This window comes from Pseudonaja textilis, chromosome 2 (genome assembly GCF_049901715.1).
Source record: "Pseudonaja textilis isolate UNSWEBS1 chromosome 2, rPseTex1.2, whole genome shotgun sequence".
Taxonomy (NCBI): Eukaryota; Metazoa; Chordata; class Lepidosauria; order Squamata; family Elapidae; genus Pseudonaja; species Pseudonaja textilis.
Window position 1 is genome coordinate 153,981,080 of NC_141991.1, and position 72,089 is coordinate 154,053,168.

At 41.5% G+C, this 72,089-nt stretch overlaps 2 protein-coding genes and 1 pseudogene across 4 annotated transcripts; 1 reads left to right on the forward strand and 2 right to left on the reverse strand.

Annotated features, from left to right (window-relative positions):
* Positions 1 to 1,318: 1,318 nt before the first annotated feature.
* On the reverse strand, positions 1,319 to 59,005 carry QTRT1 (queuine tRNA-ribosyltransferase catalytic subunit 1). Of its 3 annotated transcripts, XM_026716773.2 has the most exons (10): positions 58,751 to 59,005; positions 53,991 to 54,059; positions 32,839 to 32,977; positions 26,563 to 26,641; positions 4,797 to 4,912; positions 4,391 to 4,529; positions 4,206 to 4,281; positions 3,919 to 4,028; positions 3,278 to 3,362; positions 1,319 to 1,762 (listed from the first exon to the last, which is right to left on the reverse strand). In XM_026716773.2, exons 1-10 carry the CDS (start codon positions 58,961 to 58,963, stop codon positions 1,610 to 1,612), a joined length of 1,179 nt encoding a protein of 392 aa, XP_026572558.1. In that variant the 5' UTR covers positions 58,964 to 59,005; the 3' UTR covers positions 1,319 to 1,609. The 3 variants fall into 3 exon arrangements, with proteins under 3 accessions (XP_026572558.1, XP_087782165.1, XP_087782167.1); XM_087926039.1 differs by lacking the exon at positions 53,991 to 54,059; XM_087926041.1 differs by lacking the exons at positions 3,919 to 4,028; positions 4,206 to 4,281.
* LOC148127186 (uncharacterized) lies at positions 42,095 to 43,414 on the reverse strand. Its single transcript, XM_087927688.1, has one exon. It carries the CDS (start codon positions 43,412 to 43,414, stop codon positions 42,095 to 42,097), a length of 1,320 nt encoding a protein of 439 aa, XP_087783814.1.
* LOC148127187 (uncharacterized) lies at positions 44,189 to 52,773 on the forward strand (annotated as a pseudogene).
* Positions 59,006 to 72,089: the final 13,084 nt, after the last annotated feature.

Consider the following 72,089-nt stretch of genomic DNA (forward strand, 5'->3'; position numbering starts at 1 on the left):
TAGGAGCCCTTGGAACAATACCCAAGGTTGCCTAGATACATGGAAATTTTCAACTTAACAAACCTAAATATTCTGACTTTGCAAAAACAACTTTATTTGGAACTGCCTGCATATTCAGATGTTACCTTAACAGCTCTGAGGTACTTTGTTAGGACTTGAACTATTACTAGTCCCAGACCATGAATCGAATTGAAGATTAAATCTATTTCCCACTATTAAAACATTTTCCCACTATTCTTATATTTTTCTTTTTGATAGTTTTTTTACTTTTTAGTTTGTATTAGTTTGTTTTGCTTATTGTAATTAATATACAAAGTATAAAATAAAAAGATTCAAGAATTTTTGATGTTGATTTATTGCAGTAAAGAAGCCATTAGGAAATAATCCTAATTGTAGCAAGATGGTAGGTGGAACATTGTAGTACAAACATTGCTCTTTTGCAATGCTCTACCATTTTGCTGATATTAATTCACATTCTGGATTGCAAATACAAGTCTTTGGTAAAATCAAGAGTCAAATGCTTGTACTTCTTTCTCCTGTCTGCATAATGTCATGGCCCACAAATCAATTCCTTTCGAGCAGCAGAGAGTTGTAGTAATGAGCTGATGTGGTATCAGGTTGTTTGTTTGGGTCCATGTGAGAAATGTATTTCAGTTTCCCTTGAAAACTTATTTTGTATATATGCAGAGCTCTGGCTCCATTTTCTGTAAAGCACCAAATACATTTAGACAAGACACTGGTTTTTATAGGTATAGGGGCCATGTAGCTGCTTGTGTGCGAATATGCTCATGGCCTGATAGCCAGCTTGAAAACAATTTCAGTGAAGGAATATGTATACCATACCCCCAGCATTTCTGAGGAAAAAAAGAAGGAAGCAGGAGGCAATGCTAGCTGAGAATTCTGTGTTTGGTGTCTGATGTCAGCAATAATCCTCTTCAGGCTTCAATTTTTCTATGTAAATTCCTTGCTTGTCAGTAACAATTATACCTATGTGTCAGTGCTGTTCACCAATGCCAGCCCCATATCCCCCCCCGCCCCCAAGAAAACTGGAATGTTGATCAGGGACAAGGCACATAGATGTAACTAGTGATTGTACTGGAAAAACTCTAACAAGAAAAATCAGGGCAGGGCATACTATTACATATGTACTCATCTCTCTTCTTTATTATCTTCCTTCTATTTTTATATTTTCCTTTATCATTAAATAAAGTTTTTACAACAGCCCAAGGTCAATAATGCAAAGTTAAGCTTATAAATTTTAAACAATATGTACTGAGGTTCTTTTACACATTCAAACAAACCATTTAGCCAGGATAAATGAATTTTAGAAAATTTAATGAGAAGTTTAAAATATTAGCTAGAACTACAAAAAAGATACACCAAAGAACTTCTAGACATCTTTAATTTAAACTCTGACCACTGTGACAAGACCATTGTGATAGATTACCAGACAAAGAACTCAACTTTTGTCCACCACTCCTTGGAAAGAAAGAAGTTTTCAAGTTTTATCACTACCCAAGTAATTGTTCTGGAAAGCAAGACTGAGCCAGACAATGAAAGGGGAACCAAACCCAATAAAAGTCTAGGATCCAGAGTGTTTCTTGATGTCTTACTCCAGGTTAATTTCAACTGAGGCCAGGGCCTCCATAGCCCACTGGGGATAGCTGCTGGAGTTCCCATACATCGTCTTCATGAAATTCTGAACAAACTGTGGAAACTTTTGCTCAGTTATACTTTCGCGAATTGAATGCATCAGGTTCATCTGAAGGGAAAAAAAGAATAGGTACTATACAGAAATAAAAATATTGGGAATGGGAAGAATAAACAATGATAAATTAAACTAGCTAACCAATAGGTAAGTTAGAGATTGTAGAGCAGGGGTCCCCAATCTGTGGTCCATGACCTAATGGGACTGGGCCGCATGAATGGCTGGCCAGTATATGCGTGCCCATGCTCACCCCTACTTGTGCTAGCATTGCCATGAGCATCGCACATGCACTTGCATAAAGGCCTTCAAGAATCATTTGCTTTATATGGACAGCTCTTGTTGCCTAATCTGAGGTCTCTATCCTTCAAATCTTCAATAGCTTCTAAAGAAATCTCTTTCTCTATTACTACTGGCTACTCATGCTGGATTATCCAGTGCTATGCTCAAATGGGAGATAGCATGTACTAGGCAATCTCTCTGAAGGAGAAGAATGCAAATAGAAGGCATATTCTATAAACCTTGGCAATTTTAAGATGTGTAAACTTCAGCTCCCAGAATTCCCCAGCCAGTGAGACTGAGAATCACTGATCTAGAAGAAATGCTCAAGAAGCATCCCAACAGCACATTTTCTCTAACAGGAAACATCCTGGCATGTCTACTGCCTACTCGTCTGACTTATATCTATATAGAGCCAGTTTGGTCTAGTGATATATTATCAGACTAGAAACCAGGAGACTGTGAGTTCTAGCTCCTCCTTTGGTATGAAACTCAGCTGGGTGATCTTGGCCCAGTCACTCTCCCTCAGTCCAATCGACCCTTACATGATTGCTGTTGTGGAGAAAATAGGAAGATGGAGTATTAGCTATATTCGCCACCTTGAGTTATTTGTAAAAATAATAATGAGTAAATATAAATAAATAAAGCATATGCCTTAATGGTAAAAGTACATACAGAAGAATTGCTCCACTGTCAAATGAAATACAGAATAATTGCTTCCTGCTTTATCCTACATTATGCATTTGTTGTTATGAAAGGGAATATAGGGAGTAATAGTTTCCATCTCTTCTTACAGAAAAATAAGAATGATAGAACCATTTTTCTTCCCAAAATTAGTTAAGAAAATGTTGATTATGATTGTATAGGCAAACGTCATGGAACTTAAGAGAATAGAGTTTGGAATTTAAAAAGTGAGCAAGAGAAAAAAACTTTCAACCTACCTTGATAAAGTTATGGTAAAAGATAGAAAGGCCAACTTAGCAATTAGACTTACATACTGCTTCATAGTGCTTGACATCCCTAAGTGATTTACAGAGTCAACATATTGCTCCCAACAATCTGGGTCCTCATTTTACTGACCTCAGAAGGATGGAAGGCTGAGTCAACTTTGAGCTGGTCAGGATTGAACTCCTGGCAGTGGGCACAGTCAGCCTGCGATATAGCATTTTAACCACTGCACTTTTTTGCTTATCCCTATTTCACTACCCCTATGTCACAGTCCCTACAATGAACTGCGTTAGCTATACTGTTGCCCATTTAAGCAGACGTTTTATGGCCTATGAACAGACTGACCTGGTACGCAATATTATGGATGGTAATGTGGTGCTTGGCAGCTGAATCAATAGGATAGAGAGCATTCAAGAAAGCTCGACTATATCTGTTAAGACACAAAAGGAGATCCTCTTGTAACCTGAGGTTTATGGAAGCCTTTTGATACATCAAGAGCTAGAGAATAATACGAAAACGTTTTTGTTTCTTTACAATACAAGGTAAAATACAGAAAATAGGCCTAGTATCAGCCGAGTGAAGTTATATCAGACAATTCAGATATCAGTACTTTTATAAGATGGAGAATCCAGATGCACTTCTGTGGCCATTAACTCAATAAAAGAGGAAGAATGCAAAGATTGTTGTGTACCGTAGAGAAGTCAAAGAAAATTTTAGACAAGGTAGCTGGAATTGTCAAACTGAAGGCAATTCTAAATTAAATGTTTTATTGCATTTTTATCCCACTCAGAATGATGTCACCATATTTATCTTCATATCACTGGTTGAGATCAATTGGTTTGAGAAAGCATATGTAGCTGATAAAGATTATGTTTTGAGTTTTGTGACTAAACGAGGATATGAATTTAATTTTTCCCTTAATTTTATTAAGTTCTTTTTGCCATTCCTATTTGTTTAAAAATCCACTCCAACCCAAGCACACAAACCTCTGGCAGGTAGGGCAAGTACAGTTTTCATCAATGGGTCGGAAATCCTTAGCATATTGCTTGTTCTTCAGCTGTAGGGAGCCCCAGGGGACCAAAGCTGAACCAAAGCGCTGGAAATGAAAAGAGGCCCACATATTTCAGAGATATCACTGAAAACAACACTGGTTCCCTAGGGGGTGGGTATTTAAAATCTCTACAAAATCCCCCCTCATTTTACAGTCTTTCAATGCCAATCTGTTTCTTTGCATCAACTGGCCACTCCCTCCCAAGTTGATGCATATACTTACTGCTGTCCTTGTGGGATAGACACAATCAAACATGTCACAGCCCAGGGCTACACACACCACCAGATCAGTAGCATAACTTTGAGCAGAACAGAGATAAGAAACATGCATCAGGTGAGCAACTGCAAAAGGTGGTTATTCTTGTTCCATTCTTGTTCCATTTAATAATATGGTTTGTTTGTTCCTACCCAACTCCCATTAGGTAGCGAGGCTTGTTCTTTGGGAGATGTTTTGTGCTGAGGGCTACCATCCTCCAGAAGTGATCTTTGGCCTCACCACCACTGAGACCTCCAATAGCAAAACCTGGCACATCTCGTTTAGTCATCTCTAGCAGGTGATGGGAAGAAAAAGAGACAGATGAAGGACATTAGTGTATCTAAAGCTTATTATCTATATATTGTTGTAAGTTTTACAAACCATTTTAGCAAACAAATGGCCAGGAGATAATTGAAAAGCCTCAGAGTTTAGCCTGTATCACAGTCAAAATCACAGATGAGGCTTTTAGGTCATTCTAATTCCCTTGTAGTTTGTTCTGAATTAGTGGCTGTTTAAAACAGCTGGAATTGCCCAGTTTCAAAATAAAAGTGACCTTACCTTCTAGACATTTGTTTCGAAGGATAGGATCCAGCCCACCCTGAATAATAGCGAATAAATTCTGCTGGTTAGGTTTGCTGTGTGCTGCAATACATCTGTCCAACCAGCGAACAGACCTGAAAGAAACATTGTATTAATTGCATGTGTTATTTCATTCTAATTAACTTAAATTCAATCAAATATGCAACTGAGTGCTTTATAGCAGTTTATTTAAATAGATTGTATTTAACTCTTTGATTTGAATGCTGTTGCTGTAGCTGAAATTTCATACTCAATAACATTTTGAAAGTATTGGGATTCCTTTTCCTTTATAAATTCCTTTATAAATAAGTTGAAAGGAAATAGATAAAGCTGGCATGGTATATTTACCCAATAACTAGAATACTGTTCTTTAATATTTTTTGTGTGGATTAATGCCAGGTCTTTTTGAAATTAGTGTGTTTTGATCTTACAATCAAAATATAATTTTAATTGTAAATATTTAGCATCTCAGAAAATATTCTGAACAGGTGGTTAAGATTGTTTTGCTATTGTAGATGCAATTCTAAAGATGAAATCCTAACTCATACTGGGCTTATCCTACTGCTGCCACCATTGAAATTCTGAAATTCATAAAGTTATCTGCATGGATTAGAATGATTTTTTCCTTCACAATAAGCAGTATATTCTCTTGATTATATCCCAGCAAGTAAAGTCTTCATAATATCCAGTTTAACTCTTGGTGGATAAGAACATGTTCATAACATATGTTTTGGGCTGTAATGTAGAATTAGTTCCAGGATTTTCAGGACATCTCTTTGCTGTTATAAGAAAGTCAACTAGTTGCTTCCATATTTGGAATTAAAGCGTCACGAATTTTGGACACTTTGCAGATATGCGGTAAATTGGTAAAATCTGTTATTTGTAATGAATTAGTCCTTTTGTAACCATAGCTGGAGGAAGAATGAAGGAAGACTTGAACATTCTGCCCAAATTTCCTCAAATAGTTCTATTTTATTTATTTCCATTTTTTTTCTTTTAACTTTCTCTGAATAAGGTCAAATTCAAGTCTAAGAGCTTCCTGAAACTAAATGCTTCTCTTATATTCTTCAACTTAAAAATTACTTCTATATTCAATCCCACCCCATCTCCAGCCCAGCATAAAATGATAAAATTGCATATGTTAGAGTACCTTGGTATGTACATACAAGTTCTGCTGGATAAATTCCTCTAAGTAATAAACAATTATTTTGCTGAGTTCAGGGACAATTGGAAATTGATATGCACACTCTCTGGGGGGCACCAATATAGATAAAGCAGGTGGATCAATCTTTTTATAGGGATCAGTTATTCACTTTTGGCATATCTGGTACCAGGAATGCAACAATAGTGCAGTACTGGCGTATTTGTCTCCCCTCTTTCTTGTTTTCAACCCTTTATTCAGAGTTCAGAAAGTTCCAAGACAACACTGTATGATAGCCATCCTTTAAAGTTGTTTAAAATTTCATACAAATTGTTAAGTTTTCCAAGATTTTAGCAATCTCAAAAGATTTAATGCCAAGCAAGGTCTTTGGGCAATCTTATACAGAAACATCTAACTTGAAATGGAAATAGATCTCTAGTGTTGATCCAGAAGCCTTTTCCAGTCCTTTTATTTGAGAGGTGCTAAGACTGGAGCTTCTGCATTAAATGCATGTTCTCCATGAATATATACTGGTACAGGTAGTCTTCAAATTATGACCGCTGATTCAGGGATTGTTCCAAGTCACAATGGGGTTGAATGAAGGGGATTTATGACCAATCTTCGAAATTCTGTACACTGCAGCATGCCTGTGGAATGTGATTACGATTCCAGTATTGGCAACAAGCTTGCAGTCACAATGTTTGCACTTTCCCACAGTTGCATGACCACCATCCGTGATCTTCCCACCATCTGGCTTCCCACAAGCAAAGTCAATGAGGAAGAGTGGGGGATGCAGGAGGTTGCAAGTTGATTCTGTTCCCACTGATTTTTCTCCTGAGAATTCCATGGATAGCATGGGGATCTCATATTCCATAGTGCCTGCTTACACTCTGTAGCACCCACTTGCTCATATTCCACAGTGGTGACCCATGGCATATACCCATCACAATGTTATACAAGAATCCCAAAGCTCTGGTAGTATTGGCATCAGGTGGGATTCTTGTATAACATTGTTAGTAATCAGCAGAATAAGTATCCTGATGCTGTGCATTTCATAGCGGGGGAATCTAATCAAGCTGATTTAGAAGCAGTGCTCCCGAAATTCTATCAGCATGTTAAGTGTGCTATTAGAGGAGCAAACTTATTGGACAAAGTATATACCAACATCAAACATGGCTCTAAGGTTATACAATTACCACATTCGGGACAATCAGACCATATGTCACTGCTTTTAGCACCAGCGTACATCCCTCTTAGGAGACGGGCTCTGCCTATAAAAAAGACAGTGAAATCTTGGCCAGAAGATGCTTCCCAACAACTTCAGGATTGTTTTGAAAACACATATTGGGACATCTTTTACCACCCTGACCTAGAGGTGCTCACTGCAACTGTTCTGTGCTATATCAAGCACTGCACAGATACTATCACTGTGGATAAACGTATTAGGATCTATCCCAATCAGAAACCCTGGATGACCAAGGAAGTCCAGTGCCTCTTGTGTGACAGGACCAAGGCTTTTAGGTCCGGTGATGGGGCAAGATACAGTGCTGCCAGAGCTAATCTGAAGAAAGGTATTTGGAAGGCCAAGACTGATTATAAGAGGAAGACTGAGGATAATTTTTATAGCAATAACATGAGGCAGATGTGGCGAGGGATTCAACAAATTACAAACCATCAACTGACCAATGTCATCCCTGCTGAGGGGGATGCTTCATTGGCAGAGGAACTGAATCATTTCTTTGCTCGCTTTGAAGTGGAGATATCAGAGACAGATAAAATACAACCACCAGCCAATTGTAGCCCTCACCTCATTGTGGAGGAACAGGAGGTGAAGAGCATTCTGAGGGCTGTGGACCCTAGAAAGGCTGCCTGTCCTGATGGTATCTCTGGCTGAGTGCTTAAAGACTGTGCTGAACAGTTGGCTGGAGTCTTTACCAGGATCTTCAATCGGTCTTTATCCCAGTCCACTATTCCATCTTGTTTGAAGGCTTCCACCATTGTTCCGTTGCCAAAGAAGTTCCCAATCAATAACCTCAATGATTACAGACCAGTGGCACTCACTCCTATCATCATGAAGTGCTTTGAGGAATTGGTCTGCCGGCACATTATTTCTGGTCTTCCGCATACACTTGATAAACACCAGTTTGCATACAGAAAAAATAGATCTACAGAGGACGCTATAGCCATCACTCTTCACACTGCTCTGACTCATCTAGAACAGTATGGGGGGTATGTGAATATGCTTTTTGTGGATTTTAGTTCTGCGTTTAACACAATTCTTCCACAGAATTCCTCCAGAAGTCTAAACTTCTAGACCTTGGGCTTTCTAATTCAATCTGCCTTTGGATTATAGATTTCCTGTCTGGCCACTCACAGAGGGTCAGATTAGGTAATCACACCACCCTTATTCTTAACACTGGTACACCACAGGGTTGTGTGTTGAGTCCCTTACTCTATACTCTTTATGTGCATGACTGCATTCCCATTCACGCTAGTAATACTATTGCTAAATTTGCAGATGATACAATAGTGGTGGGACTTATCTCTGGGGAGGATGAGTCTGCCTACCGAGATGAGGTGGACCGGTTGCTTTCGTGGTGTGGAGACAATAACTTGTTCCTCAACACCAATAAGACCAAGGAGCTTATAGTGGATTATAGAAGGAACAGATCAGACATCCAGCCCTTGCTTATCAATGGAGACCGAGTGGAGCAAGTGGCCAGTTTTAAGTTTCTGGGTGTTATCATAAAAGAGGACCTGACCTAGGGTGCTCACATTGCAGCACTATTCAAAAGGGCCCAGCAGAGATTATACTACCTGAGACTTCTCAGAAAACAACTGAATGAAAAACTGCTGGTGACCTTCTACCGCTGCACCATAGAGAGCATTTTAACATACTGCACCTCTGTATGGTTTGCCAATTGCACAGTGGCAGATAAGAAAGCACTCCAGAGAGTTAACGTCATTGCCCAGAAGATCATTGGTTGCCCTATCCCCTTTTTGGAAGAGCTTTATAGCTCCCGCTGCCTTAAGAAAGTTCAAAACATTCTCAAAGATCCATCTCATCCTGGGAACCCTTTTTTTGAACTATTACCATCTGGCAGACGGTACAGAATAATAAAAACAAGAACAAATAGGCTGAAAAACAGCTTCTATCCCAGGGCAGTAGCTTTTTTGAATTCTGCTGTACAGTGCAGTGTTGGTGTGGTGTTGGGGGTTTTCAGTTCAATGTGTGGAGGGTGAAGGATGTGTGTTTGTGTTTATTTTCATGGTCATGATGTGCACTGAAGATGGTGTTTGATTTTGTTGTACAAGGTGCAATGACAATAAAGTAAACTAAAACAAAACTTTCAATGCCTCTTTTTATGTTGTAACATGTGTGATCCCTACTTAATGACCCATGTGGCCTTTGCTTACTGACAGCAACTGGGACTACCATGATTGCTGTCACTAAACAATGTGATCACATGACATCACTGTTTATGACATGACCTAGAAATGGAAATTTTAGTCCCAGTTTCTACTGTAACCTAAGGACTTCTTTTTAATTTTGCTTGCCCTGTGTGTCGAATCAATAGAACATGCATAATCTATCTTCCTCATAGGGATCATTAGGAGAGCCTCTTGTTTTCCACTGATTTTAGTAATAAGATGTTAGTGATACTGAAGTGCATTAGAAACAGAAATGTAAGTCTTTAACTCCCATCTCCCCTCTCAGCACCCATCCATCTTGAATCGAATTTGGGGTCGCCACAAGGGAGGATGGGTAACCGTGGGAATGAGAGTAAAGTGAGAAGGGAGGATAGCCACAACAACATTCTTTTGCCTGAATCCAAGGCCAAGTAGCTGGAGTTTGGAAGGGAGTGACCGGACTTGGCAGGAGTTACCTGTCAACAGTGGTGTCCCCCAAGGCAGTGTTCTAGGACCAACTCTTTTCATACTCTACATAAATGACCTCTGTGATCATATCAAGAGCAACTGCATTCTCTTCGCTGATGATGTAAAGTTATTCAACACTACAGACAATACTGCTACCCTTCAAAAAGATCTTGACTATGTATCAGAATGGTCAAACAAATGGCAACTTCAAATCTCAACAAATAAATGCTCTGTCCTACATACTGGCAAAAAAAATCCAGAAAATAAAATACAGGCTAAATAGTCAAGACCTTTTGATGATCCAAACTCTGTCAAGGATCTTGGAGTACTCATCTTTAATGATTTAAGTGCTAGAGCCCACTGTAACTACATAGCCAAAAAGGCGTTAAGAGTTGTTAACCTAGAGAGATCACTTCCGGTGGCAAGGACGAGCAGAGGGGCAGAAATCCCTGCGGTTTCAGCTAACCTTTTCTTGAGTTTGGTGCGGTCTTTCGGGGTGCTCGAGTCCTGGAGAGACCCGTGCCGGTGTGGGGGAAACTCGGATCGTAAGGTGGGGAAGGCAACCTCCCCTGCAACGAAGAGAAAACCCTCCAGAGCCCAACGATCAAGAATAGCCCCATGTTAATGGAGGCTCCGAAGTCCTGACTGCCACCGATGTGAAGGAAAGAGTGAGTGACAGTTTGCAAGTTCATTGGGAAAGTGAGTGATGATTAAAGTTAGTGGCTGAGAAGAAATTTGGAAGATCACAGATTGACTTTAGGCTGTGATATGCTGTGGGGAGCCCTAAGAGAAAGTGGCCAAAAGCAAATTTGCAAGTGAAAGTGAAGGGGCTCAGCAGACAGAAGAGAGGTGGAATAACAAAGATTTAAAGAGGAATTCAGCATTACGAAGTGACTGAAAAGATATAGTTACCATTTGCATGTGAGCAGATCCTTTTACAACCAGAGCCAGAAAGCAGAACGAAGCTGATCGAGGAAGGGAAAAAAGACAGAGCGGTGTCATAGGCAGCATTTTAGAACGCTGAGGTGGCTGCAACAAAGTATCAAAGTATCAAACTTAACTAAAAGGACACAATTTATTCAAACAATCCCTGGGAACTTGAGAATATTGCTCCACTGGAGGAGACACTTTTTTCCCCACCTCTTGAAGGAAATCAGGGCAATTGAAAAAATTGGAAGCCTTTGAATGAGGGAGAACGCTGTTTAATCGTAGCTGTTACTCAGCAGCTTTTTACCTTCCATTTCTGGTGTCCTTAAAGTGAAAGCTCCCAAATTGAAAAGTGAAAACTAAAAATTATATTTTTAGAGCTTCTCTTTCTTTTCTTTACTTTCCTCTGTGCGCATATATTTACTTAAAATATTCTTCCTTCTTTCTTATTAGTTGATATCATGTTATGTTGATTTATGCTTTTTCTTTGATTTTCTCTTGATAGATCACATTATATCAGATTGTTAAATATTGGATTAATTAATTTAGTTAAGTTATTAATAACAAAGATTGCTATATTTTGTGTGGGAATATAGGGGAGATATCAAGAATATTGGGTATTGATTAATTAACAATTTTAGAGTTCTGTAGTCTAATATATTGCATTGTGTGAACATATCTAGGAATATTTAGGAATGCAACATTTTCTGTAACTAAGCTTACTTTACATTTAAGTTAAATCAGTGAAATACAGATTTATCTTATTAATTAGTTAAGAATTCAGTTATTTAGTAGATTGATAGACCTTGATTATATCTAGTAATAGATTTAAGAACACTGAATGCCAATTTGGAACAATATACTTAGCATTGTACAACAACAAAAACAAATTTTACAGGAAATGACTTCTACAACTACTACAGCATTGAAAACTGGCAGGAAGGTCAACCCCACAATAACAACTACTTTAGCAACAACTTCACCCATGGCGCAAAAAACAATAGAGGAAACACTACCAATAGAGAAGCAAACTAGCATCTCGAATGCCAGCATTCATGCAATGTTTCTAACTTTACAGGACTCACTGACAAAACTGCAAGAAACAATGACTAAAAACCACAGGGAAACAAGAGCAGATATTAATGAACTGAAGGAAGAGATGGGAAAATTAAAGGCAGAAATGAAGGCAGACATCTTTAAAGTAGAGGATAAAGTGGGAGTACTGCAACGGGCCTTGGAGAAAAATGAAGTTAGAATAAAAGAGGTAGAAAAAAGAACTGACCGAATGGAAAAGGAATTAGAAAGAGTGGATGAAGATTTTAAAAACATGAGTAAAGAAATGGACGACTCATTGGTCCTCCTAGAGATGGACAAGGCGGCAATGTACTTAAGATTTCAAAATGTGGCGGAATCAAAAGAGGAGGACCTGGAATACTTGATGGCAGAAATACTGTCCGGTCTTTTGGAAAAGGACAGAGATGATATCCAAAAAGAGTTTGATGAAGTTTACCGGGTCAATACAAACTACGCAAGGCGACATAAATGCCCTAGGGAAGTTCACATACGATTTACCAGAAGATGTATCCGTGATATGATATATAAAATTTCTAGAGATAAAACAATATCTTATAAAGAAAAAGAAATTGTAATTCTTAAACAGATTCCGAGAAGAGTAAGGGAACAAAGGCGCGATTACAAATTTCTGGCAGCTTATTTAAACCAAAAAAGAATTACATTCAAATGGCTTATACCAGAAGGGATGCTAGTGTCGTGGAAAGAGAGGAAAATTAAAATAGACACCATGGAAAAAGCTCAGGACTTTTATGAACGGATGGTGGGCCCGCAGGAGCAAGGTAGTAGGGAGGAATTGGAGACAAATTCTCAAGAAGAATACGGTGGACACAAAAATAGAACCGGATCTGTAGGGAACCAAGAGGACATTCATTCGCAACAAACGACAGAAGGAACCACAAAAGCACAAACACAAAGAGAAACAGGGGCTGTTACTCGCCAAAGAGTGAAACAGAACTAAATAAATGGGAGAAGAAAAAAAATTACTATCAATAAATATAAACGGTTTAAATTCAACAATTAAAAGAAAAAGGATATTAACTAAATTAATCAAACAAAAGGCTGATATAATATGCCTACAAGAAACGCACATAATGAAGAAAGATGAAAAATATTTAGAATGCCCGAAATTAGGAAAGTTAATTACCACACCAGCAGACGAGTGTAAAAAGAAAGGAATTGCAGTATATGTAAAAGAGGATTTAAAAGCAGAGTCAATATGGTCGGATTCGGAAGGAAGGACTCTGGTTTTGCAGATCTGGATCAATGACATCCCAATTCTTTTAGTAGTAATTTATGCCCCGAATGGGGACCAAAAAGAGTTTTTTAAACATCTATATGGAAAAATGGTTGAATTGCAACAAAAAAACATCCTTATTATAGGGGACTTCAATTCTATTGTTGAATATCAAAAAGACCACAGCAACGGCGGGAAAAATAAAAAGGGGAAAAGAGAGCTCCCTAAGATTTGCAGGGAAATGATGAAAGAGTTTAATTTGACAGATATATGGAGAAGACTACATCTTGAGAAAAAACAGTTTACATTCTATTCAAAACCCCACCAAACATGGACACGGATAGATATGGCATGGATGAATGGGGAAATAGCAAATGAAATAAAAGAAGTGGAAATTTTGCCCAATGAATGGGCAGACCATAACCCAATACAGATAATATGGAAGGGTAGGGCAAAACCAAAGAAAAGGTGGACATTAAACACTCAATTAATAAAAGAGAAAGAATACATCAATAAATTAAAGGAGGAATTAATTTTTTTTATAAAAGAAAACAATAATGGAGAAACTACAAAACAAAATATATGGGATACAATGAAGGCGGTAATAAGAGGTATAACAATCTCTTATAATGCCAAGAGAAATAAAGAAAAATATTCCCAGCAAAATAATCTACAACAAAGAATTAAGGAGCTAGAAACTCTACTACAGAATACTCCAAAAGATACAAAACTGCAAAATCAGATAAATATAGCTAAACATAAACTGAATTTAATCGAACAAGAGAAAATGATTACAAATTTGAATTTGACCAGACTAACCTATTTTGAACATGCCAATAAGCCAGGAAGATGGCTATCTTATAAATTAAAAAGAAAGAAAGAAAAGAGAATGATATATCAGTTAATAGATAGCAAGGGAGATATATACCAGGAAATAGAAGAGAAAAAAGAAATCATTCATAAATACTTTGAAGATTTATACAAAAAAAAAGAGGTTAGTGAAGATAGAATAAGGAATTATTTAGATGAAGTTAAAGATAAGGTAATTGGGGAAGAAATGGCAGAACTATTAAATAAAGACATTACTGAATCGGAATTGAAATCAGCAATAGATAACCAGAAAAATAACAAAACTCCAGGCCCAGATGGAATCCCAGGGGAGCTCTATAAGGGTATAGTAGAACAAATTGGACCATTTATGTTGGAAGTTTTTAATGACGTTTTACTAGCAGCCAGGATGCCGGACTCATGGAGGGGGGCGTTGATTTCGTTGATCTTGAAGGAGGATACAGATCCTAGATATATAAACAATTATAGGCCGATTTCACTTCTAAACACTGATTATAAAATTTTTACTTCTATTATAGCAAACAGATTAAAAAGACTGCTAAACTTGTATATACATGAAGATCAAAACGGATTCCTCCCAGCTAGGCAAATAAAGAATAATCTAAGAATAGTATTAGACGTACTAGAATTTTATGAAGCCCACCCTGAGAGACAAGTAGCACTCATGTTTTTAGATGCAGAGAAAGCTTTTGATAATCTGAATTGGCAATTTTTAATTCAAAAAATTTATAATTTGAATCTGGGTACCAAATTTGAAAATATTATAACAACTATCTATGACACACAACAAGCTAATATAATAATAAACGGGAACACACCGCCCAATAAAGATAGAAAAAGGAGTGAGACAGGGCTGCCCACTCTCCCCACTGCTCTTCATATTATCATTTAGAAACATTATTAACGCGAATTAGGCAAAATCCAGATATAAAGGGATTAACGGTTAAGAAAGAGGAATTTAAATTGCAAGCATTTGCGGACGACATGATCTTCTTTATTGAAGAACCAATAGTTAGGGGACTAAAATTGATGAAAGAACTGGAGAATTTTGGAGCAGTAGCAGGACTTAAAATAAATAAGAAAAAAACTAAATTAACGACCAAAAATTTAACAGAAAAACAGAAAATAGAATTAGAAGGAACAATGGAAATACAAGTGACAAAGAAAGTGAAATATCTAGGAATTTGGCTAACACCACACTGTAAGTCACTTAAAGAAAATAATTATGACAAATTGTTACATCAGGTAAAGAAAGATTTAGAATCATGGAGTAAACTTCAAATTTCACTATTAGGCCGGATTGCCACCATTAAAATGAACATTCTCCCCAAATTTCTATATTTATTCCAAACGATTCCAATTAAATTACACAAAAAGTTCTTCGAAGAACTCAACAAAACAACCCTCAAATTTATTTGGCAAGGGAAAAAACCCAGAATAAATGTAAAAGCAATGCAAGATACAAAGAGCAGAGGAGGGTTAGCAGTCCCAAACTGGGAGTTATATCATATGGCCACCTCATTAGTTTGGTTGAAGGACTGGGTGAAGTTAACTAATAAAAGAATATTATTTCTAGAAGGCCACGACTTACAAAGGGGGTGGCACGCATTCTTATGGGATATAGGGAAAACCAGTCAAAAATATTTTCATAGACATTTAATTAGAGACGCGCTACTAACAATTTGGAAGAAAATACGGAAAAAACATTACATAAAAATACCAATATGGATTTCAACAATGGAGGCGATGATTCACCCAAACAATTTGGAAATTACTAAAATGATTAAATATAAAGACTTATTGGACCCACAAGGAAATTTGAAATCGAGGCAGGAAATTCAGGACCAGGGATTAAAAATTGATCAATGGGTTTATCTTCAGATTCAAAGTAGGTACAAACAAGATAAGAAAGAATTTGGAATTAACAACAAACTTCAACAATTAGATAAGATTTTATTAGGACCGGACAAAAAAAGCATAACTAAATTTTACAATTATTTACTAGAAACAGAATTAGAAGAAGAAATTGTAAAAGGAATATGATTGCGTGGAGTCGGAATGTAGGACGTAGTATTACACTAGCAGAATGGGAAAAAGTTTGGGGCAGGAATAATAAGATCACAAAATCGGTAGCATACAAGGAAAATCTTTATAAAATGTTTTATAGATGGCATCTCCCTCCTTCGAGGCTAGCGAAGATGCACCCCAACATGAGTCCGTATTGTTGGAAATGTAAGAAAAAAGAAGGAACCTTTTTCCATATGTGGTGGACATGCACAGAAACCCAAAATTATTGGAAGAAAATCCAAACTTGGTTGGAAGAAATTACAAAAGAGCAGATCGAGTATAAACCAGAGTCCTTCCTACTAGGGATCTTTGATAAACAAATTTCCAAAAAAGCTAAATATATAACAATACATATATTAACTGCGGCCAGATTAGCCTTTGCACAATACTGGAAACAACATCAAATTCCACCAGATGAAGTGATTATTGATAAAATTTCAAAATGCGCAGAAATGGACAAACTGACTCTGGCACTAAAAAACAAAGATACTTCACAATATTATGATAGTTGGAATTGTTGGTATAATTGGATTAATCATAGATAAATTATATATCGTAAGGCATAAGAGAAAAGTTTTAACTGATAATAATGAGATAGTGATATATGTATAGAATAGGTGTATATATGACATAAATCAAAGGCTATAATAAAAAAAAATATCTTGCAAACTGTAAAATAAATATGAATGTTTTTAATTTTCCTTCTTTCTTTTTCTTTCTTTCTTTTTCCTTTCTTTTCAATCTTTTCTTTTCTTTCTTTTCTTCTTTCTTTTTTTTCTTTCATTTATTTGTATATGTATTGTTGGCTGTTTTTAACTGTTAAAATTAATAAATTGTTTTATTAAAAAAAAAAAAAGAGTTGTTAACCTAATCTTACATAGCTTTTTCTCTGGTAATATTACACTAATAACTAGAGCATACGAAACATTTGCTAGACCAATACTCGCTCATCAGTCTGGAACCCACATTACGTATCTGATATTAACACAGTTGAGAAAGTCCAGAAATATTTCACAAGAAGAGTTCTCCACTCCTCTACTAGTTGCAGAATACCTTATGCCACCAGACTCGAAATTCTAGACCTAGAAAACCTAGAACTACACTGCCTTCAGTCCGATCTAAGTATAGTATATAAAATCATACATTGCAATGTCCTTCCTGTCAATGAATACTTCAGCTTTAACCATAACAACACAAGAGCAAACAACAGATACAAACTCAAGGTTAATCGCACCAAACTTGATTGCAGGAAATACGACTTCAGCAACAGACTGGTCAATGTCTGGAATACTCTACCTGACTCTGTGGGGTTTTTTTTTCCCAAACCCCCAAACCCACCTTAGACTGTTTACTGATGACCTCACCCTTTCCTAAGAGGTCTGTAGGGGGCGTGCATAAGCCTACCAACTTGCCTACCGTCCCTGTCCTATTGTTTCTTTTATATTTTTTTAAAATTTTTCTTATATGTATCCATGTTTTCATAACTATGTTTTACTTGTACCTATTAACTTGTAAGCAATTGACAAAAAAAATAAGAAAATAAGAGTTCAGAATGGAAGTGGATTGGAGAGTGTGACTTGAGGGTCATCAGAAAAGGGACTGGGTGTGAATTTAATATAGCAGGAGAAAATGCGGGAATTCAGATTTGTATTTTCCCAGATGTGCCAATATGATTTTTTAAAATAAATTCTTACTTGGATGGACTTTGTCTCTAAGAACTGAATTGAAACGGAGAGTTTGCTTGGAACACTCATGACCTTATTTAAGATTTTGAGTTACACTGATAAATGGGAATGGAACCAAGCTATCTTGCTGGGAAAAGAGGAAACAGACGTTTTCCTAACTCTGAATAGCAACTTTGCACTTACCATTTATTTTTGATAATCAGTTGGAAAAGAAAAATTCTTGGTCATACCATGTTTTCCCCAAAATAAGACCCAGTCTTATATTTTGGGGGCTCCAAAATGAGCAGTAGGGCTTATTTTTCAGGAAACACGATTTTAGAGTGATCAGCTCATTTGGGCGCCCTATCCCTCGGGTGCGCACACAAGCGCCGGCAAGCATGCAGGCACCAATGGTATCTGGCAGTAGCTGCAGCCCTCCAATCCTTTGGATGGTGCATTCTGGGACAGCGGAGCCTGTGCAGAGCAGATGAGTTGATTCTCAATCCAAGCAGCAGATGGAGGCAGAGACACTGGGGGAGGGAGAAGGCAGGTGATTCGGATGTACTGCATGGGCTGCGGGAAAGCTAAGAGTTAGTGGGGTGGAGTGGCCAGCCAGCCATGGGAGGCTCATCTGCGGCACCAGCAGCAGATGGGAGGCAGGCGATCCTGATGCACCATCTGGGCTGAAGGCAAGCCGAGATGTGAAGATGAGTCTTCCATGGCTTCCTGCTCTGACTCACCAACTCTTGGCTTTCCCACAGCCCGTGCAGCACATCCAGACTACCTGCCTCCCCCCCGCCCCGGTGCCTCTGCCTCTATCTGCTGCCAGTGCTGCTATGAGAAGACAAGCCTCCTGCAGCCGGTCACACTCCAGCCCATTGACTCTCGGGTTTTATAGCCTGTGCAGTGCATCCAGACTGTGTGTCTCCCCCGCCTCTGCCTGCTGCCTGAACAGGTAAACAACTCACCTGCTTGGACAGGCATGCTCACTGCCTCCTGTGCTGGCCATGCCCAACCCTTCACTGAGGCTTATTTTTGGGTAGGGCTTATATTAGGTGCATGTTTAAAAATCAGGCTAGGACTTATTTTGGGGGTAGATCTTATTTTCAGGGAAACATGATATATAAGTCATACAAAACGCCACACATGTTCCATGGGCTGCCCATCTATACTATTATAAAGGATCTAAACATGTTTGCATATAAAGGATCTAAACACTATTTGCATATTGCCCTATAGCACAATGACATGTAGGTCAATTCAGCCTTTCTGAATTGGAGTTCCATAAGAAATTGCTAGGGGTTCTGCATGGTTGAAAAAAAGTACACACACATTTTTGAACTTGAGCGTTTCACAATTTTAGTACAAATTTTGGAAATGTATATGTTTTATTATTTTTATATGCCACCCATTTTGCTGTCAAAAATGACTGGGTTGCAACTCAGCTGCTAACCTGCTGCTTTGCTGTTGCTGTAAATGTTGTAAAACATGGACTGTGTGGGTTAAAAATGAATTATATTATTAAATTTTTATATTTTTTGTAATTTTTATGAAGGGGCCCTTCAAGACTGTTACATTGCTAATAGGAAAGGAACCAAGCTATATTGTTGGGAAAAAGGAAGCAAGGACTTTCAATGGTAATTTTGCACTATTTGTTTCTTTTTTCAGATATTTTATTCTTACTAACACAATACACCATTGGAAATAAATTACATAAAGGGGCTTAGTACTGTCATCAGGATAGCTCTCCAAAACTTAAACAAATCTGTTTCAAATTTGGTGTCAGTAAAAGAAAGTTTGAATTTGAAAATGAGTCAAATCCAATTTTTAAGAAAAAAATCCCTCAATGCCCCCAGTGGGAGAGGCCCTTGGTAAGAGCTGCAGACTCCTCCATTCTAAGCGCCTCTGGTGATCTGACTGAATGTATGCAGGTGTCCTGTACTTTCCCATGCAAACATACATACAAACACGTACAATAGGAGCTCAAAGAGACAGCAAAAACCCACATACAGATGCAACATATGATTTCATACCACAGAAAAAAATACAGGTTTTTCTTATGGCTACTGCCAACCAAGAGGCTTGAAAGAATTCCTAAAGCCATGTACTGCATGATGAATTGCAGTGGCACAGTGGTTAGAATGCAGTACTGCAGGAGAAAGGAAGTGACATTGTGACGACTCCAGCAGCAGGATAATGGAGCTCTCTGCTCCCTGAGCTGGCTTCTGCATGTTTGTGGGCTCTGAAAGGAAGAGTGGTTAAGCAAGGAAGAGTTGTTATATGCCACTTCGGCAAATGGCAATAGGTCAGCCCAATTATCCTGCTGATAATATATGTAACATCTAAGGTATTGTTCTAACACTGCGTTACTTCTCTCATAGGCCCCATTGGTTTGGGGGTGGTGGGCGGAGCTTAAGCCTTGGGCGGAGCCTATTAACTTCAGGAACTCCCTCCAAAAGTTCGAGGTAAATTGAACCCCTCGGTCGGAAATGATACGTTCAGGAACACCATGTAATCTATAGATATTCCTATAATCTATAGAATTCCATGTAATCTATAGATAGGTAGTATAAATAGTTTAGTCAACGTTTTTGCAGAGGGAATCTTGGAACAAGGTATGAAGTGTACTTGTTTGGAAAACAAATCAGTTACCACCCAAATAACCGTGTTTCCGGCACTTTCGGGTAATTCCACTATAAAATCCATAGAGATTTCCTTCCACGGAGCCGTTGGTCTAGCCACATTTTGTAACAGCCCTGCTGGCTTACCAGGAGGTCTCTTTGCTGATGCGCAAATTGAGCAGCTAGCCACATAAGTTTCAATGTCCTTCTTCAACGTAGGCCACCAGAATTGCCGCTTAACCAGGTGTAAGGTTTTCACGAATCCAAAATGGCCAGATGCTTTAGAATCATGAGCTTGTTGTAATATTTGGCTTCTCAGTGTCTCCGGTACATACAACTTTGTTCCCATCCAGGCCAAACCATCTCTAACTGTACAGTTATTCGAATGAGCCAGGAACCAATCATCAAGTTTTAGGGCTTCTTTTAATTGTGCAGTCAAATCATTCAATAAATCCACTTCTTGTTTCTTCTTTTGAGCTCTAGTGACCACTGGGGTGGCTAGCTGTTTGGTTGAGACAATCGGCCGTATCACTTCCTGGCGAACACTATTACATTGAGGCAGTCTAGATAAAGCATCTGCCATGAAATTCCTCCCCCATGGAATGTACTTCAATGAGAAGTTAAATTGCTTAAAGTACTGGGACCAGCGAACTTGTTTAGGGGACAGCTTCCGAGGCGTTTTTAAGGCCTCCAAATTCTTATGATCAGTCCATACCTCAAACGGGTGTTTCGCTCCTTCCAAGAAATGTCTCCAAGTCAATAGAGCCCAGCGAACTGCAAAAGCTTCTTTTTCCCCAGACGGCCCACCTTCTTTCGGTTTCAGATAGTTTACGGGAGGTATAGGCACAGGGTTGTAAAGTTCCTTTCTCATTGATTTGAAGTAATACTGCTCCAACGGCCACATCACTCGCATCGGCTTGGATCACGAAAGGAGCATCCATGTCCGGATGCTTTAGCACTGGTTCTGCAGCAAACAGTTGTTTCAGCTTTTCAAAGGCTGCTTGGCACTCCATGGACCACTCCAACGGCTTGCTAGGCCTTGGCTTTGCCTCCCCTTTAGTTTTTAAGAGATTTGTGATAGGCATTGCTATCTTAGCAAAAGCCGGGATAAATTGCCGGTAAAAATTGGCGAATCTCAAGAAACTTTGAAGTTGTTTTCTGGTGCGTGGGGGGCCCCATTCCAACATGGCCCGCACCTTCCCTGGATCCATTTCTATGCCCTCGTGTGAGATGCGATACCCCAAATAGTTGATTTTCTCTTGATGGAACTCACATTTGGACAGTTTAGCATACAACTTAGCGGCTCGCAGTTTCTGTAGAACCGACCACACTAGTTTCACACGTTCATCCCAAGTTTCCGTGTAGATAAGGATGTCATCAAGGTAAACCAAAAACCCCTTGTATAAATGTTCATGTAACACCTGATTGATCATCTGCATGAATATGGCCGGGGGGCCCTGTAGGCCAAATGGGAGAATGTTGAATTGGAAACAACCCATCGGGCAGTTAAAAGCGGTTTTCCACTCATCTCCTTCCTTAATTTGAAATCGGTAGTATGCTTCTCTCAAGTCCAGCTTCATGAAAATCTTTCCCTTGGCCAGGTGGGCCAGCATATCCTTCATCAAGGGAAGGGGGTACATGTTTTCCACAGAAATAGCGTTCAAATTTCTATAGGCCACCACCAAGCGCTTGGAGCCATCTTTCTTTTCACGGAACAGCACTGGAGCCGCTACCCGGGGTCTAGCGGGTTGGATGAAACCACATTTCAAATTTTTATCGATAAACAATCTCAGCTCTTCTAATTCCCGTGGTGTCATCGAATATAACTTCAGTTTCGGGAGCTTCACCCCAGGTAAAATTTCAATACTACAATCTGTTGACCGATGAGAGGGGAGCTCATCTGAGGCCTTTTCACTGAACACTTCCTTTAAATCCCAATATTCCTTTGGAATTTTCTCCTCCCCCTTCAAGTTCTCGGTACCTGTGGAGGCTAACTCAACCAGATTCTGAAGCTTCGGCTGAGATCGCCCCTCCCTTTCCGGTTGCTGGTTGGTACGTATGCGCAATGACCCCTTCCTCCAGTTAACGTGGGGGTTCCACTTCCGGAGCCAGGGTAATCCCAGTATTAGCGGTTGCTCTATCCCAAGGGCCACAATAAAACACACGGTTTCTTTATGCTCTCCCATGGTCGTTTCTATGGGTTCCGTTATGAAGCGTGCAGGGCAGCCCGCTGCCACTGATCCATCCAATTGGCAAAAAGCTATGGGCGTTTTTAAAGGTTTTAGTTTTAAGCCCATTTCCTCTACTACTCTCGTGTTGATTACACACCTCATGCACCCAGAGTCTAGCAAGGCTAGCATCTCCCCTTCGGCTCCTGATGTGGGTACCCTCAATTTCACTGGAATGGTCATAGGGCCCTTGTTTGGACTTACCAGGAAGTCGTCTTCCGAGTCAGATTCACTCTCTTCAGAGGGGGTTGGAGGTCCTAGCTCCTCTCCTTCCGGAGGGGCGACCTCTACAACTTCCCTCGTCTTTAGCATGGTTTCCCGAGGCTTCGCTGGGGGTTTTCAGGCTTCCTCCCTCCTTTTGGATCCAACTTGGCCCTGCAGTCCGCAGCCTGGTGACCTTCCTTTCCACATCGGAAACAGGCAGTGGGTTTGGGTCTTGATGCCACGCCTCCCTTCTGGGGCTTGGGGGCCTCTTGAAGAAGTGGGAGGGAAGGCTTGCTCCACCCAGAGCCCCCCCGGCGTCTGCTTCGGGTTAGATCAATTTCCACCTCTTCTGCCAGTAGGTACCACATCTGCAAGTCATTGGGGTCCCTTCTGGCAATGCATCTCTGGTATACGTCTTCATTTAATCCATCTTTAAACGCTTCTATCAGGGCTCCCTGGGACCAGCCTCGGATATGACACGCCAGCTGTATAAACTTTTGGGTGTAATTGGCCACTGATCTCTGCCCCTGATTTATGGTCTTCATCCTGATCCTGGCCTTTTGCTCCGCCAGTGGGTCCTTAAATCTTGCCTGCAGCGCAGTCATGAACAAGTTATAATTCAGCAGCTGGGGGGCGTTATCATTATGCAAAGTCACCATCCACTCTGCAGCTATTCCCTCCAGAGCCCTGGTAACACATCTCACTTTGGCTGCTTCTGAGGCGAATTCCTCCCCGTATTCTTCCATATAGCTCCAAACTTGTGCTAGGAAAAACCCCAGGTCTTTGGGATTTCCCCCATATTTCACTTCTAACGGAGGCAGCTTGGGAGCTCTACGCCTTCTAGGAATTACACCTCCCGCTGGGGGCCCTGGGGCTGCTGCTGGCGGTTGCGCTGGCTCAGGTTGATTTATGGGGGTGGGGGCTGCTCAGCTTCTCCTGGCTGGGGTTGCTCCCCCTTCTCCCTCATACCTTGGTGCAGCGTGAGGTTGTCCGAATGCCTCATTGAGGAGTTGCCTGGCTTGGTCCAGTAAAAGATCTTTCTTTTCCCTCTCTTGCCATGGCTCCTCTCCTCCACACCGTCGGGTGATGGTGATTCCAAGGGGGGGGAACCTCCTCCGGATCCTTCCAGCCAACTCCCAACAACCATCTGGGCTTCACAGCTGGGATCTCTTCCAGATTGAGCTCCGCTAACAATTTAGCTTCCTGTGCCTCCTCCAGCAACAAAGACTCTTGGCCTCCATTGGCCCCAGGTCCTCCTGGGCACTGGTTGGAGATGACATGATGTTCAGACCCCCTCGGAAGAAGCTGGATATTTTCTCCAGGTGGGCTGGTAGAGTGAGATTCAGAATAATGTCAGGTGGTGCTCCATTCAAAATTCAAGAAAGAAATACATAGACTCCTTAGATTAGAGAAAAGATATCTTTTACTGAATATGAAGTGGTAGCAACCATAGAATTCTGAATCTGAGAAATTAGGCGTGCAAATCACATATACAAAGTGATGGAAATGTTCCCACCCCCAATAGTTCAAATGAGTCTTCCAATTAAAAGTTGTGAATATGATCATGTGGACATCTTCAGGTGGTGATGAGGCCTCTGTCCATTCACCTTGGCATATTTTGATAAAGGTTTGCAGCTGCGCAGAGAAAAGAAAGCTAAGCGAAAAATAGAAATGTAAGCAGGAATTTATACTCCCCACTCCCCATTTTATACAACACTAGAATGTAACACCTCCACCTCGCTTCCCAGACTTTACCCCCTCCTCCCCCCGTTACTTATGGCAGCCAAAAGATGCAAAGCAATAGTAGAAGATCTTGAAAGATGACACTGACATATTTAAAGTTGAAATTAAAGGAAAATAAAAGGAACTGTATTGTTAAAAGACGCCAGCAAATTGGAATATTGAATTTAAATCAGTGGAGGAATATATGAAGATTTCCCCTGGGATTTGGACATGTGAAAAGAAATAGATTGATGGACTTTGGGTTACAAAGTCTGGTGGATATTGGACTGACAGAAGGGGGGAAATCGTTGGTTTAAATAAAGTTGCTGGATAATTGGATAGAAAAATAAAACAAGCAATAAAAATGAGCAAAAAATGCAGAGAAATAGCATTGGAATTAAAAACTATAAGAGAAATGATGAACAGAAGCATTAATGACTTACTCAGTAAAATACAGAATATGGAAGAAAATTCCAAAATGGTGACTCAAACTGCAGAAGAAAAGCAAGAAGTTCAGGCAGAGGAGGAGCCAAACAGACAAGAAACCAGCAAAACAGAGCAGATGGAACAACAAACAAAGCGAAAGGGAAAAGGGAAATAAAACTTAAAATGTTAATGATTGAGGTAATAAACCCAGGGGAGGAAATTCTGCGATCTAAGCAACAAAGAAGGGAAATTCAGAGAGAGGTTTTTGAGAGGACAGGGGCAAAAATCAGATAATTGGGAAGAGAAGCAGAGGAATATAACAGAAAAAAGAGGAATGAGTAAGAGAAAGGATCAAAAAATGAGAGAGAGTAAGAAAAGATTAATAAATACTACGAGAGCAAGAGACAATGGTTAAAGAGGGGATTCCACACTGAGGCATTATAGGAGTTAAGATATACAATGATTAATTTTGATAAAATTTTGATAAAATGGGGAAAATGGGAAACCAATACTTATTACCAAAGATATGTAAATTGTTAACTAGAAGAAATACAATGCTGAATATTTTAATTGGAATAAATATGAAATTATTTATTATAAGACTATAATTTATGTTTGCTAATGATCCCATTATGATATGTAAAATTAATATAAATTATGGGGGAAAGAAGGTCATGTGGAATTTGAGGGAGAAAATATAGATATATATAAGGTGTAGTAACAGACAAAATATACATATTGTTATTAGAATGTATAACCTGTTCAATGAACACAAGATGGAAAATATGACCTATGTACTGAAATGAGATTAGAGAGGGACGTGTTAAATATATAACAGTGGCAAAATTAACATTAAAAGGGGATAAATATTGGATAATATAACTTAAGATGAATACACAAATGATTACTTGAATGATATAATTTGTTAAACTTTGCAAATATGACTATTAAGAGAATATGTATAACATTAAAAAGATATTAAAATATAGATACAAAACAATATATGAGAATATCGAATAATAAAAGCTGGCAACATGCAATAATACTAAATTAGATAAGAAAATTGATAATATGAATATGAATTTAGGGTCATGTTTGTTATTGAAATGTTAAATGACCTGGAACCACAGTGTTCACCCAATGATGTATGTAAAGAAATAAAAAATTATTTCAAAAAGAAGAATGCAGTACTGCAAGCTACTTCTGCTGACTCTTGGCTGCCTGCAATTTGGCAGATCGAATCTCACCAGGCTCAAGGTTGACTCAGCCTTCCATCCTTCTGAGGTGGGTAAAATGAGGACCCATACTGTTGGGGGCAATATGCTGACTCTGTAAACTGCTTAGAGAGGTCTGTAAAAACACTGTGAAGTGGTATATAAGTCTAAGTGCTATTGCTATTTTCCTAACTTGTTTGACTCCACAGTAATCCAGACATTGTCTCCCAATATTTTGCAACTGATGAGCTTTTTCTGAAGTCACTTCAGTAAAATGTATATGCTTAAAAACAAAATGAAAGGGACGTGTATGATTAAATGACATAAAGATAATTTTATTGGCTAGCACTAAGTACACTACGTTTCAAAGCTTCCTGGTAATAGACAAAGTTTACACCAAAAAGCCAAGTCTACAAGCCACATAGAAGCCAAAGATTGGGAGATGCTGAATGGAGCTGGCAATATAATCAAAGAGTTGATTGACACAGCACAAACCTTAACATGGCATCTTCCACACGCGGGCCACCGAGAGTGCTGCTGATCACATCATCTAATTGCATTATAATGTCAGAGCCTAGGGGAAAAAATACAAGTTAGCTAAGATCAATCAACAGGAAAATGGAGGATGGACTGAATAAATTTTAACAAAGTTTAGTTTATATTCTGTTATAAGTAAAATTTGGTTATTACACCTGAGAATATAAAGAGCCGAACTGAAGCCATTTTGTGTTTTCAGTTTGAACTTTTAAAGCTCAGAACTGAAATATTTCATAACATATTTCTGTTATGAAATATGTTTTCTGCTGGAATAATATAATATTGCAACACTCTGTACTTGGCATGAGTTAGAGGTATTTGCTGGGGCGCTCTGACATTAAATGTTACATTAAGAGATATTGATGTTTTCTTATAATCTTCTGGAATTTGATGTTAAAACTTGTCCATGAGTGGTTGGAACTTTTTATGAAAACATTGTATAACATCCGTATATGGAAACAGGAAGTGCTATGTAACCATGTGATTTGCTAAACCTATATAAGCTGTATTCACTAAATGGGAGTGTCTCCTTCCTCCTAGAAAATGTTTTTTTTCTTCTGGAGTACAGGGGTCCATACTGCAGTATTTTCCCTAATAAAGCATCCTATGGATCAGATTATCAGAAGTCTGTTGATTCATCTTTATGTACTTCACACAAATTTGGCGAGCTGGCAGCCAGGAGATAGGCGTTTTTTTCTTCCTTTGGACAGATGATTTTTCAGGACTGCAATGGCACCTCTTCACTGGGTTTGTGGAGGCAGTTGCTGGGTCTTCCACCCAAGGGAGGGAAAATCGCTCTTAAAACCTTGACTGATAATCTGGTCATAGGAGCTTGGAACGGCCGAAGTATGGTGCCTTTGTTGCAACATTTCCTAAATTGTTTTGGGATTGTTTAGAGGGGTCCAATATGATTTCTGTTTGACGTGTGTGTGTGAGTCTGCACTGTTTTTTTCTGTTCTCTTTTCTCCCTGTCATATTTTGTGTTAAGGGAGAGATAGACATTTTTTTTGTTTAATGAGAACAAGATGTTTCTAATGTTCCAGAGTTCCTTCTCCTTTTGGAGAGCTGGTTTTGGCTGCTGATATTTAAGTATTAACCCCTGCTGAGTGATACAGATCGTACTTTGTATGGCTGGAATGGCTGAATTATGTTTGAAACTGTTCAAATTTAGAGTGTGTATTGAGATGTGTATTGGTTTGAATGCCTTCAAAGCTGTGTTAAATAATTAACTGTTGAATATTTGCATTGTCTCTTTTAATGCTGTGTTGAAGAGTTAGAGAAGTTAGATGCCCAGATGATTTATGTTGATCTGTAATATGTGGAAGGATCTTTTCCCCTCTTAGTAAGAGATTTTATTAAGGAATATGTTAGCTGTTTATGCTCATCTCCTTCCCTATAATTTGATCCAGCTGTTTCAGATGCAGCTGAGGGGAGAATTTAGGGGGGGCTGTTTCACAGTGTGGTGAGGTGAGCTGAAACATGAGCTAACTTTGTGAGGGAGAGTTGCAAGGATTTTATGTTTGGAATAGTTATAAAATTTACAGCAAAGAAATTTTATTTGTAGTGTGAAATGCCTAATAGTCTTACAGTTGTGTTGCTTACTTCCTCTGTTTTGAAGAATTATAAGCTGTCTATGCTGTGTTTGCAAAATGTTCCAATAAGGAGTTTGTTGAAGGTTTAAGCATTTATACTTTTGAGGAGTTGTAGCATGTTTTGGGTTATTTGTTTACTCCAGAAGGGATATAGATATTATACTCTACTAGTATAGTCTACTACAGGGAATACCTGGTGATATACTGGCTGGAATAGTCAGGGTGGTTTAGTACAAGGTATTAAAACTGATGTGCCACAAGGGTGGAATCTGGTTAGAGGTTTTTTTTAGATAGGTCAGTTTAGAGATGAATTGTCAACTGAATTTTTGAATAGAATTAGGGATAGTTTGAATAAGTGTTCTGTTTTTTCTTCAGAGAGACACCAGAATACTAAGCGTTAATGAAATTGTAGTTTGTGACAGAGGCCAAGAAAGTTTTTTTTTTTTTAAGTTGTGATGATATGAAATCTTGTCAGTTAATTATTTTTTCTGCGTTCAAAGCTGTTACAAAGCTAGAGAGAGAGAGCACAGATAAGTCAGATGAACTTGGACTTATAATAGTTAATAATAACAAATTTCATATTCATATTTATCTACTGGAAGTAGATGGAAGCGTCTGGAGAAGGGAGAGAATAGAATTTCTTTCCTGGAATAGAGATAGCTGCTGAAAAAAGTAAGCAGTGTTTTGCTTGTGGCATTTTGTGAGAAAAATTGCCTGGACAAACGGAGAATGCAGCAGAGGCTATATACCCTAATTGAAGATTGGGGTGTGTGTGTCAAAGGCTTTCAATACTTGCGTCTCATCAGGAGTTTTTAGTAAATATAAAGGTGAGACTGAGGAAGCAGTTGTGTTTTCCTGATAGATACTGTAGCCAGAATTCTTGTGGCTAGGTATGATGTATCTGGTGTTAAGGGAGAGCCTTTTGCTGTTCCTATTGTTGAAAATGTGTCTCTAATAGGAGGACACTTTGAGAGAACACTGGATGTTATGTATATACCTGAAGCAGGTATGAACCTTTTAGGATGGGATGCTTTGTCCTTATTAGGTTGTGCTTATCTTTCTGAAGATTAGTGTACTGTTCATTTATTGACTGATGAACAGAAGAGATTTATAGATCCCATAGTGGGGGAAGTGAAAGGGAATAGAGGTGATTTTGAGTATTGCACCTGTGGAGGTCATATTGAGCCAGTGAGATGGAAGCTATGTGATATTTCCTTGGAAGAGAGATGTGGCTTGAAGCCAGTGATAGAGACCCTGTTAAGGGATGGGCTAATTGAGTCTGTGATGTTACCATGCCATATACTTATATTACCTGTAGAGAAACCTGATGGTTTTTGATGTCTAGTGGTTGGTTTTATATATTCACTTGGAGATTATTATGCCAGAATCCCTATACATTGTTAGGGGGAATTCTATATGAATACAGGTATTTTGGTGTGATAGATTTGAAAGATTTTTTGGGGGGGACTTGCCCAGTAGTGAGGGCTGATCCAGATACACATCGAACTTGACAGTATCGATGGTGTGTTTTACCGAGAGGGGTTCTTAGAAAGCCCTAGTTTGTTTGGACAAGCGTGGAGCAGGTCCTTGGGGGTTTTGAACCGCCTGTGGGTATAACGGTGTTACAGTATGTGAATGATGTGTTGGTATTAGGTGAGAAGAAGAGAGATGTTGAGAAAGGTGTAAATGCTTTGTTAGATTTCTTAGGACAATTGGGCCTAAGAGTTTTAAGGAAGGAATTGTATTATGTGAAGTCTGATTTAGGACATTTGATTAGGTATGGAAGAATCAATCGAGAGATTGAGGGGATAGTTAGATAAGCTATATCAAGAACTCTTGTGTTGAGTTAGTCTGAGTTAAAAGAACCTTTCCATTTGTTTGTAGCGGTGGAAGAGGTGTGTGTTTGTTCTAGCTCAGGTGTGAGCTGGGAAGAAGAAACTTATAGTTGTTGTTTTTTTGGTTGACAATTGATGGATTTAATAGTGCGTGGTTGGCCTTTGTTGGCCATAGCTGCTATGGCTATGTTTGTGGGAGGAAGTAGGAAGCTGACTTTTGAAAGTGCTTTAATAGTAAGTGTTTTAATGCAGAAAGCATATGTGGCTTACATATGTTAGATTTTTAAAGCTATTTTATTGTTAAGGAGAATTTGTTTCTTTCAACTGACAGGAATTTAAATTCAGTTGAATTCCTTTTGGGAGAGAGACAGGAATGGGAAGATAGAACAATGCATGATGTATTGAAGTTCTAGATTTACAGATGAAGGTGAGAGAGGATTTGGAAGATAGCCCAATAGAGGGAGGTATTAATTTGTTGGCTATAATATATGTTGACGCTAGTAGGAAGAGAAGTTTTCCAAAGAGATTTTGGGAAACAGATTAGCAGATGAAACTTATGTATGTATGTATAGATGCATGTATGAGAGAAGATAATGGTTTTAGTTCCTGTTTTGGAATGGGATGTAAAACCAGGTTTCATTGATGAAGAAGAGAAACAGATGACGTTATAAGATGTGGAGCATGTAGACTGGAAATGGTTAATAGAGATTGCAGATAGTTAATAAGCCTATTATGAGAGACATAATAGAGAGGGTACATGAAGGTACTTATTGGGGAACACAAGTATTTATGTCTTTTGTGAAGAGAAAATATATTTGTAGAAGTATGTACATGATAGTTATGCAAGTGAGTAGAATATGCATATATTGTGTGTAACTGTGTATGATCTAGACAGGAGGAAGAGATTTGGCCATTTTAAAGAATATAAGTTGCTTGTACTGTAATGTTAGCAGTGAGTATTTTGAAATATCTGTTGGTGATTGTTGATCATTTGACTGGATGGCTGGAAGCTTTTCTGTGTGTGAGAGCGAATGCACAAATGACTGTGAAGTTAATATTGGGATAGATAGATAGATAGATATGCATTGATAGTGCATTTATAGTGATAGAGGTACACATTTTACTTTTCATGTGGTAAAAGGGTATAGGAAAAGAATTGGAAATGGATTGGCAATAGACCTGTTGGGTTTTTTCCTCAGGTGGGGTGAAGAATGAGAACTATAAAACAATAAAGAAATTAATGTTAGCAATTCAATTACCCTGGATGAAATGTTTACCTCTAGCTCTATTGTGAGTGCATACTTGTTTGAGAAAAGATGTTGAAATTTCACTGTATGAAATGATGTTTGGAATACCTTATACTGGAAGTGTGGGTATGTCTGGAATTGTACTTGAAGATATTTTTTTAGAAAATATATACAGGGACTGTCCCAGTGCTTTTCTCTTTTAAGGTCTAAAGGCGCAAATACCATCATTTGATTTCCGAGTGCATGATTTTAAGAGTGGAGACTGGGTCCTGATAAAGCAGTGGAGAGCTTTGGGAAGCTGAGGCCTATCTGGGAAGGACCATTACAAGTACTGACTACTGAGTCTGCTGTGAGGACGTGAGTGAGGTTGGACACATCATTCGTGCGTGCAGGGATTTGTGGATCCGGTTCCTGTTTCCAGTGGAAGCAAGCTTCGGAAGGACTGGACTTTTTATTTTCTATTTCTTTTAGATAGTGGGGATAGGTAATTACATGTCTAGTTTAGCTTAGGTTTGTGGAACTTTGAGATGTGTTGTTGATTATTGGGTTGAATGTAATACATTTTTCTTTGTATTGTTGATTATTTTAAGACATGAAATAATAGATTGTTGTACACAGGTATTGTGTCCTCTGAGTGCGGAAGAAGATAAAGAAGTGGATGTAAGTCCCCAAAGACCGGTTGTAAGTTTTGAAGTGTAAAACTACATACGTTAAGGTGGGTGGGGGCCTAGTCCATTTGTGAATATGATGTGGATAGTGATTATTGCCTTATGTGGGGTAGGTATGGAGGCTTCGGAGGTATTGCCTGGTTATCTATTAACGTGGCAACAGTTATGTTTCCAAACTGAACCCGACAGTGTAGAATATGAAGGTATAGACAGTATAGATTATTATGTCTATACTTGAATTTCTGCTGCAAAATCTAACAATGTATAGTGTAGATAAGAAAATTCCAGTGTGTTGGCCCTCTGCCATAGCTGATTCTGAATGATAACAGTACAAAGAGAAGGCTGTTCTGTACAGAATATAGCTTTCGTGAATACCATATGGGGAAACAGTGCCCTCAAGCAGGAAGGGCTTGAGCCATTTGAAGGAACTGATAGATAACAAATAAAACATTTGAATGACAGGGACTAGAAGCCAAACAGCTTAGTTAAAGGCAGGTTCTCTGTGCTCCCAATGAGACATTCCAGACAGAACAGTTTCAAATCATAATTTCAGTACCTCTTTCAAGAACTTTATTCCCACACAGATCCATTGCAACCATCTAATTGGGAGGCTAGCAATGCAGGGGTAACAGTAACCGGATCATCAGAAAGGAGCACAGTAGATAAATCATTCACTAACAAGAAAACAAGAAATGGGGACTAAGTATGCAAATAGAGTCAAGTAGAGTGTCTATGAGCTTCTTAACTATTTTGTGCAGTTTTATTTTTTTTAAAAAAATTCCTAAACAGGTCATGATGGACAATCATGGAATTAGGGAACTATCACTGCCATTATAAAGCAAAAGGAAGCATTAGTTTAGCTAGTCTTATTATTAGACAAAACAATAATTACCAAGAGCATTCTGTATTTCAATTGATTTTTCTGGTGTTAGCAGAATCTGCTTGCCATCATAAGGAGAACAGAAATGTACTCCCTCCTCTGTCACCTTGGAGAACTCCACCAGAGATACCATCTGAAAACCACCACTATCCTGCAGAAAAAAACACTTTGAAAGGAACTGAGAAGTAAGGAAACTGGCAGTGCTAAATGTGTAATGGTAACAAATATCCCTTCACACATGAGCTGTGTTCACTACTAGCCCTATAAGATGCCCCAATTTACACATTGTACCAAATCAAAAACAAGCAACTATGGCTTAGTACAATACAGTATGTTAAACCAGATTTTTCTGCATACTTCCACTATGGATTTTATATGGCAGTAATATAAAAATGACTGGGTTCATACCCTGCTAACCCAGGGAATATTTTATACAAGTTACAAATGATTGGATTTGTAATTGCATTAAACAATAAATTGTGGTTTATTTGGCTTAATGGATGGGTTAGGGCAAAAAGCTCATATTACAGCATTCACAGCATTTGTCTGCTTTGGAAGCCATATTAAAATCTGATGCTCCCACGCTGTCACAATTAAGCCTGGGAAAGTGGGAGGGGGGAATTCATTGGAGTATATCCAGTTAGACATAATAAAATTATTTTACTGATTCAAGGTCAGGTAGTGTTGCGCATAGTGAAAAGGAAGTTTTACTTTGGGACGGATGGTGATTGGGCCATGTGATGTGGTGATGGGTATAGGGGGTGGATTTGTAGTTTTTACTTATTGCAAGGAAGCCCAGAACTTCAGATTCAGGATTCCACAGATGTGCCAGTTACTATCCAAATAAAGGGAACTTTTGAGAGATGTCTGTCTCGGAGTTATTAGTTGGAATGGAGGTTTGCTGGAACACTTGACATTATCCCGAATCTCTAAACAAACTCCAGCATCTCGAAAGGGAGCTGTCAGGGGTGTTGAACCTCAGCACTGACTCAAAAAATGGAGCAGTGCAAAGACTCAATGAAGATGAAACAAAGAGAGGAAGCTGCAGAAGGGGCTGGGCACCAGAGAACTGAGACCCCCTGCCCTCATTCTGAAGAATTTTTGCAAGTGATGGAAGCTGCAGAGGAAAGACGAAGACTAGGCACCCAGCCCAAGGAAATGGATTCATGGAGAAACTGCCAAACTGAGCTGAATCCAGAGATGGGACTGGAGGAGAAGCTGCCTGAACACCTTTCCTACTCCAGCCCTCTGAGGACAGCACACGAGACAGAGTGGAGAAGTAGGGGAAGGGGGCATTGGAATCAGACAACTCCCAAGCCTGAAACCTGCTACCTCCATCCCAAAGCCAGTCATTGGTAGGGATCCCAGAGCAATTCCAGAAACTTAAAGTAGAAAGTTATGTCTCACAGCCACAGCCTCTCCAGCCGACCTGGTTCCTAATGCAGCCCACGTTCACTTTCCCTAGTCCAAGACTTGACAGTGGAACCAGCGTGGCATCTGTCAGAGGTGGCCTAAGGATTGGCCCAGCACAGCAGGGCCAAGCAGCAAGTGGGAGATAGCAGATGCAGCCAACATTGGGTACATCACAACCCCCAATTCCTCCCCTTCCACAGCCAGCAAGGAGATTACCCCCTGTGGAGAGTATTCCGCCAGGGTAGGGATTCTATCCTGGTCAGGGGTGGGTCCAATGCCAATGGATGCCAGCGCCAGTTGCACCACCTGGTTCAGGAACACCCTGAACCCAAGGAGCAGCAGCAATCCCTCCTCAGCAAGGGGATCAGCACAGGCTGCAGGCTGTGGCCATCCCCCTTTTCCCAGCATGGAGAAGAGTTCAGTAGATGGCCCCTATTCAGCAGGTTCCAATCCAGACGCCCCTTGGAGCAACCCTGCAGGACCCCTTCCTTCAGCATGCCCCAATTGCTCATCAAATCCCAGCTCAGCTGCCCCTCAGGGTACTCCTGCAGGGGGCTTTCCTGCAGCTGGCTCAACACATTCCAGCTCAGCCCGCAGTTACTATGATGATTCTTCCCCCCATCAGATCAAATGGCTTTCAAAGCAACTTTTGACGGATGGCGTGAAAACTTTGCTTTCTTTCTTACCCGGATCTGGTCAGATATAGATCAATTTGGAAACCACTACGCAAAAGATCGCGACCTAGTTTCCACAATTACAGATGGGATAAAAGAAGGGGGCGCTTCTGATTGGGTAGCTCAATTACACAGAACTACAAGATGCCGAAGCATTTGTTGAGCTTGAGCTGCTCAGGGCTAGATTTGAAAACCCTGATAGAATAAGGGAGAGTGAAGATAAAATAATGGAAATGAAGCAAGGCAATCGACCCTTAAAAGACTTTGTATGGAACTTTAGAAGGGTCACAAGCAACCTCATGAACTGGCCTGACAGAATACTTCTGCACTATTTTAAGAACACTATTGATCCAGAAGTCAAGAAAGCATGCAGCATCAGAGGAATACCAAAGAGACTACAGGATTGGTATGCCCTGTCCCTTAGACTGGACAGGGAAATCAACCCACACCAGAAACCCCCATCTGAGGGCCCTCCTAGGAAAACTTTGGCCAGATGGCTTCTGACCAGACCTGCTGAAGCTGCTCCTATCCAACTCATAAGGATTATAAAGTGCTATCGATGTGGCCAGGCTGGTCGTAAGGCAGCCGACTGTCTAGCTCCTGCACCTGTTCCACAACCGAGGCCTAGTACAGCTGCCAGGGGCTGAAGAACTCCAATATCTACAACTAATAATCCATGTAAATAATGGCAGAAGGATATTTCTTAGTTCGTATGGCAGGGGTAAAAACCAAGAATTAGATATAAGCTACACAAGATGCTAAGGACAGAAGGGGCTTGGGTCTACCAGGTATGAAATTGTTTTTGGATGCATGCTGTTTGACCTGGACAAAAGAATGGGTGAGTCTCCAGAATAAAAGGTTACTTGAATTAGAGCCATGAATTAAGGTTTGGATAGCACAGCTACTTTTGGTATGATAAAAGTAAATGTTGATTTTAATAACCATTTCGTTACACATGCCACACTAAGAGTTTGGAATAAATATAAAATAAGGCTCTCCACGAAGCTGCCTCTTTGAGTGTCACCACAGGAAGCACTTTTTAGAAAAGAAATGGTGGCAAAGCCAGACTGGTTGACATGGTAAAATTTTATCTCTCAATTCTGGTGATCCAATATTAAAGCAAAGGGAAGAAATTGAATCAGAAGGTTATGTTTGCCATTGGTTTACTTATCAACAACTGAAAGATTCATTTAAACTGGATAAAAAATGTTATGGATTTGACTTCGTTAAAAATGAATTGGAAATTTCATTATGTGGCAACGATGAACATACTATTGCTAAGATTTATAAAATGTTATTGAAATTGAATTTGGAAAATGAACATGTAAAACATTGTATGATTCAATAGGCAAAGATTTTGGATATAATGTGATGCTTAAACAATGGGAAAATATGTGGACAAAGGGTTTAAAATTTACATTAAATTATAATCTAAAAGAAAATTTCTATAAGATGATATATCATTGGTATTTAACACCAGATAACCAAGTTATCTAAAATATATAAAGATAAGTCAAATGAATGTTGGCAGTATAAAAATAAAGAAGGGGCTTTTTATCATCTATGGTGAATATGTCATAAAGTAAAAAAAAATTGGAGTATGATTCATATTTTAAGAGCAAGAAGGAAAAAGAAGGAAAGATGGGAAGGAGGAAGAAAGAAAGGAAAATGAAAAGAAAGAGAAGAAAAGGGAGAGAGGGAGGAAATTATAATGAGGGGGAGGGAGGGTCTGAGGAAAGTCTTGCCTTAGCACTTGGCCATCACCTGTCCTGCTGCCTTTTTGCCATCTCCTTGTCCCCTCTTCCGGACGTCTCCTGGTGGTCTCCTATCCTATCACTGAGGATGCTTTGGTTACAAAGTTGGGTCTCCTCACATGGGCCTCTCTCTGATCCACACACTTTGTCCTCCCACATACACAATGAGCAACCTGGCCAAAGAGAGCAGCAGTGGCCTTAAGAAGGAGTAAGTGCAGCTGAGCAGCCCTTTGGGGAATGCTGGGTAGAGCTGGGCAGTTGCCCACCACTGCCCATGGCTCCAGGCAGCTTGCACTGCCATCTGGAGGTCCTCCACATGGCCTGAGAGGAATGGCAAGGCTCCTCTGAAGACAGCAAGAAGCGGCAGTCTTTAATGGCTGCCTTGAAGACTGGAAGCTGCCAGGACACAAGTTTGCGCTGGAAAGTGAAAGTGGTGACTTTGAAACATTCTTTTTGACAACCGCAAAAAACGGAAAGAAAGAACTCTCGTTTGGAAGAGCGGTAGCGGCGAATGTGAGATAAGAGGAAAATATAAGTAAAGAAAAACTGGAAATAAAAGAGTTATTTGTGATTAGAGACTAAATTTGGAACAACATACAGAATTGGACATTAATTACGCATTGGATAAAATGCTGGACTTATTTGGAATTGGTTAAATCTAATATTAATATTATGGAAAAGTGAATTAAAAATAAGAAAGTTTTAAGAAGAAAGTGATACAGAGCACCACCTAAGGGTTGAAGACTTCCTTCTTTTGTGTTTCTATGGAAAATTACTAGTTGTAACAAGATCCCCGGAAGCTTCAAATGGAGACTCTTGATAAGGACTATAATAGAAAAACTTGACTTTTAACAAAATAAAGAATAATTTAATAGACAAAAGAAATGGAAATAAGCAAAGAATTTAAGTCAGAGCTTCAAAATGTGAGAGAGATACTTAAAGAAAAAATGAGATTAGTGGAATTAATGATGAGTAAAGTAATGGCGTTTCAACTTGCGGAAGAAAAAAGGGAAGAAAACAACAGCTTTGATGAACATGAAGAACAAGGATTACTGTCAAAGGATATAAAAGGATATAAAACAGAGACATTGACATTAGAGACAATAAATAAAAAAGACAAGACACCCAAGACTAAGAAGAAGGGAATATACAAGAAGGAATTCCAAAAAAGAGAACTGAAAGGGGGGGACGGGACATGGCCGACGGGCAGAAGGAAATAAAAATAAAATTAGAAGGAAAAAAGAAGACTGGGGAAACTTAGAAAGGGGAAACCTAGCCAAAATTATGATATTTAGAGATAAGGGTTAGGGATTGTATAAAGGGGATACCACATGGGAATGTATATTGGTATTTAGTTTTAATATTTGATGGGAATCATTTTAGAATATATATAACTGTATATGAAGTTTGTTGTTATGAATCCCTATATTAGAGGATTAAAACAGGGGAATGGAAATGTATGAAAATAAATTTTGGATGAGTGGTAAGGAAGAAAAAATATGATTATTAATGATTATAAGAAAAGTGAAATGTATTAAAGCATACAAATTTTGGCAAGTATAAAAGGGGAAAATATGATTATTAATAACTAGAAGAAAAGTGAAGTTGAAATGAGTTATATTAAGAAGCCATTCTAGTGATTTTAGGGGGGGGGGATATTTTAAAATATACATGTTTTAAAATATACAGTTGATTATTTAACGTTTGCATGTTTAAAGTTGGAGAATTAATTATCAAATTAGATAGATTGATGCGATATACCATGTGGATCCTAAATATATTGGTTCTTATTTTTACGCTCTTTAGACTGTATATCATATAATTGGCTTAGAGAAAATTAAGGATAATAATGATGTGTAATGTTAAATAAAATATTTGGTAAGCTGAAAAAGGAAATAATAGGGGATAAAGAACTGGGAATTTATATTTGGATGAAATATTGATATTGAATTAATGGATTGAAATATGAAATGGGAAATTACTTAAAGATGAGTGAAATGAATAATGATACGTAATGATATTATATAAGATTGATGGAAATGAAAGTATGATTATATACAAGTGTTATAATCTGGAATCACGTTGCTCACGTAAAGAGATGTGTAAAAACTTAAAAATAAAAAAAACTTTTTGGAAAAAAAAATTAAGTCGAGTTTGACACCCTTGGTATAGGGTCTCCTGCTTGGGATCAGAAGACTTCCAAGCTTCCTTCCAACTTGATGTAAGTCTGCTAATATCAAGAATCTAGATGAAGATAATCACTATCAATATCTAGGCATCTTCAAAGCTGGCAACATCAAGCGCAATGAAGTCAAGAACAAGGTTAGAAATAAATACATCAAGAGAATGGAGAAAATCTTAAAGGCCAAAATCAGTGGAGGAAATACCATCAAGGCAATCAACACTATAGTAATTCCAGTCTTTAGATACACAGCTGCAATAGTGGATTGGACTCAAGCAGAACTAAAGGTCTTGGGTAGAAAAATAATGACAATGAATCATTACATGCTCTTCATCCTTGCAGGGACGTGTGACTCTACCTAATAAGGCAAATAGGTGGGCATGGAATGTTGCAAGTACATCAAAGGGTTGAAGAAGGAAAAAATGTCTTTGGAAGAATTGCTGAAAGACTGTGAAGAAGATGCACTGAAACTAGTATACCAGGAAGAAATACTGAGTACTAAAGAGAGCAAACTGGTCTACAAGAAAGGTTAAATGATGAAGAGAAAGGAGGCATGGGAAGACAGATCATTACATTAAAAAAATAGTAGGGAAAGCAGATAACAACAAGACCTGCCAATAGCAAAGAGCAGGAAAGTTGAAGAAAGAGACAGAGGGGGCGTTGGTTCTTACCTGATACGCTTCTTTTCGTAGAGCTGCATAGAGTGTCCAGGTTGGGAGGAGCTCCAGTCTCGGCTCTCACAGGCTGAGCTTGAAATTGAGGAATGCCTCTCACCATCACGTGGTCCTCTGGGCGCTCCCCAGTTTTGCGAAGACGAGAAGGAAGGCCCTATTCTCATCCTGACTAAAGAGTATTAGTTTGCTTGGTCGGACAGCGAGGTTCCCCACCAGACGGGCTAATGGGTGGGGCTGGACACTCTATGCAGCTCTACGAAAAGAAGCGTATCAGGTAAGAACCAACGCCCCTTTTCCATAGAGCTGCTACGAGTGTCCAGGTTGGGACATGCCAAAGCTTGGCAAGTCCTGCGGGCGGGCTCCCGTCTGGGGTGTAACCTCACCTGGAACCTCGAGGACCCGCTGAAGGACCCGCCTGTCAAAGGAAGCCTCGGCGGATGCAAATACATCAATCTTATAATGCTTGATGAAGAGAGATGGGGATGCCCAGGTGGCAGCCCTACAAATGTCGACTATAGAGGCTTGTGTGGCCCATGCGGCAGAAGTAGCCGCACTTCTAGTGGAGTGGACGAAAATGCCCATGGGGAGGGACTGTGCCTGGTAGGCTTTGGCGATGGCGGCCCTAATCCAGCGGCCCACGGTTGTGGGCATCACCTTGTGACCAAGAGAAGCAGGTTAGAAGGACACAGATAAGGCCTCTGACTTACGAAAAGGCTGGGTGCGTTGATATACACTCTCAAGGCGTGCCTTACATAAAGGGAGTGCCACTGTCTCTCCCTCTCTCGAGAGGGATTGGGGCAGAAGTTAGGGAGTGTGAGCTCCTGAGCTCTGCGAAATACTGAATTTATTTTAGGGAGGAAGGTAGGGTCGGGGCGTAGGACGACTCTATCAGAGTGAAAAACGCAAAGGTCCTGCCTAATGGGAAGGCTGCCATCTCCGAGATCCGATGAGCGGATGTGATGGCCACAAGAAGAAACAGTCTTGAGGGTGAGACACTGTAAGGAAGCCTCCCTAGTGGGTTCAAAGGGGGGCTAGGTAAGAACGACCAGGACCCCATTGAGGTCCCAGATCGGGAAACGGTGTATGATCGGGGGGCGAAGGGAAGCTCCCCTGAGGAAAACCCGGATAAGGGGGTGGTGGGAAATGGAACCCCCAATGTCCGAGAGACAACCGTTGCGAGGGCAGCGATCTGACGCCTTAGCGTGTTGGTAGACAGTCCCTTGTTAAAGGCCCTCCTGAAGGAATTCCAGGATCTGAGCGATGGAAAGAGAGAGAGAGGGTTAATTTGGAACTTGCGGGCCCAGGCAAGGAAGGCGACCCACGTAGCATCATATATACGGGTGGCTATAACCGGCAGGAAACATTCTACGCATTGAAGTGGTTCCGCTCGACCCCCAGATGGCTGGTTGGGGCCATGGGGGGGTTCGGATGTAGTGGAGGACCCCGGGACAGGGGACTCCTGTCCGGGGGGGTCTCCAAGGAGGAACCCCCCCAAAAATTACGGAAGATCGCAAACCAAGGGCATCTGAACCCAAAGGGGGCTGAGAGGCATGAAAGAGCCCTGGAGCCCAAGGGCAACGGGGGGCATTGTGGTTCCCCGCCCCTTGGAGGGGGGTATCTGGGGAAGAATGTAGGTGGTTGGGCGTTGAGAGAGGGTGCGCAGGGATACACCGTAGGGAGCCCGAAGATTGACTACCTCCTTGAAAAAGGGAGGGAAGGGGCCCTTCTGCTTAGATGAGCAATGTTCCCGATATGTGACCTGTCCTGATGGAGGCCAGATTCGGTTCCGCCCAACAGCAAAAGTGTTCGGCTTCCCTCATGAGCCTTGCTGACTGAGTGCCCTCTTGACTGGATACATGAGTCTTTGTGGTGGTGTTGTATGTGAGGACCAGAACGAGAGGTCCGCGTACCTGGGGTAGCAAGTTGCGAAAGGCCAGGTGCACAGCGAGGATTTCCAGCTAATCTGCGGAGCAGGGTAGATCTGTTGCCAACCAGCTGCCCTGGGACAAGACGAGGAGGGCGAGAGCGCCCCAGCCGAGTAGCCTTGCGTCCGTGATGACGGATCGCCTGTCGGGTACCTTGAGATAGTGACCCTTGTTGATGGCCGGCCCGGTCCATCAAGGGAGGGACAAGAGGACTCTTAGGGGAACTCCGACCCGAAGTCGCGAGTTGTTCCTTTCTGAACGTTGGTACGGCAGCAGAAATCATTGAGAGACCTGGAAGAAAGGGACTCAAGGGACAATGCAGATATATGAAGTAAGCTTCCCCAACAGTTTAGGCAAGTCTGAAAAGGCAAATTATTCTTGCCTTCCTAACCTGTAAGATTGGTGGAGTAGGCCACCTGTCCGGAGACAGGGAAAAACCGGTTCCCGGGCAGTGAAGTTGAGGATGTCGTCCAGGCAACCTGAAGCCGGACAGAGAAGGATCACAAATGGGTGGAAGAGCCGCCCCAAGCCTCAGTTAACACCCTGGGAACGGAGGGAAGTCCAAGGGGGATGGAAACATAAAGAGGGGGCAAGGTAGGGTTTGGCCTTCTTCATTTTTTGTTTTTTTTTAGTTTGAGACAGCCGCCTATGGGGCGGCTGCATTATTGGGAACGACGGAACGGCCTGCCTCCGGAGCCCGGGAGGGCTGCTTGGATGAAGTACCTCTTCTGGACCTGTCGGAGTCCGACCGGTCGAGAGGTCTGTAGGAAGGGGATTGATAGTACCTGGGGGGGAAGGAGGAGGAACGGGAAGAACTTTGGTGAAAAGGGGGAGAGGGACCTCTGAGGTCAGTCCTCCGAGAAAGAGAAGGGAGGTACTTGCGTTTGTTATGGGTCTCGGCCAGGAATGGATCGAGAGCCGGTCCAAAAAGTTTCCCCCCAGAAATGGGGGCTGACGCTAGCTTAGCCTTGTTTTTGACGTCCGCTTGCCAGTGGCGGAGCCAGAGCAGGCGGCGGGCGGTAACCAGGGACGAAATGGCCCTGGTAGAAAATTTTGCAGCCTGAAAGGTGGCGTCCGCCAAAAACTCGGCCGCAGCCGTGAGCTTAGCGATGTCCTGCTGCGCTCTGAGGTTGGTTGCAGGGACATGCTGTTTGAGCTGTTGCAGCCACTTGATAGAAGATCTAATGAAAAAGGACGCGGCAGTGGAAGCTCTGACTGCCCAAGCGTCAGAAAGGTGAGCGCGGCGCAGGGCCAGTTCAGCTCGTTTGTCCTCGGGCTTGAGTGCCTCTAGGGCCTCGCTAGGAGTTGAACGGGATGCTAGGCCTACAATGGGCTCGTCCACAGGAGGGGGATCGAGCAATAGGGAGAACTGCGGGTCAAGGTTGAAAAACCGCTTGTCCTGAGTGTTGGGAGGGGGACGGGGCCCCGAGGAGGCTAGCTGCCTGGAGACCAGGTCGGAAAAGATAGGTGGAACAGGGATCACATCAGTTTCCACCACGGGCTGGGAAAAAATGGAGTCGAGAGGTTCCCCCGATGCCGCTGGCTTGGGAAGAGTGGGAGGGGTCAGGCCAGAGGTATTCTTGGCCTTGAATAGGAGAGACCTAAACAGGTGCGGTTTAAACAGCCCCACAAATGCGGGCTGGTCCGGAGTGAGGCCCTCGTCCTCCGACATGTCCCCCTCCAGTGGGTCTGCTCCCGAAAAGAGCTCACTGCCCATGATGGACCCCAAATCGAGGTCTTCCTCATCCCCAAAGAGGGTAGGTCCCCCGGGCTCCTGGGTCTCCATCTCCTCCATCCCCAAAGGCAAGGGCAAATCCCCGTGGGATGCTGCCTGACCGTGCGAGACCGCTGATCCGGGGAGCGATCGAACCGATGGTGCTTGAGACTCAGGGGCCACAGGCCGAGGGGCCAGTCCGGCCAGCTGCTGAAGCTCTTGCGCTATCCCTTGCCGGATGGCCAGCTCCATCCATTGTTTCAGGTTTTCAGGGATCTCCACCGTGGGGGGTGGATGAGACTCCTCCGGGCGCAGGCCTGCAGCAGTGGGAGTAAAGGTGGCCTCAGGGGCCTGTCTAGGCTGTGAGGAAGAGGAAGGAGCAGGGGAGGAGGGAAGAGGAGGATGGGTGGAGGTTGAAGGAGTGGGATTGGAAGGAGCCAGGGGCACAGAGCTTGACTCTCTAGACCGCCTGTCAATCTCCTTCTCAAGGGCCCTGTGCCGCCTAAGGGCATCCCTCTGGGAGGCTTTGGATACCTCCTGTGCCTGTTTGCGCAGGTGATGAGATTTTGACTTGGCCTTCAAAGAAGTGCCACGAGATGTATTGTCATCTGCCATCTGGAGAGAGAGAAAAAAGAAATTTTGAATTAATGCAAGACGGTTGGCACGTCTGGATGCGGCCTACGTAGAGGTTGGGGATCCCAGTGCTCGTTTCGCACCCCCCTTTTTAGAAAAATTGTTGAGGAGCAGGGCCTAGCCCAGAAGCCAATCAGCCAGAAAATGAACGCCAAGCAGCTGCCCCTGCCGGGCGGACCGGGGAAGGGGGATAGCAGAGCTGCTACCTCGCCTTGCTGGGGGGGGGAGGCTGCGGTGCCAACGGACCCTTATGTCTTGAAGAAGTACCTAGACAGGGTTTTCAAAGGTTTGGGCAGATTTGGGCAGTCCGAGGATCTGCCCAGTAAATCAGAAATAACGCAGCCTGCAGGTAGGCCTCTAGCAATGGCGGACGGCCATGCGGCCACAAACAAGATGGCGGCGGCTCCTGGACGCGCCCAAGATGGCAGGCGTCACGCGGCGGCCAAAATGGAGGCCGCGAAATATTGGAGGCAAACCCCAGCGGCGGTAGTCTCCCAGAAAGAAAATAGAAGGCCAGCAGGCCGCAAAACCAAGGGGAGAGAAAGGGAAGCGAGTTTCCCTGGGCTAAAGGCGTTCGCGGGGGGGAAACGGCGATCAGAAATGAGGCAGGCAAAAACGAAACAAAGCGGCTTCGCACGGAGCGAAAAGCGGCAGACGGAGGGTGGGGGCAGCGCTCGAAGCGCTGGAATTTTTCTCCTGTAAGAAGGCGAAATAAGGTATCCCCCCAATAAGAGAAGACTCCCCAGGAGTTCAAACCTCGAGTTCACAGCGCTGCTTAGGTAGGGTCCAATTTAAGTGAGGAATTCTGAAGAAAAAACTGCTGAACGACCAGAGTGCGAGAAAAACAGCCTGACTGCCACGAGGCTGAGCTAAAAACTGGGGAGCGCCCAGAGGACCACGTGATGGTGAGAGGCGTTCCTCAATTTCAAGCTCAGCCTGTGAGAGCCGAGACTGGAGCTCCTCCCAACCTGGACACTCGTAGCAGCTCTATGGAAAAGGGCTAATTCTGGCTGCACAAGACCAAGCTATAAGGAAAAATGCATACAAACCAGAATCGAGAAGACAGCAACAGATAGCAAATACTATCTTGCAAAGAAGCTGAAGAAACACTAGACCGGGGGTGTCAAACGTGGCCCTCCCAGGGCCTGGTTTTGGCCGCAACGGCCTCCTGCAGCCCTCTGCCAGTGAAAGCAGAGCTCCGTTTTTGCTGGCAGTGGGTTGCAGGAGGCCATTGCGGCCAAAAACAGGGCCCAGGGGATATGCGTGGCTCACCCAAGCTCTGTTTTCTCTGGCAGAGGACTGCAGGAGGCTGTCACAGCCAAAAACAGAGCTCAGAAGCCCATTTTTGCTGGCAGTGCGCTCGGGCCACAAGCGCCCCTAAAATGAGTAATGTCAAGATGTTGAGCTAGCCACGCCCACCCTAGCCATGCCCACCCCTGCCCCTGAGGTCAAACACAACCCTGATGTGGCCCTCAATGAAATCAAGTTTGACACTTCTGCACTAGACCACCTGGTTAGCTGCTGCAAGAACATTTCCCAGATTGAATACAAGCAATGTAATGACAAAGTAGCAATAATAGTGCTTTGGAAGAACTGCAAGAAATATCATTTGCCTGCAGGCAAGAATTGGTGGTATCACAAAAAGAGAAAGTCATAGAAAATAAATTTCTCTGGGACTTTAGAATTCAGACAGACAGGCATCTGCTACATAACACACCAGACTTACCAATATTGTCAATAAGAAAAGAAAACTTTGTAGTGGACATGGCAGTACCTGGAAACAGCAAAGAAATAACTGGAGAAGACAACAAAATACAAAACCTGTAAAGACAAATAGAAAGACTATGGCAGAAACAAGCAAAGGTAGCGCCAATAGTTTTTGCTGGCACCTTGGGTGCAATTCCAAAACAGCAGAACACCACTTGAACACCATCACCATTGGCAAATTCACAAATTCACCATCAGTCAATTGCAAATTCACCATCAGTCAATTGCAAAAGACGGTTTTACTCAGAACAGCTTACACTCTGCAATGATATCTGTAATACCATCAAATATCCACATTGCCTGTTCCAGGTCCATGGATAGGACTCAATAGGTAGGCAAAAATGCTGAATCCAGTCTGACTATCTGGTTGACTGTGTGATGAACTATAATAATAATAATGATGGTGATGATGATAATGATAATAATAATGCACCAAGAAATAATGGAAAAAATAGAAAAAATAATGGAAATGGAAGCATCGTGAAAGCATTAGCAAAGGATGATGGTTATAAATAGCCAGGCATATTAGAAGCAGATAATATCTTGAATGGAAAAGTCAAAGAGTCAACGCAAAAGGAATACATCAGGCAGGTCCATAAAATATCAAAATCAACACTGAATTATGGAAACAATTAAAGCCATTAATACATGGGCAGTTCCAGTAATATACTACCCAGCTGGAATCATGAACTGGACTGTGGCTGAATTGGAAAAACCTGGACCAGAAAACGTATAAATTTTTGAATACTTTACATCCACAAAGTGACATTGACAGATTGTACCTGCCAAGAAGAATAGGGGGCAGAGGGCTATTGCAAATCCATCAAACTGTAGAAGAAAAACTAACCAAATGAACCAAAGTACATTTGGTTTGATGTGAACCAAAGTACAGAAAAATTGCTGTAGGCTGTGAAAACAGAGGACATTCTAAAAACAACAGAAACAAAGGCAGAATATAAGGAAAAACAACTGGATAACAGATTCAATAGATAGAAAACCAAAACTTTGCATGGACAGCACTTGAAAAGCATTGAAGGAAAATGTGATAACAACTTGACATGGGTATGGCTTAAGAAAGGAACCATCAAAAAAGAAATGGAAAGTTTAATACTTGTTGCTCAAGAACAAGCACTACAGACGAATGCCATGAATATGAAGATACAAAACTCCACTGACAATCCAAACTGCCAACTTTACAATGACAAAGTCAAAACGGTTTCACGCTTAATATATGAGTGCAGCAAAATCACGCAAACAAAGCTAGACATGATCAAGTTGCTAAATTAATCCACTGGTCATTATGTAAAAAATATGCCCTACCTGTATCCGAAAGGTCATGGGAACATAAAGTGGAAAAGGTTGTCGAGAATGAGACGGTGAAGATCTTATGGGACTTTCAAATACAGACAGGTAGCCATTTGGAACACAACACGCCAGATATTATGGTTGTTGAGGGCCAAAGTGTGCAATTTATTGATATCACTGTACCAGGAGATGCCAGAATCAAAGAAAAAGAACTGAAAAAAATCACGAAATATCTCAACCTGGCCATTGAAATTACACGGTTATTGATGAAACATGTAACAGTGATGCCCACTGTCATTGGGGCAGTTGGTACCATGTCCAAGAATTTTACAAACACACAAGAAATTGCAGCCTCCTGCAATAACACCAGCAGAATTGCAAAAAGCTGCGCTACTTGGAACATTGTATATTTTAAGAAGATACTTGGTTGATAACTAGGACGCTGGCAGCAACCCATATCAACCATTAGCACCAGTCACTGGTATTTGTGATACATTTTTAAATGGTCAGTTGACTTGAGTTTTATGTTTAATGAATAAAAGAGATAATAATAATAATCGTCATCATAAACATCTCATCTTCATCCTCGCAGCGACATTGTCAGACTACCTACCAAGGCAAATAGGTGGGCGTGGAATGTTGCAAGTACATGAGATAGCTGAAGAAGGAAAAAGGACTTTGGAAGAATATCTGAAGGACAATGGGGAAGATGCACTGAAGTTAATATGCCAGGAAGGCTTACTGACTACCAGAGAGATTAAACTGGCCTACAAGAAGCATGGGAAGCATGGAAAGATTACATAGCCAGTACATTTAAAAAACAGTAGGGAAACAGATAATAACAAGACCTGGCAATGGCTAAGAGCAGGAAAATTAAGAGACCGAGGAATTAATTCTGGCTGTGCAAGACCAAGCCTTAAGGACAAAGCCAGAATTGAGAAGACAGGAACAGACAGTAAGTACCGCCTATGAAAAGAAGCTGAAGAAACAGTGGACCACCTGGTAAGCTGCTGCAAGAAGATTGCACAAACTGACTACAAGCAGCGGCATGACAAAGTAGCAACAATGATGCATTGGAAGATCTGCAAGAAATATCATTTGCCTGTAAGCAAGAACTGGTGGGACCATAAAATAGAAAAAGTCATAGAAGATGAAAAAGTTAAATTGCTCTGGGACTTCAGAATCCAGACAGACAGGCACCTGCCACAAAACACCCCGGTCTTAACAGCTGTTGATAAGAAAGACAAAAAAGTCTGGATAGTAGATGTGGCAGTGCCTGGAGACAGCAGAAGAGAAGAAAAAGAACTGGAGAAGATAACAAAATACGAGAGCTATCCACAAAATAGATTACATTTTGCGATAGAAAAAAAACAAAGTGTAGGAAAAATTTTTTATTATATACACTTGAAAGTGACACTTAAATACTACTTTTCAACATATTCACCGAACAAATTGAGGCACTTATCATAGTGGTGAACAAGCTTTGTAATTCCATTGTCATAAAATTCAGCCACCTGAGATTTGAGCCAGTCAGTCACGCCCGCCCGCAGTTCCGCATCATCATCAAAGCGCTGTATTCCAAGCCAGGTCTTCATCCTCGGAAACAAGTGGTAGTCGCTTGGTGCAAGATGAGGAAAAATCTCCCACTTGAAAGCAAGTGCGATTTGCTGTGTGTGGTCGGGCATTGTCATGCAAAAACAAATTTTTTAAGCTTAACTTTCCTCTACGCTTGTTCTGAATTGCTTTTCTTAGTTTTTGCAACGTTTCACAATACCTCACAGAGTTTTTTTTAAAACAAATTTTATTAATTTTCAAAAACAATACACAAACAAAACATAAAACATCTTTTCTGAAAGCTGCTTGATCCCGGGTTACATCTCTTCATACAGACACAAATTCAAATTCATGTTCATTTTATATACCATTCCATATCTTATTACCATTTTCCATTTTCTATATAGCTTCTCACCTCTTTTAACTTTCTTAGTTTTATTTTATTTATCTCATCTCAGTTCAGGTTGTTATGCTTATTATTCTTTGTCTGTTCTGTTTCCAGCCATCTATTTATCTTTTCTCTTTAAACAAAATTTCTCCTGTACCCTAATTGAAGTGTGACGCCTTTAACTATTTCCCCTAAATTTATAACACTTAGTATAGTACATAACTTTCATTGGGATTCTGTTTAGTACATTCTAAAGTTACACATTATATTTTGAAAAAAGAACAATTTATAAGTATGCAATATAATTAAAACAACTATCCATGCCAATTCAAATCTATCATTAATATTAATATTCATTTAAATCTTAAACATTTTACACATTACTTTTCAATTGAATATCATACTTTTATGGGAACACTTATACTTTCCATAATTATTCCCCCCCACTTCAAATCACTTATATTTTAAATCGTTGTGTCATTTAAATGTTCCCATTTCCTCCTACTTCAATTCTTTCATTTATTTCATTGCCTTCCTTTTATTCACAAAAATTTCACTAAGTTACACTGAATATTTTATCCCATTTTTTGATCACATGTTGTTTCCAATTTTCTAACATTATTTCTAAGTACAAATATAACAATACAATCTTATGTACCTTTGCAGAATCCCCTTTTCAATTAAATTTTACCCATTATCTCTAAATGAATCTTGTTTCCTTTACATCTTGCTCCACACCATTGAGGCTTCTCATCCCTTCCTTCCTCCCTCGCTTCTTCTTCTCCCTGCCCTTTTTACCCCCTTGTCTCTCCACCTCCCTTTTCTTCTTCTGCATTCCCCCTTTCTGTTGTTTTCTAACATTATATCCACTTTTCACCTTATTTTTCTCTTTTTTGGTTGTTTTTTTGAATCTTAAAGTCCCCTTTTTCTTATCCTCCTTCTCCCTTTCTTCCCCAAATACAGTTACTTGTTCATCAAAGATGGCTTCTTCTTTATCCCAATCATCTTGTTGTGCAGTTGCAGTCAGTTTCTCATAGGTGCAAATCGCCATTTCTAAGAATTGAAAAAGAGTGCCAAGAGAGTCTTTCCCTTCTTGTTCTTCTTCTTTGTATTTTTTGAATTCAATTTTTAATTCATCTACAAGTGATGCCATTGTAGAAAGAAATTTTTTTTTCCAAAACAACCACCCAAGTGTTTTTAGTCCTTCAAAGATAATTTCCAAAAGTCCCCAAGTCACCAAACAGTCCAAATAAGCTGTTTCTTTTAGCACTTTCTTCTTTCTTCACTTTATCTTTCTGGGGTTACTGTTTAGTTGCAAAGTTCCAGTTAAAATGTATCTTTTAGAAGTCTTGTTAGTATTTAATGATTCTTTAAAAATTCTAGGCAATCTCCTCCTTACTTCCAAATCCTGCTCCAATTCTTTTCCTCTCCCTTCCCACTTACAGCAAAAATTTTTTTTTAAATGTTCAGAAATCCTTATTATCCTGTTAGCATTTAATTATCCAGTTTACCTATTGATGCCAAAGCGGGTTTTTCCGATTTCTCATGTATTTCTGTTCGCTGTCATCGTTAGGAAGGAGAGTGAAAAAAAATAACTTTCCCTTTTAAATTCCATTCGCCGCTTGTAGATCTCTGGGAACAATGTATCTTGTACAGATTTTAAGTTCCAGGATGCCTTCATTGTTGCTTTGTCCTGGTCAGCAAAAAAACTTTCACTTCTTAACTTCTCCTGTACTTTCTTTTCCAGCTGAGCGCTTCTTTGTGGCAGACATTTCTGACCGCCGCTCTACCGCCTTCGGAAAAGGGGGTTTAGCCGGCTAGGGAAGAGAGGTGTGATTTCTCTCGACCCTGTCAGATCCCCCCTATCTTCACCACCTTCTACGGAGGTGGCTAGCCCTGAAGCCAGATGACTCAGGACACTCCAGTGGTGAGTGCAGGCAGAAACCATGCACGATCGCGGATTCCTGCCTGCCCCGAAGCGCTGCAAACCGGAACTCTCCAATACCTCACAGAGTTTATTGTTGCACCATGTTCCAGAAAATCGATAAGAAGCACACCTTGCCTATCCCAAAAAAACAGTCACCATAATCTTCCTTGCAGAGAACGTTTGCAAACATTTTCTTGGTTTTGGGGGGAATTTGTGTGCCGCCACTCCATAGACTGCAATTTGGTCTCGCTGTTCACATGTTTGACCCAAGTCTCGTCTCTAGTTACGATTCGATCAAGAAACGAATCTCCATCTTTGTCGTAAGAGTACAGAAATGTCAATGATGCAGCCATACGCTGACTCTTGTGGTTTTCTGTCAGGATTTTTGGCACCCATCTTGCACAAAATTTGTGGTAGCCTAGCTTTTGTGTAACAATTTCATGCAACAAACTACGTGAAATTTGTGGAAAACTAAGTGAAAGTTCCGTTACTGTGAAACAGCAATTTTCACAAATCTTGTCATCGACTTTCACGACCAGTTCATCGGTCACAATGCTCGGACGTCCACTCCGCTATTCATCATGAACGTTAGTTCAGCCATTTTTAAACTTAATGCACCATTGGCGCACTCCACCTTCATTGATGATGTTGTCCCCGTACACTTCACACAGTTGCCGAAAAATTTCAATCGGTTTATGGTTTTTTGCCAATAAAAACCTTATCACTGATCGCACCTCACAACTCGCGGGATTTTCAATTGCAGCACATTTCAAACGTTTGCTGTGAAATAACGGGCAATGATACGAACCTCCTACTAGCACAACTAGATGCAGACTGAGCGGCGGACGCACAGACCAAAGATGGCTGCACTAGCTCCGCCCCTTCTTGCTACAGACGAAAACATAATCTATTTTGTGGATAGCCCTCATACAAAGACCTACATATAGACATAGAATGACTATGGCAAAGGCAAGCAAGGGTAGTACCAATAGTAATAGGGGCCTTGGGTGCAGTCCCAAAACAACTGGAGCACCACTTGAACACCATAGGCATCGACAAATTTGCCATCAGTCAATTGCAGAAGGCAGCTTTACTTGGAACAGCTTCTATCCTGAGGCGATATCTGTAACACCATAAAATATCCAGATTTGCCTAGGTCCTTGGTAAAGACTCGATAGACAGACAAAAATGCCAAACCCAGTCTGAACATCTGGCTGACTGCGAATAATAATAATAATAATAATAATAAACAAAATAATATAATCATCATCATTACCATTTCTAAGGGAAAGTAGATAAGGAAAAGACCTGGTTATGGCTGACCAATGGAACACTGAAGAAAGAGACAGAAGGCCTGATTCTTGGAGCCCAAGAACAAGCCGTCAGAACGAATGCAATCAAAGTCAAAATAGAAAAATCTGCTGATGACCCCAAATGCAGATTCTGCAAAGAAGCATATGAAACCATCGATCACATACTGAGCTGTTGTAAGACAATTGCTCAGACTGACTACAAACAACGTCACAACACAGTCGCTCAGATGGTATACTGGAATTTGTGTCACAACTACCATCTGCCTGTAGCAAAGAACTGGTGGGATCATAAGCCTGAAAAAGTGATCAAAAATGAGCATGCAAAACTACTATGGGACTTCTGAATACATACTGATAAAGTTTTAGAACAAAACACTCCGGATATCACGATTGTGGAGAAGAAAAAAGTGTGGATCGTCGACATTGTCATACCAGGTGACAGCAAAATCAATGAGAAACATCTTGAAAAAATCACCAGATATCAGGACTTGAGAATCGAACTGCAGAGACTCTGGCATAAACCAGTGTAGGTGGTTCCAGTGGTACTCGGCACACTGGGTGCTGTGCCTAAAGACCTAGGCAAACGCTTAAAAACAATTGGCGCTGACAAAATCACCATTGGTTAGCTGCAGAAGGCCACCTTACTGGGATCTGCTCACATAATCTGCCGGTTCATCACCCAGTCCTAAACGCTTGGGAAGTGTTCGACTAGTGATTTATGATACGAAATCCAGCATAATTATCTCGTTTGCTGTGTACATTGTTGTTTTTTGTGAATAATAATAATAATAATTCCTCAGTGACACTCCCTTGATGTGGTTGTAGGGCTTGTGTGCTCTGAAGAAGATGAAAGTTTTGCCAGAGGTTAAACTATACTGGACAAGTCTCATAGGAGGAGTCAGACATGGAGTGTCTCTCCCATAAAAAAATATGGTGAGACATAAATTACACAAATCCATACTGGCTCAATTATTCCCCGAATTCACAAGGACTGTATTAGATGTTGAAGTTCCAGGATATCTGGTTAAAACTTGCTACAGGACCCAGGACTGTTGGCTAAGTAACCAGAGTCAGCAGCTACAGAACTCCTGGAAGAAAAACAATACCAAGGATTATTGCTGGTTGTGCCAACAGGATTTGGAAATGGGGCACAATGAGAATATTGTGGTCATTGGTTTTCTTCAAGCGCATTTGCTTATCTTCTCTGCTCAACATGACGCAGCAAATCATTCATTTTACTAATAAGGGTAAATCTCTCCCCATCTTCACCTCTCACATTTACTTACCAAGATTCAGATTTCTACGCTCAGATATGCAGCTACTGGCTGAGGCTGAAATTCTATACATATTGGTTAAGGCAACAAGTTAAAAAGCCAAAGATTCTGAGTTCTAGTCCTGCTGTAGCCATGAAAACCAGCTGGGTGAACTTGGGCCAGTCATTTTCTCTCAGTCCAACCCATCTCTCAGAGTTGTTGTGGGGAAAGTAGGAGGAGGAAGGTATATTGGGTATGTTTATTGCCTTGAGTTGTTTGTAAAAGCCGGGTTCAAATAAATAAATTCCACTGAAAAGAATGAGACTTGCTTTTAAGAAAAAATGCATAGGATCAGGGTCAAGCACTTAATGAATGCATAAAGATTTTCATGTGATTACTGTACATGATGAACAAAATTTTGCCAGTCCTGCTTTCCTGTGTTTTTTAATTGGACACAGAGTGTACTAAAAATATTTTCACCATTTGGAAAGACAAAAGAATTATCTGGTTTATCAAGCACTTCCATAGTTTAACAATACAATTCCACATGCATGTGCTTGCACTATGCTTTTACTTATATGGATCTGTGATATAGGTCACTGTTTTCTATTCTTCTTAACTATAGCAAAGCTCAATTATAGCAAGAGTTGATTTTCCAGGTACAGACAACTTCCTCAGTCATACTCACTGTGAGAAGGTTTCTTGGCCAGTTCATAAAGCTATGGAGTCCATTAGCTTTTTTGATAAGCTCTGGTCCCTGGAACAGCATGAAATATTGTCATGAGTACCCATCACATTACTAGTGCCAAGATCCTTAGCATGTTGCATGAACCCATTTACTATTGCTTACACACTATGAATTTAGTATGTTGGGCTTGATGAATAAATCATAGCTAAACATGCAACATCGAGCTATATTTTGCCAATTTTGCAAGTTCATGCTAAAGTAGTTCCAAGATAGATGCATTATACATTCAGTGATTTTATGCAAACCCAAAAGGGTATGGGAATAAACATAAATCTCTGGTTATTTGTGCTATTATAACATCTCTGTGTATGCTTTAGAGGCCAAACACAGACAGGCTACACAAGATAAATGATACAGTAGTTATCAAACTAAACTAGAAACCAAGAAATTTCTGGCTCTATTTGTTACCTTTGCTATATGCTTATTACGAATCCTGGATAAGTAATTCTCAAATGTTCATAATCAGTTGCAACACACAGTGATTCTACTTTAGAGAGGTGATATAGCATAAGATGCTAATGAAGTGTTTGAAACTACAATATGCAAATCAATTATTTCTTTAACTGAGTTACAGTCCATTCATTGGAAGCAAAAGCCATAATCAAAACAGGGACACATGATGAAGGGATGTACAACAGGCAAATTAACTTAACCAATTCCAAAACATTTAAGAACAGAAATCTGATGAAGAGACAGGTATCTTGCTGGCTATGCTATTGTAAGAGAAGTGGCAGAACTTGGGTCAGAAGAAGAATCAGTTTAGAATCACTATGTACAATCCCCCTCCCCCTGAATTCAGATTAACAGAGTTGTAAGGGATCTTGAAGGTCATCTAGTCCAGCCCCCTGCCCAAGCAGACCCTACACCATTTTTTACAGATGGCAGTCCAGTCACTTCTTGAAAACTTCCAGTGATGAAGGCACCTGTTCCATTTGTTGATCTGTTAGAAAAGTTCTCCTTATTTCCAGGTTGAATCTCTCTTTGTTGAGTTTCCATTCATTATTTCTTGTCTGACTTTCAGGTGCTTTGGAAAATAGCTTGCCACCTCTCTGTGGCAGCCCCTCAAATATTGGACAACTGCTATCATGTCTCCCCTGGTCCTTCTCTTTACTAGACTAGCCAAGCCCAGTTCCTGTAACCGTTCTTCATATGTTTTCTTTCTCCTGTCCCCTAATCACCCTAGTTGCTCCTCTCTGCACTCTTTCTAGAGTCTCAACATCTTTTTTATAGTGTGGTGACAAAGCTGGGATGCAGTACTCTAGGTATGGTCTTACTAAGGCTTTATAGAGAGGTATTAGTATCTCCCTTGATCTTGATTGTATCCTTCTGTTAATGCAATTTAGGATTGCATTGGCTTTTTTGGCTGCCACCACACACTGTTGGCTCATATTTAATTGGTTGCCCACTAAGACTCCAAGATCCCTCTCACAGTTACTGCTGTTAAGCCTGGTTTCACCCAGTCTACATACTTCTGGTTTTTCCTGCCTAAGACTTTACTTTTCTTTACATTGAATTTCACTTTGTTAGATAGGGTGCAGTGTTCAAGTCTGGATCATGAGCCTATCATCTAGGGTGTTGGCTATTCCTGCCAGTTTAGTATCATCCGCAAATTTGGTAAATTCCCCTTCTATTTCTTCATCTAAGTCATTTATGAAGATATTGAAGTGTATTGGGACTAGGACAGAACCTTGTGGTCCCCCACTGCTTACCTCCTCTCATGTAGATGTAGTACCATTAAGGACTACTTGTTGAATATGGTTTGTCAGCTAGTTACAAATCCATCTGATAGTGATGCTATCTATCCCAGTGGTTGCCAACTGGTGGTCTGCAGCCCACTGGTGATCCGTGAGAAAATTTTGGTGGTCTGCAGAGAAATGTCACCCCCAGAGCATGCCCCCAAAGCAATTAATCCAGGCTGTGCGGGAACACAAGGCTGAGCCTCCCACATGGCCCATGAGAACACAAGGCTTGCATCGGAATAACACGAGGTAGTGAGGGGAGGGGGGAAAGGGCGGAGGGGGGGAAACTTGCCTGCCACTGGGCTGCTTCTTTTCACTTCTTTCTTTTCCTGCTTTTGGCTGCATGCAAGGAAAGCAGCAAAAGTCCTTCTCTCCCCCAAACTCCTCAGAAATTAGTCTTTGGGACCCTGTAAGGCATCCTGATCCAAGAGGCTGTGCCAGCAAAGACTCATTTCTGACGGAGTTTGGGGGGAGAGAAAGAAAGACTTCTGTTGCTTCTGCTGCTTTCCTTGCATGAAGCAAAAAATCTCTCCCCCCCCCCCCCTTGGTATCCTGCGATCCCAAATAAAGAACGATTGATCGGTAGGAAAACGGGGTGGGGAATTTTCCTGCAGACTTTTTCCCCTCACTACCTCGTGTTATTCCGATGCAAGCCTTTCCTAGGGTCCCTGTAGACAGAAAATTTCCCACCACATGTCCTACCGATCGCAGAATAGAATCTCTCTGTTTCTCTCTCCCTGAGAATGGAGCTGAAAAGCAGGTTAGGAATGTGGCTGCCTTGGAGTGGGTGGAGGTGTGCAAGGGACCTCTGTTAGTTTGTGTTTGTGTGGTGTGTGTGTGTGTGTGTGTGTGAGAGAGAGAGAGAGAGAGAGAGGGAACATCAACACCAGCCCTCCAAGGTTAGATCAGATCTCTCTCTCCCACTTCCACTGAGAACGGAGCTGAAAAGCAGGTTAGGAATGTGGCTGCCTTGGAGTGGGTGGGGGTGTGTGAGGGCCGTGTGTGTGTGTGTGTGTGTGTGTGTGTGTGTGTGTGTGAGAGAGAGAGAGAGAGAGAGAGAGAGAGAGAGAGAGAGAGAGACTAGGAATATCACCACCAGCTGGGGTTAGATCAGATCTCTCACTCTGTCTCTCTCTCACCAATGTCAGCAAGCCATCGTCAGTCAAAATTCATATTAGTGGTCCGCGGGATTTAAAATTATGAATTTGGTGGTCCCTGAGGTCCAAAAGGTTGGCAACCCCGATCTATCCCACTTTTGTCTAGCTTATCAAGAAGTAGGTTGTGGTGTACTTTGTCGAATGCCTTGCTGAAGTCAAAGTATATTATGTCCATAATATTTTGCTGGATTCTATGGATCCTTAACTAACTCCAAGCAGGTGCCTGCTGTTAATTGTGAAGCCTGTGCATAGGTGTTTAGCAATAAATAAATAAATTTATTTATTTATTAGATTTGTGAGCAGCCCATCTTATCTAGAGGCAATATTTAATTAGACCTTTATATGTGTACCTGGTCTTTCACACCTGACAACTGTACATACTAGATATTTCAGTTATTAGTGATGTTTTTGCTAAATCTTTTCGGCATAAACCCCATATAAACCAAATATAAGGCAGTGAACAAGCAGGAAATAGAGGAATTATCACTTTTTCTATCTTGTTTTAATTTATTAAATAGTTCTACTATAACTGTATTTCATCAACTTCATATTACAGTGAGAAAGTGGTAGGAGAATGGCTTTATATTCATATAAATACTTATTCCATAATAAACTTTGAAACAAATAATCAAATATCCTAGGTTCTTGAATGAACCATAAACTAGCTGCAATAGGTCAATTCATACAACAAACAGCTCAAATACAATCAGAATTTGTGGTTTTACCTTATTATTTAAATACAGCCAATTTACAGGTAGCTAATTTATGGTTCAGTGTGTTGCAAAACTAGGGGATATTTGATCAGTAACAATCCTATAACTCGGCATTAATTTCAGATTGAAGCTCAGATTAAGACCAAAAGAAATATGCTGTATTCAAAGAACATAATAAGCCATGGTTTGAATAACCGTGATTTTAATAAAGTTGAATGATTCTATAAAATCTAAAACACATAAATAAGCAAAATACAATATGACTTGATGGTGTATGTTATGAAAATCCAGCCCCAACTAAAGTTCAATCTTCCAAATCAAACATGTGGCTTAGGGCTGGTTTGGGTTGTCCTCTCTGGAACAAATATTGTAAATGTCCTGGGAATACTGTCACATATCACACTGCTAAAAAGTTATATAGTACATAGGTTAAAACTAGGACTGCAGAAAAACAATTACTACCAACCTCCTTTTCATCGGGGACCTACATACTACATGAGTCAAAAAGAACCCTGTGAAAATATTTACAGACCCCTCACATCCTGGACATAAACTGTTTCAAGTCCTTCTCTCAAAACGACGCTATAGAGCACTGCACACTAGACACAAGAACAGTTTTTTCCCAAATGCCATCAATTTGCTAAACAAATAATTCCCTCAACACTGTCCAACTATTTACAATGTCTGCACTCCTATTATTATTAATCTTCTCCTCACTCCTTATTGCCTATTCCCTCCCACTTGTCACTGTATAACTGTAACTTTGTCGCTTGTATTCTTACGATCTATATTGTTTCTGTACTATTGACTGTTTCCTAGTATGATTTGATTGCCTATTGTACACTATGACTATTATTAAGAGTTGTACCTTATGATTCTTGACGAATGCATCTTTTCTTTTATGTATACTAAGAGCATTTGCACCAAGACAAATTCCTTGTGTGTTCAATCACACTTGACCAATAAAGAATTCTAATCTGTCTTGTAGCAGGTCCCAGTAATGAGTTGTCCCAAGACATCTACATCAGAACTCTAGTTTTCTCCCTAAGAGTGCTGGTACAACTCTAGTCTATGCGGAAGGCTCGACTTACGGGTCGCATGCCCAGATGATAGGTGTTGCCTAAGCACAGGCGGCATCCCAGCGCATCTAGCTGCAAAGCGGTGAGTCCTTTCATGGTTCCCTGCGTGCCGACAGGCATGAAGACCGGGCAATCAACGAGGCCATGCGGTAGTCGCAGCTCACAAACACGAGCCTTACTCTGCTTACATTCTGCAACCACGCGCAGGGAGAGCGTTGCCGACATAGCAATAAGAAGATCTGCCGCCAGACATCATATGATGTCACTGCCGGAGGCGGAGTTATGGTGGCGGAAAAGCCGCTTCTTTCCTGCAACAGGAATAAAAGATATTCCGCCCTTTTTTCCTTGCCCTTTGTCTCAAAACGTCATTGGTTTAACATCTAAACTACGACTATAGAACTATAAAAAATAGAGAGACAACTTTGTTGACTATTATCCCTTCACCAATAAGCACTCGAAACGGCTTACATTGCAAACAAAACAACAGTTCGTGGGAAGATTCCCATGCCCTGCTATATGCTAAAACTTTGGGAACTCTATTGGAGTCTGACTGATAAAGTTTGCTGTGGGGGCCTGCTTCTCTGAGGTTCTTTGCTAGGTTTAGTTTAGTTCTGTTTTTTTACTCTGAATACCTACATCTTGGCTGCTTTGTCAGTTCCTATTTATGGGCTAGCAATAGATACAAATGCAAATAATTGCAATTTATTTAATCGTGCACAGTTAGACAAGCGAAGGCTTTTTGTGATTTATGAAGTAGATCTGAATGAAGAGGATATCAGTAAGATAACCCTAGCTTTCTAAGACAAAATCAGCTTTCTGAAGGACTTGGGAAGAGATGCTATTTGTAGGGAAAATCAATGAACTGAGGTGTGGAACAGCATGGTATAGCGGGAGAACGGAGTTTCTGAGATATTTTTTCTATATCCATAAGAACGTGCCACTTTATTAATAAAAGCATCATAACATTGCATTATGTTGTTGGAAGTTAAAAGCCACCACTCTCCTAGAAAAATGAAATATTTTAGGATATACTAAAAAGGCAAAATATCCCCCACCTTTGTTAATGAGCCATTAAGGCCTGGGACAGTCTATTCTACATAACAAAGATCTACCTCCTTCAGGCAGAGCCATGTAATTGACCTTCATTGCACCACCCACCAAGTTTCAACCAAACTTAGAACATGGACAACCTACAAAGATAGCTATGACCTCTGACAACAACCAATCAGGATACTGTTCCTGTGCCCCAGGAAGTTCAAAGCCAGAGAAGGTATAAAACCCAGGGACTCTCAGTGTCAGCCTTCAAGATGTCTTTCCTTTGTTTTGCATCTTTCAGCTGTTGTAAGTAATGTGGGGAGGAGGGGTGAAATAGTTGTGGGAAGTGAGCTGGCGGTTTTGAGAATAAACTGTATAAGTTGGGGGGGAAATTTCTTGTTTATGCTTCTTTCCTGTGCTATGCGCAAGCACACCTCTTTATCAAAATAAGCCAAGGTTGTTAGATATTCAATGGGGAAAAGTCAGTGATGTCAGACTTCCCCCACTGGTTCATTTTCCAGGCGGGTAAATGAACAGCCATCAGTGGCTGAAATTGTGGACAGCAGCCTGTAAAAAGACCAGCATGCACACTGGGTAGCATTCTTTTGTTCAGAACTAAATAAAGAAATCCTTTCCCTCTACCGTCCTGCCTCTTCAATCCAGCCCATATCTAACACTGGCAATGAGGATGGGATTCTAGAAGAGAACAAAGGAAACAAGGCGAAGATGGAAAATTCTAACAACAGAATGCTGCTATCACCGTGCTGATCATCAGAATGTCCACCCATGCTCAACCAGAACCTTTTGATCCAAAAAAGCATGACTGGGTTGTGTACATGGGACAATTTTGAATGTTTTTAGAAGCAAATTCACTGCAGGATGCAAAAGAACAGAGGAAGAGAGCTCTATTCCTGGGATATTGTGGAAATCGCCTCTACAAAATGGCTAGAACCCTAGCTGCTCCCAAAGATGTGGAAACAATGGAATGGAAATAATTACAGAAGATGTTAGAACATTATGCTCCCACTGCATTGTCACTGGCTCACCGACTTGACTTTTACCGCAGAGAACAGAAACCAGGTGAAACCATAAATGATTACCTTACAAACCTACGAAATATTGCTGCAGGTTGTGAGTTTGAAAATGTGGAAATAACTTTAAGAGATAGAATTGTAGTTGGAATGAGGGACCTGAGATTGCAAAGGAAGCTAAAAAGAGCATCTCTTTAAAAGAAGTAATAGAGGAAGCCCAAGTAGCAGAAATCTCAGAAAAACCAGCAGCTAAAATTGAGAAATCCAAGGGCGTTCACTCAGCATGGGGGACGACCAGCAAATATCAGAGAGAGGGGGAGATTGGAGAACTCTCCAAAGAAGAGGAGGAAGAAATACATAGAGCAAAATCTGATAGAAGATCAGGGCCCCAAGGGATGAGCCAGAGACCCCTATGGTGTGCAGGCTATAAAGGGAACCACCCCCTGGGCGGTTTGCAAATTCAGGGATACAATCTGCTGCCGATGCGAGAGAAGGGGGCATATTGCTGAAGCATGCAGAGCAAATCTGCCAGCATACCCCAGTCAGAGACAAGCAGGGTTCCCTAATCATCCACGTGGCCCACAACAAAGGGGATTCCAGAGACTTTCTTATTCAAATTACAGGAGGGAAGAGAATAGAATGGAGAAGGACAGAGACTATGAACACACAATAGTGGGGCATTCTGATCACCATAAATCAAAGAAATTCAACATCACAGTGATAATAGGAGAAAAACCTTGTGATATGGAAATTGATTCCAGATCCTACATATCTATGGTGTCCTGGACAACTATAAAAGAAGCAATCCCTGGCATAACGCGACAACAACTAAAACCACAACGTTTAATACTAAAAGATTTCCAAGGAAATAGAATTCCCATGTTAGGAAGAGGAATTTTTCCAGTAAAATTCAGAAACTTCACCGGTGAATTGCCTTTAACCATCGTGGACAAAGAAGTACCAAGCCTCGGAATAGAATGGTTTAGAGCCATAGCAGTTGAGGTGACGCAAGTGGAGGAGCACAATCAAATGAGAGAGGACCTGCAGACTCAATTCAAGGATGTGTTCAACGGAACCCTAGGCAAGTATAAGGGGACCCCTATATCCCTCAACCTTGATCCAAAAGTTCCCCATCAGAATAAAACCAAGGTGAGTTCCTTTGTCAGGCTACAGAAATTTTCCCATTCAATTAGCAAGAATGAACTTCTGAGAACCAAATGTATCAAAAGGAATCCTTTATTGATATGAGACAATTCATGGAGGAGTTCAAAGCAGCGTCTGAAGTCCCTCAGGCATACAGGGATACATAAGGGAGTTTAGAACCCCTCCCCTTATCTCAATGTCTATTTAGAGAAACAAAAGCCAGTATGTTAATTCCCCTTCTGTAGGAACGATCTTTCTCACAGTTTCCCAGGACCTACCTAATTTCCCCCCACCCCCTTTTTAGAATGAACTTTTTCCAGAAATTCCCCGGATACATCTCACTGTGGAATTTTTATGATCTTCTCATCTCCTGGCTGTGCCTCTCAGAGGTGATAGGTTCTGGCCATCTGGCTTTTCTCCCTCCATTGTATCGTGTGGGTTATACAGATTTGATATAAGGTTAAATATATTCAGGTTACATCAAGAAAGGATTTCTTTATCAGCCTCCTCCTCCTTTTCTTCTTCCACTGAAGAAATGACAGATACACGGATCTGACACCCTTTTTCCTTGAGACCCAAAATGGATGAACAATTAGATAAACTTATAGCCCAGGGAGTACTAGAGCCAGTTGATCACACTAAGTGGGAGACCCCTATAGTCACTCCAGTTAAGCCAGATGGGTCAATCAGAATCTGTGCTAATTATAAAATTTCAATTAATACTGCATTGCAACAGAGCGCATACCCAGTCCAGTTGTACAACATCTATTGCATTCAATAGGAAAGGTGAATTTTTTTTTGCCAAATTAGACTTGGCTCAAGCCTATCAGCAGTTACCTGTGGATGAAGAAACAGCAGAAGCTCAGACCATTGTAACACACAGGGGTACTTTCAAATGCAAAAGACTGCAATTTGTGGTCAGCGTAGCCCCTGAACTATTTCAAAGCTTAATGGAATGCCTACTACAGGGCATTGTGGGGGTGGTACCTTATTTTGATGATGTCCTCATGGCAGCAGAGAACAAAGAACAACTTAAACCAGGGGTGTCCAACCTTTCACCTTCCCTGGGCCACATTAGAAGATGAAAATTTGGTTTGGGCCGCACATAAAATAAAATAACAGTAACGATACCCGATCATCCCCAAAAACCATAGAAAACATAGTTAACATATTAAATTTATTTGGAAATAAAGTTAGTGAGATGTTTTTATTATTTATTATTAATTATTTATTTAAAATTATTTATTTTTTATCACCTTTTTTTATCACAGTTTATTTTCCGGCCAAATTTTGCGGGGGAGCTCGCCTGCCTCACGCCTACCTCTCCTCCTGCAAATAGCCGGGCTGGATGAGGCAGGACTGGAAGGCAGAAGCAGCAGCAGCGGCGGCGGGGGCAGAAGCAGCGGCAGGGGAAGGCTTCTGCCCCGCCCGCCGCTGCTTCTGCCCCCGCCGCCGCTTCTTCCCCGCCCCGCTGCTGCTTCTGCCGCCGCCGTTTCTGCCCCCGCCACCATCCCCGCCGCCGCCGCTTCTTCCCCCGCCCCGATGCTGCTTCTGCCGCCGCCGTTTCTGCCCCCGCCGCCGCCGCTGCTTCTGCCGCCGCCGCCTCTTCCCCGCCCCGCTGCTGCTTCTTCCCCGCCCCGATGCTGCTTCTGCCGCCGCCGTTTCTGCCCCCGCCGCCGCTGCCGCCGCTTCTGCCGCCACCGCCTCTTCCCCCGCCCCCGGTGCAGCTTCTGCCGCCGCCATTTCTGCCCCCGCCACCATCCCCACCGCCGCTTCTGCCCCCGCCGCGGGGGCAGCGGCGGCGGGGGCAGAAGCAGCAGCAGTGGCGGGGCAGAAGCGGCGGGGGTGACGGCGGGGCAGAAGCAGCAGGGGTGGCGGCAGGGCAGAAGCGGCGGCGGCGGGGGCAGCAGCGGCGGCGGGGGCAGCAGGAGGTGGCGTTCTGACGGTGCCCGCCTTTTCTCTTGCTGCTTGGCCTGGTGCTTGCCTCGCCCCGCCTCGCGCCTGCCTCTCTTCCTCCTTCTCGCTGGCTGTGGCACGATGGTTGGGGTGGGCATTGGGCCGCATTACGAGGCGACCTGGGCTGCATGCGGCCCGTGGGCCGCGGGTTGGACAAGCCTGACTTAAACAAAGACTAAGGTTAGTCTTGAGCAGATTTCAAGAAGCTGGCCTTAAACTCAAAAAAGATAAATGTCACATAGCAGTACCAAGTGTTGAATTTCTGGGATATCTAATTGATGAGACAGGTAAACACCCCACTGACAGTAAAATAAAAGCAATTAAGGAAGCTCCTACTCCAACAAACAAAACAGAATTACAAGCTTTCCTGGGACTTTTAAACTTTTAAAGTAGTACTGAGCCACTTCACAGACTTCTTGATAAAAATGCAGAATGGACTTGGGGTCACAGAGAAGCAACTGCATTCGAATCAATAAAAGGACTCCTAACTTCTAACAGTGTTCTGGTACAATATAATGAAACATTACCTCTTTCACTAACATGTGATGCATCTCCTTTTGGGGTAGGGGCCGTTCTCAGCCATAAATTCCCGAATGGCAGATTGCTTTCTACTCAAAAACTTTATCCAAAGCTGAACAGAATTACAGCCAGCTAGATAAGGAAGCACTGGCTGTAGTAGCAGGCATTAAGCGTTTTCACAAATATCTTTATGGGAGACAATTTGAAGTAGTCACAGACCACAGACCACTCCTAGGCATCATAGCAGGAAACAAACCAACACTAAACATATTGTTCCCTAGAATGACAAGATGGACTGTTTTCTTAGCTGCATATAACTACCGCCTTATACATCGACCGGGCAAGACCATAACTTATGCAGATGCACTCAGCCGTTGCCCCCTTCCGGAACCTGTTGAAGACCAGCCACATCCATAAGTTTGTGCTGTTTTGGAATGGGCCCCTCCCTACACCAGAAAGCAAAGTTTCCTGGGATTTGCTCATTTTTACTGTCAGTTTATCCCGGCTTTTGTGAAGATTGCACTGCCTATTACAAATCTCCTAAAAACCAAAGGGGAGGTGAAACCAAAGCCCAGTCAACCACTAGAGTGGTCCATGGAGTGTCAAGCTGCTTTTGAGAAGCTGAAACAACTTTTTGCAGCTGAGGTTGGATTTGCTACATTTAGTTCTTTTTCCTCTCTAAGTATCCTAGGTATATTATTTCTTGCCTTGTCTTTTGCATAACCTTTACCTAATTTATTTATTTATTTTTAATTAAAAATAAACTTTATTAAAGATTAAAAAGAAAGATATGTACAATACATAGAATACAACATTTTGTTACAAATGAAAACAATATACAAATACATAACCAATAACCATAAAAACATATGTTTCTAATCAACTAAGATTGTGTGAACTTTTATTGAAAACAATTTTACTAATATTCATTTCCTATTTTTGGTAAATGCTCTTAATCTAACCACTTCATTTTTCAAATTCTTATCTTTTAATTCCCTGGTTTTTTATCCTTGATCCGCTTGTACCATTTTTCCCAAGCTGTACTATATCTTGAGTCTTCCTTATCCCTATGTTTTTGTGTAAGTAGGTCCATTTCAGCATAGTCAAGAACTTTCTGAATAATCAAATTATTTGTTGGCATTTGGTCACCCTTCCAGTTTTGTGCCAATGCAATTCTTGCTGCCGTAATTATATGGAGAATTAAATATTTCATTTCTTTTGCGTAGTCCCCTTTTAACATTCCCAACAAAAATATTTCAGCCTTAAGTTCTAGTTGGATATTTGTAATTTCTTTTATCAAATTATATTTTTTTCCAGTATTTTTTACTTTTGGAGCAAAGCCACCAAGTGTGGAAGAAGGTACCCCTTGTTTGCTTACATTTCCAGCAAGTTGGACTTAATTTTGGGTACATATTCGTTAACCTTGAGGGTGCCATATACCACTGGAAACACATTTTATATTGATTTTCTTTATAGACAGCCAATTTGGTTATTTTGTAATTTTGTTTCCAAACTTTTTCCCAGTCTTCCAGATTAATATTGTGCCCTACATTCCTTGCCCATGCAATCATTGGGCCTTTAACTATTTATTCCGCCATTTCAAATTCTAATAGATAGTTATACATTTTAGAAATTAATTTTTCATCCATTCCCTCTAATATTTTATCTAATTGGTTCAGTTTTCCCTCAAATCCAAATTCTTCTATGTCTTTCTTATACCTCGTCTTAAATTGTATATATGGCCACCACTCTATTTTTATCCCTTGCTCTCTAAGTTCTTGATTTGTTTTTAATCCTCCTTGAGAATTTAGGACATCATAATATCTAATCTTTCTTCCTGTTTCTAAAGCATTGGGGTGGATCAATGCCTCCATGACGGATACCCACCCTGGAATCTTCATATAATGTTTATGTTTAATCTCTTTCCACACTTTCAATAGTGAGCTTCAGATTATAAAGGCATGTCACCCCGCCTCCAGATCATGCCCTTCTAGGGTTAAAATTATTTTGTTTCTCAGGTTGGCCCATTCTTTAATCCATGTTAAGACTGCTGCTTTATAATATAGTTCCCAGGCAGGGAGTCCAAATCCACCTCTGCATCTATTATCTTGTAATGAGCTTAGTTTTATTCTCCTCGATGCTGCTGCGAGAGCCCAGGATGGGTTAGACTCCGGATGATGTCATTAAGCTGAGTCTGTCTAGTATAAAAGGACAACCTGTGGGAGTCACCCCAGCTTTGACTCAGCTCCTTTTCGTCTGTGAGCTAGTCTCTCGAAGCAGCGCGTTAATCACATTTAAAACCTAACTTCAAAAACAGTAGGAAGCTGATCGAGCTTCAGGTACTGCTCCCAGGGATCCGGTGCAGTGGTGCCTTCAGGAAAGCGGGGCTCCGCTCTCCTGCAACACCGAGGATTTGATGTTGCCAGCAAGAGAGAGGCAAAAACATCATCGGGAGGGCTGTAAGTAGAAAAGGGCCATTCAGCCTCCCACACGGCTTCTCCCCAATGGATTCAGCTGGCTGTGATCGTAAAGATCAGGTCGGAGATAAAGCGCCAGCCAGCTGATCTGGCTGATGCTTTTTTTCAGCTGCAACAGCTGCTCGGAGCTCGCAGCAACCTAAAAAGAGGCTCCATCATGACTGGGGCAGCAATCTTTCAGCCACTCGGGGCCTACAGCAGCCTAAGGAGAGGCAATATTAAGCAGAGACCACAGCAGGTGCGAGCAGCCATCTTGGGACTGCAATTCCCCATCGCACGTGGCGAGTGGCCATTTTAGGTGGCCTCACGATGCTAACTGTCAGCCCTAGAGCAGCAATCCTTCATATTTCAGAAGCAAGGCCCCTCTCATAGGCAGCACATTTTGAGGGTTGCTTCTAGCACCTCTTGTGCTTCTCCTATTTTTCACCCTGGATCTAGACAGGGCCCAGGCAGAACGTTCTGGCCCAGAAGCCCAAGGCCTCCAACTAGCCAGAAGAAAGAGACGCAGACAGCACACTCAATCCATCCAAAGAGAAGTGGCAGCTAAAATTAGAGCAAAGGCACTGGCCCACAAAATGATGTCCCAAGCCAGACTCAAGGCTAAAAAACGTAGACATGCCACCTTAGAGAGGCAGTTTAACAAAACTATAGAACGGATGAGAGGGCAACTTAAACAGGTCTCCCAGCCAAGTGATCCCCAGGGTAGCCATGGAGGCCCTTCCAGGGGGGTGTCAGAAATCCCAGGTTCCTTTGGCCATCTACAATCTTGGTCCCCAGAGAGGCTTGAGGAACAGTCAGGGCCTCAAGATCTAAGCAAGTCAGGGCCTAATTTTAAACAGGCCATTTGGAACTTCCCCCCTCTTCCCCCCATTCCCCAGGGTACCTCATGGCCTAGGCCTGAGGCTACCTTAACCCCCCTCCACTGTGGGCCTTCCTCCCTCTGACCCTTCCTTGATTACCAGGCCCACTGAGATTCAGGATGTGGTCTCCACTGCCATCAGACGGAGTTTGGCGGAAAGATTTCAGCAAATCCTTAGGCCTTTAGAAAGGGCTCACTCCCTTTTCCTGGCCTACTCCCAGCCACCCTTTCTTCAACAAGCAGGCTCTCTTCCTCAGGAGCAAAAGCCCTATTCCACCCACTTTGAGTGGGAAGGCTATGGGGAAGGCAACTGTGCAATTCCATATGAGCGCAGTCACTCATCAGGGTCTGATCGGGAAGAAGGGGAGATCTGGGACCTGAACCTTTCAGAGGAGGAAGATTTGCACCCAGATCAACCACCCTCAGCCACAGTCTTTAAAGCAACACTATTTAAAACTCTCCTTAACAAGGCCCTGGTCACAGCTCAGCTGTCCCCAGAGGAGGTGGTGCCGGAACCACAAGAAGAACCTTCTAGGCATGGAGATTCCCTCTTCCTCAAACCTATAGTTTCTACTGAAGTTCTTCCCTCACCTTGCCTATTCCTTGAGGAGTAGTCAAGGAACAGTGTGCCTCCCCTGCAGCTGGCCCTCACCCCTCAACCCACAACAGGCAATTCTACAATGTGGGTCCTTCCCTGGCTAATGCTCTGGCAGTGCCCTCTGTTGATGCTCCTGTTGTTGTTTCCTTCTCCTCTGGCACCCCCACCAAGCCAGAGGATGTTCTCAAGGCTGACGATAAGCGCTCCAAACAGACCCTTAAGTGCAACCATCAAGCAGCTGTGTGGGCTGTTCGGGCTTTGACCACTGCGTCATTTTTCACCAGGTCTTCAATTGGTTGGATGCACCAACTATAAGACCGCATACCACCATCCGATTTCAGGTCACACCAGGTCATGCCATTTCGGTCCCACGTCACCACCAGAAGTCAACCTTTACCTAATTTATAACTGTTGCCTGGTGCCTCAAATGTCCAGAAAATTCTCACCTTTTGAGGGAATGCAAAGGGAGGAAGGGGCCATGTGGATTGCAATGCTGAAAGATAGCACTGAGAAACTTTTCTTATCTGCTTTCTCAGAGACGCCAGTACAATAATATCTTCTCACCTACGGATTGGTGGAATCCACATCGGACTGTTGGGAGGGGTTTCTAATTTCCTATATCAGTGGTTCCCAAAGTGGGCAGTACTGCCACCTGGAAGGCGGTGGGATGTCTTAGGGGGGCACTAAGAGGCAAGGGGGGCATTCAAGGTGCCGGCCCTGCAGGTTCACTCCATTTACTGTTGCACCACTCCGTATCCGGTGCCGCAAATGTGGCAGTGGTGGCACGTTATGTGCCGCCATGGCCGCGTTCGATGCACTGGCTCCACAGGCTCACCCTGTTGAGCCCCTTGCACTGCTCTGGTGCAACAGTGAATGGGTTGAGCCTGCGGTGCCAGCCCCTCGAACACCCCCCTGCTGCCTCTTAGCACCCCTCTGTCAGCCCCCTTGGAGGCGCTAAGAGGCAGCAGGGAGGCGTTCGAGACACCAACACCACAGGCTCACACCATTGACTGTTGCACCGGAGTGGTGCAAGGGCTCAATGTGGTGAGCCTGCAGAGCCAGTGTGTTGAACACAGTGGCGGCAGCACATTGAAAAAGTAGCTCTACTTTCCCAAAGTGCTGCTGCTGTCACATTCTGTCTGTCTGTCCATCCATCTATCCATCCATCCAAAAGTCTGTCTGTCTGTCTGTCTGTCTGTCTGTCTGTCTGCCTGCCTGCCTGCCTTCCTGCCTACCTACCTACCTACCAGCCTGCCTGTCTCTCTGTCTTTCTGTCTACCTATCTACCTACCTACCTATCTACCAATATAGATCTATCTGTCTGTCTGTCTGTCTGTCTCTGTCTCTCTGTCTATATATCCATCCATCCATCCATGTTCGAAGCGCCTGCCCTGCAGGCACATTGGGAAAGTAGAGCAAAGCCAGTCTGGGAGGGAGGGAGGGGGAGAGAGAGAGAGAGAGAGGGAGAGAGAGAGACCTGATGCATCAGATTGAAATGAGGCCTAGTTTAGACTGAGGCCCTTTTCCATATTGAAACATCTGTCAGATCCATGTATCTGTCATTTCTTCAATGGAAGAAGAAAGGAGGGGGAATTGATAAAGAAATCCTTTTTGATGTAACCTGAATATATTTAACCTTATATCGAATTTTTATAACTTACACATGATACAATGGAGGGATGAAAACCAGATGCCCAGAAATCTATTACTTCTAGAACAGACAGCCAGGGGATGAAGAGACCATAAAAATTCCACAGTGAGATGTGCCCTGGGAACCTCTGAAAAAGATCGTTCTAAAAGGGAGTGGGGGGAATTAACATGTTGGCTCTTTGTTTTACTAAATACACATCAAGATAAGGGGAGGGGCTTTTAATTCCCTTATCTATCTCTGCATGCCTGAGGGACCTTAGATGCTGCTTTTAACCACTACACGAATTGTCTCATCTCAATAAAGGATTCATTTTGATACATTTAGTTTTCAGAAGTTCATGCTAGTTGATTGAATGGGAAAAGTTCTGTAGCCTGACAACTGAAACCTCTTTGGCTTCTATTAAAACTTTTGTGGATGAAACATAGTTAAGACTGCCAGGAAGCTCTCACATTTTGTTGAAGCTTTAAACAGGATCCATTGGACCAGATCTCCACCCTAAAAATTACTTTTCCCCAATGTATTACAGTGCCAATTCTGAAGAAGGCAAAACCAAAATGTAAATTGTAAATTACAAGAACACACACACACACACACACACTTCTAACCCTGCTGAAGCAGGTGATTGGACTAGAATAGATATCTAAATATTTTTCTCCTCCCTCCCTCCCTCCTTCCCTCCCTCCTTCTTTATTTCTTTTTCTTTCTGTCCCTTCCTTCCACCCCCCCTTTCTTTCTCTGTCCCTTTTTCTTTCTTTCCCTTTTCTTTTTCTTTTCTTCCTTCTCTCTTTCTCTCTTTCTTTCTTTTCTCTCTCTCTCTCTTTCCCTCTCTCAGGCTCACCTCATTGACTTGGTGCACTGCTCCGCTTGGACTTGCTTGGGCAAGTCCCTCTGGTGCAGTGGGCTCAATGGGGTGGACTTGTGGGCCTGGCACCTAGAACACGCCGGTGGCGGCATGTAGAGCAAAGCCAGAGATCGGTAATTTTTGCTGCAAAGAATCACAAAAGCTTCTGGGTTATGCACAAGAAGGGACACACATGTCAATGCAATTCAGTAGCATAAAATAAAGAAATACAAATAAAAATCAACAAGAACTGGCAAAGCATTTCTGATTAGATTCTATTCACTACTAGAATCTAATCAGAGATGCTTTGCCAATTCTAGTCCAATGACCTGCTCCAGCAGGGTTGGAAGGGCGTGTGTGTGCATGTGTGTGCATGGCTGTTAAAACTCCAAAAACAGGTCAAGTAGCTCTGGGGAGGCCAGTCATAAATTAGAACCCTTGCTAAACAACCGGCCATTAAGTGAAGTCCACTTATATTTGGTTTGCCAGTCACCTGGCCACGCCCACCCAGTCACATGACCCCCAAACCACACCCACCCAGTCAAGAGATCAGCAAGCCATGCCTACCCAGTCACATGACCAGCAAGCCACACCCTCAAATTAGGCCATGCCCACAGAAATTTGAATCCCACCACTGGGTGGGGGGCACCAAGGATAAGTTTGTAGCACCAAGGGGGTGGTGGACTGAAAAATTTTGGGAACCACTGTCCTATATTCTAGTTCTATGCCTTGAGGGACCTCAGAGTCTGCTTTGAACTTTGCCTTGCTTTCACTCCTTTTTAATAAAAGGTTCCTTTTTGAAATACAAAGTTTTCAAGAGTCTATACTTGTTTTGAAGTGCGGGGGGAAAGTCTTCTTCTGAAAACAGTCTGACTTCTTGCCCCTGCCTTGGCCACACTATTTTTATAGACATACTCATTTAATTCTGTTCCTTTCCTCATTAGGTCAGAAACTCTAATTATTACAAAATGTTTAAATGATGGCTGATTTTATGAAACAAAGATAACTGTTTACATGTTTCTAAACTATTGAACTACCAGTGCTTTGTTCTCCTAGATAAGGCAAATAGGAGAAAATGGAGAGTGCAGGAAACCAGTATGGTGGATATGTTTTTGAATCTCTATTCCCACTGGAAACTTGAAAAATTGAAAAACTGGGAGAAAAAGACAAGCTCTGATAGTTCAGTCAATTTAAAGCAACAAAGACCACAAAATTCTTCACACCCATGATTATGTCTCAAA

Coding starts and splice junctions, on each gene's coding strand:
- LOC148127186 (XM_087927688.1), bottom strand. CDS start 43,414: ATGGAGCTGGCCATCCGGCAAGGGATAGCGCAAGAGCTTCAGCAGCTG.
- QTRT1 (XM_026716773.2), bottom strand. CDS start 58,963: ATGTCGGCAACGCTCTCCCTGCGCGTGGTTGCAGAATGTAAGCAGAGT. Junction 4,530..4,796: donor TCGAAACAAATGTCTAGAAG/GTAAGGTCACTT, acceptor ATCACCTGCTAG/AGATGACTAAACGAGATGTG. Junction 3,363..3,918: donor ACTTGCCCTACCTGCCAGAG/GTTTGTGTGCTT, acceptor GTGTCTTAACAG/ATATAGTCGAGCTTTCTTGA.